The following is a 72,089-nucleotide window of genomic DNA, read 5'->3' on the forward strand; positions in this document are numbered from 1 at the left end:
AAAATTATAAACTTGAACATATTAGTAATACAAAACTCTACTACTTTTTAAGTATATTATAGATCGTTAATGATTAATCATAATATTTTATTTAATAGATTTGTACAATAATTAAGTTAAATTTTAAAATTAACTATTACTATTCTGATTTAAAAAATATTATATAATAATTAATTTTTTTTAATTAAAATAATTACAATAAATTAAAAAGCTAACAATCTTTTTGTTTTAAAAAAGGTAATTCAGGAGTATCAAAGAGAACATAGAAGCAAGTACGAGATGGGGTAAATTAGACTGTTACTCATTTTCAATTACCATTAATTTAAAATCCAAATTATATCAATAAAAAATTCGTGAGCAGTGACAGTCCGCCATAGCTCCATAGCAATTCGCAGTGAGGAATCAAGATCACGCCGGCGAATTTGATACAAAGCTCTCTCCGCCGCAATCTTCGCCTAAACGTCACTATACTCTCACGCTTTTCTACCTTAACAGGTCACTTCTCTCAAATTCCGTTTCTGCTGCTCCATCTCTCTCATTTTCTCTTATTGCCAATCATTGCGCTTAAATGCACCCTTTCTATGTTTTCATTCAACATTTTCAACATCTAGTAAATTATTTAATGGGCATTTTTTGAATTTCTTGATTATTCTTGGTTAAATCAGCTTGAGCAACTACTAGGAGCTGGATTTGAGATATGATTATAGCTGTGGCGGTATTGATTTTGGGTGTCTTCTTGGCGGCTTTTATTTTGATCCCGCGACACGGTAAATCTGCTTATTTTTAAAGTCTTTGATTTTCTTTCTAAAGGTTTTGGGTTAATCCATTTAATCATAATGTATATTTTGTATAATATGATTAATGAGATCATATTCTATGCAGGTCATGCAAAAAAGATCCAGTCAAATGTTAGTAACAATAGTAAGGTACTTGTGGTAGTTTTCAACTCTGAAAGAACTCGCCATTGTTTGCTGTTCTTGATATTTCTGATAGGCTTATTTTTAACTGCTATATTTGCATAACACCGGCCACTTCAGTGATTGCTTGTTGAGAGAATCTATTAAATGATTAATTAATCAAACTAGAAAAACGTTTTTATCCAAATTCATCGAAAGGATTTATATTATCCCTCCTGAATATGCAAATTAATACATCAAAGTAGGTGGTGGTGGGGGGAAGAGGGAGGTGGTGGGTAAGAAGCCTAGTTTTCCTTATATTGTAATTTAGTTTGGTAGTTCTGATTCTTTTGCCCACTGTTATTTGTATAAATGAAACACGTGGAAAAAGTCATTATCTTTTAGCTGGCGGAGAAATTCGAAATTGAGAACAAGCTTATCATGTTTGAAGTCATGAACACACTTCAAGAATGGTTGGCCGAGGATTGAACATTCTTACGTGCAGCAAGTTATAGTGCTGCTGAGATTCTTAACTGCTGCTGGACATAGTTTACAGTTTAGTGGAACATTAATATGTTAGAGCAGAAGCTATCCTTATACATCAGATGATTATTGTCTATGATCCCTAAACTTGGGGTTTTAGAGAGAAGAAGATGTCTTTACTTGTGTTTAGTATTCTTAGTGTTTAGCTAATTAAAATCTAACCTTCTAAATGATCCTTACCACTATATATATAGTCATGGTTTTGTGCAGTATGCACATGAGAATGCTTAGGGGGAATCAGGGACCATGATCGTTTTACTTTCTGGTTCCTTGTAATGTGGTTGTGGTTTTATCGTTCTGTTTACTTTCTTTTGAGTAGCTGTTATGAGAAGAGAAGAAATTCTCCAGATCAAATATTTAGGTGATCAACTAGACAACGATAGCTTCATCTTTTCATTTTTGTATCCAAACACAATATGCACAGCTTTTATGATATGTATATATATATATATATGAGAATTATCTGACTTTTAGCTCCTGAATCCTTCTAAAATGTTTTCTTTTGCCCTCAGGAATCAAAAGTATACACTAAAGCAGAAGTAGCTCTGCATAATAAGAGAACAGATTGTTGGATAATCATCAAGGACAGGGTAACATCTCCTACTTTGCCTTTTTTTGCTTCATTTGAATCCTATTACCTCTGAAGGTGTTTATATCTTTGCTCTTTAGCAAAATTCTCTTACCCTTCTTCCTTCCTCACTGATTTAAATTTAACTACAGGTGTATGATGTTACCTCATATGTGGAGGAACACCCTGGTGGTGACGCCATTCTAAATCATGCTGGGGATGATTCAACTGAAGGGTTTTATGGGTATCAATCTCTCAACTGCTACCTCAATTTATTTTTCCATTTCCAACAACTAGCATGAAGAGAGAATTCGTCTTTTTCACCTCCCTATCAATGCTGCAAATGGAAGCAACATATAGTTGAGACTTGCAGTTCTGTTATTCTTTTTGTGCCCCTTTGAGAGAAACATGGAAGAATCATCATCCCTCTTTCTTAGAATCAACAGATCAAGCTTTCTTATTTTTATGGTTTCATCTTATCTCAATATCCCTTACATATGGGCTTGGGTGTGGCTATGGGATGTAGATACTTCAATATCTCATTGACAATTGAGTAGGATAATCATCCTACTGGAAGACAAGCTGAGAAAATCTTGTGGCAAAATATTTATTTCCTCATTTTCCTTTCCTTTTGAAGACTTACTACTATTAAATTAAGACAAGTCTGTTTATCTTTTGTTATTTGCCATTGAGGATTGCTTAATTTTTTATTTTCTGGACATGTTCTCTCTGGCAGGCCACAGCATGCAACCCGTGTTTTTGACATGATCGATGACTTCTGCATTGGAGAGCTGAAGCAGTAAGATTATAATGACTTTCGAGTAGTAAAAAGTTAACAAACAACATTTATTTTGTGTTGGCTTTTCTTATTCGATGTAGCATTACTTCTTTACTTGGCTTATGTTTTTCCATTCAGACCCAACAATTGTTTATTCTTAAAAAGCTTGTACTGTCTGGAATAAATGACTCCCACAAAATAATGTGAAATTCATACGTAAATCTAGATTTTTATGTTTATAAAATATAGAAACATATAGATTTGCTGATTAATTTCACATTCTTTTTTGGCATTCATTTGTTTGAGACAGTCTTATAGATACATGGAATTTATTTGCAAATTTACATTTTAATGTGTTCTTGAGTTAAGGCTTTTAATGTTTAATGTAGATCTGCAAAATTAGTTGCATATCTATATATACATACGTGTATATTTATGTAAGAGATTCGTATCCTAAATCTTTAGGCACTGAATCTTTTTTTACATAAAGATGAGATCCCCTTCCCCCACCCCCCCAAAAAAACTGGTCCGCGGCAACTTTATTCCCTGTCGTAAGATAGTTGCTCCATTTTGGTGGTTCCTGACTATCTCTAAAAATATTTGTAACCACATTTGCTAAGACATTAGTTCTTGTAAATGGGCAATACCTTTTTTTGGTACCATATTAATATATACTTCACTTTTTATTTCAAAAAAAGAAATTTGTTAAGACATTAGCCTATATTTAGTAGTTAGAAGGGGAAGTGATATAGTAATTTTATTTCGGGGCTCTCAGGTCTCCTGTAAAACCTGTCTAAGCTATTGGGAAGTTTTGTGCTGTAAGACTCCTCAAAGAGCATGTTGTGATCAAATAATTTGTCTAAAAAGGGAGCACAAGTAAGTTGATAATGATTATCATGAAGGAAAATATGAGAACCAGGCGTTTACAAGGAAATAGCTTTAAAAGCTGCATTAGGTTTTTAGCAATATTTTGAATAGAGTTTCAGTGAAGATTCTGAGTTATTTTCAGAGTCAATTTGTGTTATCAGGAGGTGTTTAAAATCTTTATCAAAAGTCACGAAATACATGTCAGGATAGATTTCTTAGGTAACAAGTTATCATCAACAGCATATATTATGGAAGGATAAGAGAAGAGAATCGATTATGCTTCTGCTATGGATGGCTCTATGGTCGATAGAGATTCAATCAACTGAAAGCACTACACCTGTATTTTAATGGCCTGGTTGTTTATCTTTTTGAAAAAACCACTCTATTTCGTGCTCTAACTCGCTCCTGGAATTTTAAGAGATTGCATTTGCATCTTGGCTGTTCTGTTATCCCCTAATATATGGTACCTTTGGAAAATAGGATTTTGTTGCTTCTATGGAATCTCTGGTTCTGTTTCTTCTCTCTTGATTTTTTTTTTCTTTTTTTTTTTTCTCAATGTACCTCCATTGAAAGGTTAGCTCATCAAATGCTACCCTTGAATTAAAAAATTTGGGCACTTTTGGCCCTCGCACAGCTTGAAGATTAGTTCAATAGATTTTTCACAAATTTGCTTGAGAATAATGGAGAAGACAATCATACGAGCTGCATTTGATGAGCAGTTGGATGGCGTATGGGTGGCAAACGTAATGATTTTTGTCAATATAGGATAAAATATATAAGAATGTAATGGACATTTATAATAAAATTTAAATCTGTTATTTTTTCTTATAGTCAAAACGACCAAATTATGTTTTTATACGATTTCAAATAATCAAATTATATATTTTCATATAATTCACCGACAAATCAATTATGAAAAGCCTAACCTTCATTTACCTAGCTTCTTATCCTCCTTTTGGGCCCCTATAGCAGACAACCAATCAATTCAACACCATCATCCCAATTCATTTCGGAAAATCACAAATGCCACAATAACACCTCGCAAACTGTCCCACTTGTACAGAATCAAGGAGACTCCCAAGGGGGAAAAAAACTGAGATATGCATTAATGTTACAATAACAGCACAAAAACAGTAACTTCTGAATTCAACTACACAAGCATCCGTCAAATTGAATAATAAGATATTAAAAAATCAGCCCGGATAACTTGGGTTGACCAAAGAAGAATAAATTTGGATGAATGGGGTGGAAAAAATAAGAAAACAATTACTAAATCACTAGAATCAATCAAAATGGAATTGCCAAGGGATTTATGGTGACCAAAAAAATCCAGAAGCAAGCATTTCTGCTTCAGAAACTTCTGCTGCCCATCAAACCTAAGAGTAGTCGAAAATTGATCAATATCACGATCTCTAAACTTCCTATACATCAAATTTCTTGGGCTGATGCCATTGAGCTAAATTTCTGGCCAAGGAGCTGATGAATGAGACCTTGGGAGGAACTCCTTTCTTACCATATATATGTTTTCCTCCCAGGTCTGTAAATTTTGGACCTTTATCCTTGCTTCTTTCAATCTGCATAATAGGTCAAATAACTACTAAGAAACTCAACAACATTTGGGGGATAGAATATTCACCCAACTTTGAAGTTCTTACAGCACAAAATAAACAATAGCATACATCAAAAGACAGTATTCTGCAAAGAGAAACTAAGATTCCACTTGGTACATAAAAACATCTTTTTAATTTTTGGTTTCTTTATATATTTTTTGTGTATAAAAAAATATAAATTTATTAAAAATGAAGAGAGCGATGGCTAAAAAGATAATAGAATTATGTTGTTTTTAGTATTTCTGGAAAACCAATTTTTTTATGCTTGATTATTCCACAAATACACATAATCTTACATATTTTTATAAAAGAATACATGCATAAATATATACTAAGTTACTTTATATGCATTTACTATATAATTAATGAAATGAATGAAATTTTGCAAAAAAATACATATAAACTTAGAAAATAAAAACCAGAAAGTATTTTAGTAATCTGTTTAGTACATGAGAATATTTTTTAGCTTTCATTATCTAAATCTATATTGTATGTCATTCACAAAATGACATAAATTAGTTAACAATGAAAAACATTATAGCCAAAACAATGGAGTTAGAAAATTTTAAAATCTCATTCTCAGTGGTTTTTAGGAAACTATTTTGTTTATATTTGCATATTTTACAGTTACGATGGCCTTACGTTCATTTATGAAAAAGTACATATATAAACACATGGATTTAAAAATTAAGAATTAGAAAATATTTTTATATACCAAATGGAACTTTTGACATTACAGATATTAGCAATAGACCTTAGCCAGCTGCATACCTTGCTTATCTTTCCGTTTTTCAAGTGGTAACGAATACCAGACCAATTGATGGATTGAGAAAAATGGGAACGCATTGCAGAGATAGGATATAAGAAGTTGTCCACCAATATTGCAATGAATACCTGCTCAAGCATAAACAGTTTCCTTAACCATCAGAGCTCATTTATCATCATATTTTTTAGATAACCACCCAATTCTTTTTGTGGGATATCATCATGTCCCGGCTCTAACCCAAGTGCTGTTCAAACATCAAAGTTTTAATGACAGTTCAGGCATGATCTCAATTTTCCCAAAACCCCTGTTTCCTCTTTTAGCGCAAGTTTATTATTTTTCCTCTTCAAAACTCATCCATGGTTTAACCGTAATAACTAATTAATCCAATCTTTTAGCCAAAAAAAAACCTACTTGATCCAATCCAAATGAAATTTGACAGACCTTGACTTTTGTATAAATTTAACAATCATGCATCTAACAATTTAGATTATTCACTTCAAAGGTAAAGATTCCGCTGACATTCAAGGAAATAATGAAACTAAAGAAATCACTAAGCCTATGTTTGGAACCAATGAACTTCATTTTCAGAATTGGTTTGGAAGGACACGCTTACTTTATCAATAGCATGACAAAAATCCCTGACAAAATCTTAAAAATTAATCTTCTAGAGAGTTTCAAGTGGAAAAACAATATATTTTAAATTCTATTAATTCTTATAAAACATTTGTATTAATCAATATATTTTTAAATTATTTAAAAAAAATTAATTGGAAAAAAGCAAATTTGGTTTACATGGTTACTTTCTCAAAGCAACGCATTTGCTTCCAAAGGAAGCAAATAAAAATCATTGACTAATTTTAATTACTTACTATATACATAATCTTATCAAAGAATTAATATGGAAAACATAGATATATTCCAACTTATAAAAAGACAAAAAAAATTCCTTAAATATAACGAAATTATATTAATTGTATTTCCACAATATTTTTACATATAGTCACCAAATTATATCTTTTTATAGCATCTCATAAAATAATTTATGACACACTATTACAACAGCATGCTTTTATTGACAACCATTAAAAACAAGTTTGTAGGGCACCACCAAATGAAGTCGTAGATTTAAAATGAATTTTACAAATTAAATTTATTTGTTCTGACCAGAGCTAAAAGTTTGACCAAAAAAGGGATAATTTTAAAAATGTCATGAACTTTCTTTCAAAAAACAAAAAGAAATATATCCTATACTGCTTAGGCAGAATAAGAGAAGAAGGCATAAACCATAATAAAGATGAATATTGCAAATGTAAAAGTATATCCCGAACTACTTAGGCAGAATAAGAGAAAAAGGCATAAACGGTAATAAAGTGAATACTGCATGCGTAAAAGAAGTCCGACAAGTTATTAGACCCTACAACGAGAGTAAGAGACTCACTAGGCCCCAGTTATAAGTAGCAAGCGAGAGGCGGGGTGCCTCGGGTGACAAAAGATTGCATAGCTGAACCTCTATCCTCGTCAAGTTCCACATTGACAGAAGTTCAATAAAGGTGCATACAGCTAACCAGCTAACAAGTAACAACCCTGGGCAAAAGCAATATCTGTCACTGTTAGAACTTAATGTAATAAAACCCAAGTATCAAAATAGAACGAACTTCCTATTTTCATCTCCTTCCTCCCAGTACACCTTATCTCATCAGAACAAGTACTGGACATCATTGCGAAAGTGAAAAAAGAGTGCTCTTGCTACAAAACCTAAGCTTATAGTACAAAATTCTCGTAAGTCCATTTCTCCCCAGAGCTAAAAATGTCTGTCAAACACCACATCATACACTACCTTTTACATAGAAAATCATATTGAGACCATGTTAAACTTATGGGTGAAGTACAATTTTTCACCCATTATTTGATTTTATTACAATTCAAACCCTCTTGTTTCTTTTTCTTTTCACAATTCAATCTCTTTAATTTAGTTTATTGTGATCATACATAAGATCCTTATTTGTTAAGCTATTATCTTCTAAATTTTTGGTTTTTCCTTCCTAGCTTTGATTTTGCTTGGTTAAACTTCTGACTGTTCATTGTTAGATACCTGGACAGATTAAGATGTACTTTAAAAACTAATTTTTTTCTATAAAATAGCAAAAGACCAAACTACTGAACTGAATTGTCAAAAAAGAATCAAAAACTTTAATTGAAAGAAAGCCAAATCAAATGAGATAAAACTGTACTTTGCCCTAAAATTATTACAGAGCTCATAACCTAGTCCCACTTGTAATATCATGTTATTTTATGTTCATTGTTCTAATTTAACATTTTTTTGAAAGGATGTAAGTTAACTCTTAAAGCCCTGCCAAGACATTTTTCTTTGTGGGTGACTACGGGAGAAGGATAAACCCTCCATTTCTTTGGAAGAAAAAAATAGTGCATTATATATAACGAGGAGGTACAACCCAAGTGCAAAACTTTACAAATCAGTCAAAAGTATATGAAAAATTATGTAGATGATGACTTTAAATCAAAAAATATTTCAGATTTGGAGTCATAAATCCTTGAACCAATCAAAAGAAAATTTTATACCCTCGAAAGCTCTTCTGTTCCTTTCTTTCAAAATAACTCATAAGGTGGCAAGAAGGATAAGACCTATTTAGAGGAGAGCTCCAAGGTGAAACAAAGCCCTACCTCTCCCGAATCCCATGTGGACAGGTAAGCACTAGCAATGGGCTAGGAGACACTAAATGGTGAAAGTTACCCAAATGGTGACAGTATGTGACAAATCAAGGACAAAACTGTCATACATGCTCCAGCAGATCATTTCATTTTTTTCTAAAATAAGAAAATTTTAAGGAACCCTACCATGCATTTACAGTTACCTAAATGGTGACAGTATGTGACAAATCAATGACAAAACTGTATCATACATGCTCCAGCAGATTATTTCATTAAGAAAAAAAATCAACGAACCCTACCATGCACTTACATACGGATCAACTTTTTATGGTTGTTCCCAGTCACTAGCCCATACATTTTGTAACTGCAGTATGCCTTAGTACACGTAATATGTTTAATAATCAACATTGATAACCACTGTTGGTTGGTACTAAAATTATCAACTTTTTCCCTTCAGAAAATTGATTGTTGGGGCAATAAACCCTGTGCATGCATATCCTTTGGTTACACTGGAAACCAAGTCTAAGGTAATAGGTTAACTTCTTTGTAAGAAGGCTGCTGTCAGTAGTTGTATTCTTAATCAACATTTAATCTACTTAAGTAGGAAAGAACTCTGCTCACCTGAAGAAGCAAAAGTTGTTTCCTCGTGGGAATACCCTTTAACATAGATTCGCAGTGCTGCTGCAATATGAACCACGGCCATAAAATATGGTGCTACAAATCCCCATGAGAGATAACAATGTGATGAAAACAATGCTCGATTCATTATCCAATTAACCTTGGTTGTATAAGATTCTAAAACAAACGTCTGCTTTCTCAAGTAATTCCAGTACCTACATCAGAAGTCAAAATTTTAACACAGAGAAGTGCAGCAAATTAAGTTTCAGAAATGCACAAAACAAACCTCCCAAAACTAAGATCACTTCCGAGAGGATGAGGAAAAACGGCTACAGGAGGAGATGTTATAAGTCTCTTATGAGCCCCTGAAAGAAACAGTAAAACAACAATCCAAAGCTACAGCTTTCAGCAGTCTACAATCACAATATACTAAGATCAATCTATAGAGACAGAAAGCTTGATTTAGCTCTAGTTTGAACAGAGAAGAGAAAATTAAGTACATTACCAGCAATAGCTGCGAGAGTCATATCATCAGAGTATCCACCATCTTGAAGCCCCGAGACCACACCATAACGGTCATGTCTAAAATCATCTGCATGCATCTGAAACAATCTAGAGCAATCAGAATAACACTCGTACTAGACTCGGCACTTAAGAGAAGTTAGTAACAACTTACCATCATGCATCCTCCCCACAAAAAGAATGTTTTTCCCCCAGTAGCAAATCCCATTGAGCAAGGCTATGAACAGAAAAGTCCAAACCATTCATTAACTGAACAATGTAATAGTCGAGTTAAATGGAGCAAGTAGAAAAACACACACCAACCAAATACCTATAAGATGCGCAATTTTCTTTCCCTTGGGGAGCGGGGTTTGGCCAATAGATATACAATTTTGACTTAGAAAGAGTCTATTTTCTAATAAACACTGGCAAATCGAACATAAAGTTAATCCAGCCAGGATTGCCACTAGCCTAGTGATCAAAAGTGAGAGTCTACAGCTTTGTTCCCAAATCATTGTTTTCAGCTCCTGACCAACATTAAGCATCATTATTGTAGAAGAAAAACCATAATTGCAAAGAGATCTGGTTGTCGATCTATTTAAGTCTTTCCTTAATGCAACTAAATATGGGAACTTTAAATTTAACACCTCAAGAAATATTTGTAATTTGCTATTATGGAATTTGAAAAAAAAAATCGAAAAAAATAAAATTTGAAATTTGAAATTTGAACAAAATAAAATCTTATACATGATACCTAGGATAAATCACATTGTCATTGAATGACCAGGAAATCACATTTTTTTAAGTGACCAACAAAAACCCATTGGTTTATCCCTTTCTTTATTTTGCATAAATGGGAGCTTCTCCAAAGCCAAGCTGAGCCATGATGTATACTGTCATTACATATTTGAAGTAATGGCATTGTAATTGTGGAATATTGAAATTGGTGGAACTTCTCATAATAAAGAATGCTTAAGGTCATGACTCATGTATAGACACACGACATAGCAAAGAAAAACTAAGCTTCAGATTCAGTAACTCCTATGAATGAAACCATACCATATGATACTCATAAATGCAGTAACTCCCTAAGCTTCCAGAAGGTAAATCAAGAGGGTACCCAGTTTGAATAAATATCTGCACAACACCGATGCTACAATTAACACCATAAAAAAAGAATCCATGGTTTAGCTTTCTGGTAATATCCAATTTGCTTATATTTGTTCTTGTAGCTACCAGTGTTCATGCTACAATACCTCGGGATTTTTCTCCATCTCAGCAGTGAGGGCCCCAATTGACCCAGGGTGCAGCCTAACATCATCATCCAAAAATAATACATATTTGCTGTCTTTGTGCATTTTCTCAACTCCAACCTACAAAAAGGCACCATGGCTTATAGTTTAACACTAACCTGGGACATAAACTAGCAGACCAGGCAAACAACCAGTCTAAAATAAGCATGTAGATGCAGGTTTCGTAGACTTTTCAATTTACTCCTCAGAGATTTCACTAATTTACAAACTTTACCCAACACTTGATCTAGACATATATTCTATCCATAGAATATAAACTAAAAACAGCCAAGATCTGGAAACAAGACCGGCAATCATGTTTTCCCACCAGAGAGGAGAACAAAAAATCATACTATAAGCATAATCGACAACTCATAAAGGCTATTTGGCAAGTTGTAAAAACCTCTTACTTACCAACTGATTATGAATTTTCTGACTACAAGTTGTTGATAAACCAGCTACAACAATCTTAGCTTCAACATCATCCTGCGCACATTAAACAGCATAAAATCAACAAGGAGAGCCACAATGAAAAAGTTCAAATAAAAGTCCTCAAATAGCCACATTCATGGAAGATAGCAAAAGGCAAGAATAATAGATTTGACATTGAGACTTATCCACCAAAAAGAACAGAAAATTTTGGGAAAAGATGAAGCCACATACTTCAATCAAAATATTACAATACCTTAAAATCTGATATTAACCGAGATACAGCATGATAAGCAGGGTCTTCCGTACTTTCCACCACAAAAAGAAATTCCAATGGACCACCATAGAGAGAAGTGATCTGTGTTAATTAATGAATTAAAATTGAAGCACTTAACAATGACAATATTTTAGCAACTAAGATGCAAAACTTCATTACTAGAGCAAGGATTTCAGATGCGATAGCAAACAGTAAACCTGAATCATATTCCAGATGCCCAATGATTAGCTAGAAGGAAAAAAGTTGGCACGTCTCATTTGAGAAACCAGTTCCCAAGATATTACGAAGGACATCAACTTTATTTTATTTGGTGATGATGGCGAAGATGTATAAATTGCAACCATGCTCAAAATAGTTTTTAAATGAAATTGATGCAGTCGTTCATTGTCTACTGCCTCAAAAATTAAAAAGTACTTTCTTAAGCAGGGATGAGAATTCTTTTTTAATAGAAAATGATTTGGGTCAGGCTCTTGAAATGCCAGATTAAGAAATTCACCCACCACCAGGCTTGCCCTGAGTGGTTTTATTTTTTCTTTCCCATCAGAGAAAAAGTTCTTAAATCAAAGAACATTAGAATCCCGCCAGTGAAACACTCACCTGACTTCTCCAGTTATGTAGATTATGCTCGCCAAAACCCTTTAAAGGCATAACAACAGTCACCCTTGGAAGATTGACCTGATTAGAGTGCTCAAGCTCGTTAATATTATGACACAGAAATGCAAAAGCATTGCCAGCTCTCATGCTATCCTTCATTCTCTTGATCTCTCTATTCCTGCAGTGAAGAGATAAACTAGCATGAGAAATTTGTCAAGGACTAATCATATGGGGTAGACGGAGGCAGCCTATTTTCTATTTCTGTTGATTATTTTCTGTTAGTATTTCCTTATTACCTGTTTCTGTTTTGCTCAGATATGCTAAAATATTCCTAATGACAGCTGTCACCCAGCTGTATTGTACCCTTGTCCTTTCAACGTACCGACGATTGGTACTATTAACAGGTTGTTATGTGACAGAATGAGTATCCAGAATTTCCAAATTTCCTCTGCTGTCTCTTCTACTCTGTATTCTTCCCCTGCATTCTTCTCTCTTTTCCTCATTTCCTCTTCTATTCTCTCCCCTTAGCTCTCCTGAATCTATCTTGGAAACCCTAATGACTCAGGTACCAGACAACCCGGTATCAGAGTGAAATGACCCCGGAGTACCCATAGCAGCTGTTTCCAAGCTGGCAAAGGGAAAAAGAAATGCCGCCATGAGTGATACCCAGAGAATGTCTCAACTTGAGGACATTATCCGTGGGAATGACCAACGACTCCAGGACTTTATGATTGAAATATATGAAGCTATGGGTGCAATGATGCCTGTATGTAGGCAATGATGGCGAAAACCATCAAAACCCTCTTCACACCACGTCAACCTCCTCAAAAACCATCTCCTTTACCACCATTTACCATACAACCGACCGATTAGGGCCAAATTTTACAGGCTCCTACACCAAACAGAGGCATCTGCCTACTCCTGGAGCCAAGGATAATTTGGGTGGCAGCCAAACTCTCAACACCCTCGGGAACATGGGAGGCAATGTACCTCACACTGGCATTCCCATTTTCAAAAGAATAAACCCCAGAGTGTAGCTTAGGCATTGCCATAAATATTTTCAGATTTATGGAGGCCCTGATGAACAAAAAGTAGAAGTAGCTGCCCTGTGTCTTGAAGATAAGCTAGACATTTGGTACCAAGGCTAGCAAGCACAAGGAGGAGGAAGGGACTAGATCCAATCTGAGACAGAACTATGTAGGTGTTTTGGAGACCTTTCGGTGGCCAATGTGCTAGGAGATTTCAACAAGCTGGTGCAAGAAGGAAGCTTACCAGAATGCCAGGAGTGTTTTGAGAAATTGAGGTTGATGATGCTGAAAATAAACCCCCGCTTGATGAAGTTTATTTCACATCAAACCTCATAAGTGACATCAAGGAGAAACTAAGGCCTATTGGCTTTTACAAACCCCAACACTCAACATAGCTTATGAGCAAAGCTTGCTGCAGTCCGAGTATGATGAGGAGGCATAGAGGACCCTGGAAATACTCCCACCCACCTTACAAACCTCACATTTCAAACTTTTCACCAAATCCACCAGAACTCAACAAAAATCCATCATCTCAAAGACCAAACAACTCAACACTGCCCCCTAAAACATCCCACACAGAACCAAGGAAGAATAATACCTGTATGTGCCAAAAGAAATATTTTCCACGCCACCAGTATAAGGAAAAACAGTTGATGATGCTCGAGGTCAATGGGGAAAAAAGAGAGGAAGAGGCTGAGGAAAGAGTGGAACCAATGGAGGAAGATGTTGCACTTATAGCAAATGAGATTGTTGATGAGATGCTTAAAAAGAAGAGGAGAGTTGTTTTATGTAAACTAGATATGGAAAAGGCATATGACAACGGGAATTGGGCTTTTGTTAATTAAATGCTGAAAAGATTGGGTTTTGGAGATAAATGGAGAAAATGGATTACATCCTGTATCACTTCGGTGTCTCATGCGGTAATCATAACTGAAGAACCTTCAGAATCTTTTAAGTCTTCAAAAGGATTGAGACAAGGGGACCCACTATCACCACTTTTGTTTATTGTGGTAATGAAGGATTTGAATAGAATGCTTCTAAAAGCTAGGGAACTGAACTTATTTTCGGGTCTGCATGTTGGTGACGGAAGTTGTATGGAAGAGATCACACATCTATTTTTTACAGATGATGTCCTACTTTTTTGTAAACTGAAGAACACAGCTGTGATGAATATTAGATATATTTTAATGGGCTTCCAAGTGGTTTCAGATCTGAAAATAAATTTGGCAAAATCTGAGTTTGTAGGGACGGGTGAAATGGAGCAACAATCGAATTTGGCTGAGGTTATTGGCTGTAAATCATCAAATTTCCCTATTAAGTACCTTGGGTTGCCATTGGGTGCTACTTACAAAGATCAAAGGGTTTGGGAACTGCTTAACAGCCAAATTGAGAGGAGACTTGCAGGGTGGAAGCGGGGTCTGCTCTCTGAAGGTGGCTGCTTGACTCTAGTAAAAAGAACACAATGCAATTTGCCAATTTATTACCTATCTTTGTTTACTATTCCGGCTAGTGTTGCAAAAAAATTAGAATCTATTCAGTTAAAATTTCTTTCGGAAGATAGTGTGGATGCTAGAAAGTTTCATTTGGTTGCTTGGAACGAATTGAAAAAACAGTTACAGAAGGGTGGACTAGGGATACGGTCTTTGATCGAGATGAATCAAGCTTTACAAGATAAATGGTTATGGTGATTCATGAATGAGGATAACGCTATGTGGAGGAGAGTGATTGCCTCCAAATATGGGCTGGATGCGTTCGGGTGGCTGACTCTTGGGGGGTAAAGAGCTCATAGTAAATGTTTGTCGAAAAAATTTGAAAAAGGTAAAGAAAAGTTTCTGAACCAAATTACTTGGAAGGTAGACTGTGGGAATCGAATCAGTTTCTAGAATGATCATTGGCTGGAAGGGGGTCCACTCAGAGATAGATTTTTCAATGTTTATGCTATCTCCATACACAAGGCAGCCCGTGTTTCGGATTGTTTTGAGAGAACTTAGAATGGTGAAGGATATTGGGAGGTGGTGGTGAGCCGTATTGCTAGGGTACGAAAAATTTGATGAAGATCCTAGCTGGAGTCAATTTGGGCAACAATATGGAAAAGCCTTGGTGGAATATCAATTAAAAAGGTTTGTTCCCGGTAAAATCCTGGTACAAAAAATTGATGCAGCATGGTGTGTCTGCACAAATGATTGATGGTGAAAAAAATTTATTCCCATTCAAACAGATCTGGAAAGTTAAGGTCCCTCCTCGGGTTTCTTCTCTTGCTTGGGAAGGTAGCAGGAAGTGTATCTTAACAATTGATAAATTAAAAAGAAGGGGTTTCACTTTGGTTAATGCTTGTTACCTATGCAAACAGGCTAAAGAATCTTGCTGCCACCTTCTGCTGCACTGTCCTGCTGTTTATCCACTGTGGTGTGAGGTATACAGATGCTTAGGGATCAACTGGGTTATTTCGGGCTCGGTAAGGGAGGAGATTGGGGCTTGGGAGAGTTTGAAAAGCTGCTATTTTTTGGCAGACATTATTCCTCGAAGTATTTTTTGGGTTGTATGGAAAGTTATGAATTGTAGAGCTTTTGAAGGAATAGAGGATACAAAGGGTTTTGATGTACTGAAAAAATAGACACTAGAATTTTTGCTTTCGGGTCATCATCCGATTATGGTTCAAATATTTAGGAACACTTTCTGTTTGGAGGATTAAGCTGTAAATAATTGTACATGATTTGCACCATTTTGGTGCTTATAGCAATACATATTATACTTTTACTTTCAAAAAAAAAATTACAAGACAATTGAGCTGAACTGGAAGATACAACAGCAACAATTCAGAAGCTATTTCCCAGTGGTAGACTGGAATATTATGACATTATTTTGGGCACAAATTGGATGTGGAAACACAACCTGGTTTCTTTTAACTATGATAAGGAACAAATGACAGAGCCCAGGCAGGACGGCAAAGGAGATACAAAAACTGCGGGGAAGAACAGCTTAAAGGGGATGACAAGAGAAGGGCTTGAGAAGTCAATGCAGAAGGCTTGCAAAGGAGCACTTGGTACCATTTACTCTATTCAATCTCAACCCACATTAACAAAGAGTCCAGCGGAACCAGAAGCACTGGTGGAACCCCTACAGACCCTTATAAGGGAACACCAACAAGTGTTCAAGGAACCAATGGCTCTGCCACAAGCAGGGATCAAGATCACCCTATCCCACTGATTCCCGAGCTACACCCATCAATACAAGGTCCTACAATTATCTACTACCCTGAAAGAGCTGAAATTAAAAAACAAATCATGTAAATACTAGATAGCTCTATTATTCAACATAGTCATAGTCCATCTGCATTTCTTATCTGTGAGTTAAAAAGACGGATGGATCATGGAAATTTTGTGTCAACTATAGGTAACTTTTTTTTTAATAACAACTATAGGCAACTTAGTGCCATAACAGTTAAGAACAAGTACCTCATACTTACTTGTCATTAATGATTTTATTAGATGAGATACATGGGGTTTCCATCTTTTTCTAAGAATGATTTTCAGGCTGGGTACAACTAAATTCATATAAAGACTCAAAAGCACTCATAAAACTGCATTTAGAGCTCACAACAGGCACTATATATTCAAAAAAATGCCTTTTGGCCTTACCAATTCCCCAGCCACTTTTCAGTCCCTCAAAAATTTGTGCTAATTTTTTTTAATGATTCTTGATGTATAGCAAAAGGATGGAGCAGCATTTAGAGCACCTTGGGAAAGTGCTTAGAATCCCACAACAATACCAGTTGTATGCCCGAAAATCAAAATGTTGTTTTGGCCAAAAATAGGTGGAATTCCTTGGTCATATCATCAAAGAAGAAGGGGTTCAAACTGACATCACTAAGATTGAAGCCATGACCATATGGCCAAGGCCGACAAGTGTGAAAAGGCTGAGGGGATTTCTTGGCCTGATCAGCTGTTACATAAAATTTGTGAGGAATTATGGACGTATAAGCAGACCCCTGATGGATCTCTTGAATAGAATTCTTTTCTGTGGGGTGAGGAATTGGAGAAAGCTTCATGGCACTAAAGAGAGTCATGACTGAAGCACCAGTCCTGGCACTCCTTGGATTTTCCCAACATTTTGTTATTGAAGCCGATGCCTACAAAAAGGGGATAAGAAAATGCAATAGGACAAGCCAATAGCTTACCTCAGTAAGGTCCTAAGAATCAGTCCTTCTCCATATATGAGAAAGAGCTGCTAGCCATCGTTATGGTTGTGTCATGCTGGAGATACTATGTGAAGGGTTCTGAATTCATCATATCAACTGATTAGCAGAGCATTAAGCACCTGTTGGAGCACAAAAATCAGACTTTTATGCGGGCCAAAGGAATCGTGAAACTGTTAGGATTAAACAACAAAAGAATTTACAAGAGAGGGATTGAAAATGGAGCGGCTGGTGCCTTATCCAGAAGAAATTCCCTGGCAGAACTCAATTAAATCACTTCAATAGTGGTGCCCACTTGGATGCAAGAAGTTCATTCATCCTATCCAAGAGATCCAAAGACCCAGGAACTCATTAGGAAACTGACCATAGCACCCCGATCCAAACCACCACACACATGAGCATGGACTACTACACTGCAAGACCAGACTGTTTATCAGGGAAAATACAAAGTTAAAGGAGTAGCTGATGAAATTGCATCATGATTCTCCAGTGAGGGAGCATTCGGGCATAAGGAGCACTTACAACTGGCTGAAACAAGGATTCTGTTGGCTGAAGATGAAGCAGAATGTGACTGAGTGGGTGCATAAATGTGATACTTGCCATAGGTACGAGGGAGAAAATGTTCCATATTCCGGACTGTTGCAGCCCTTGCAAGCTCCAAAGCAAGCTTGTAGTCATGTCACCATGGATTTCATAGAGCAGCTGCCTAGATTAGATTTATGTGCATTTCGTAGTCGTGGCATTTTGTAGTTGTGGCTCATCCTTTCACAGCTCAAAAGGTGGCTAGAGTTTTTATGGATATTGCTTATAAGTTGCATGGAATGGCACAGTCCATTGTTACAGATGGGGACAGGATTTTTACAAGTCAATTCTAGCAGGAGTTGATGCAGATGATGGGAACTCGGCTTCAATTCAGCACCACCTACCACCGCCGATCTGACGGGCAGACTGAGAGAGTAAATCAGTGCATCAAAAATTCTCTCTCATGCATGACATTAAGAAAGCCAAAGGCTTGGACCAAATGGTTGAATCTGACCAAGTGGAGGTACACCAGGACTTATCAAGCAAGCTTGAAAATTCCTCCATTCATGGCATTACATGGATATGCACCACCATTTATCATTGAGCAAAGAGGAATAGACAAGAAAAGGAGAATTGGAAGGATGGCTGGAGGAAAGGCACGAAATGAATCAATTACTGAAGGAAAAATTATTGGAATCCCATAACAGAATGAAGTTCTATGCATATATCAGGACAGAGAGGTCTTTTGAAAAGGGGGTCTGGTATTACTTAAGCTCCAATCTTATAGGCAGGCGAGCATGGGCAATAAAAAATGCCTGAAGTTAACCCCAAAATATTATAGGCCCTTCAAAATTATGAAGGTAACAACCGTAGCTTACAAACTGGAATAACCACCTGAAGCCACCATTAACCCGGTCTTCCAAGTCTCACTACTTAAGCATCAAGGAAATCCCCCACCAAAAGGCAACCAGTTACCAGAAACAGATGTTGAAGGGCAGATCAAGGTAGAACCTGAATTCATATTGCAGAAAAGAACCATATGGAGGAAGGGCAAACTGATAGAATAAGTGTTGGTAAAATGGGTCAATTTGGGACCTAAAGAAATTATTTGGGAAGACAGGAAGTTCTTGAAAAGTCAGTTTCCTCATTTAAACCTTAAGGACAACTCAACCTTCAAGCAAAGAGAGAATCTCATGGCCTAATCAGCTAGGGTAGCAGGAGGCTACCTATTTTCTATTGTTGTTAGTTATTTTCTGTTAGTATTTCCTTATTACCTACTTCTGTCTTGCTCAGATATGCTAGAATATTCCTAAGGGCAGCTGGCACCCGGTTGTATTGTACTGCTGTCCTTTCTTCGTATCAATGATTGGTACTATTATTAGGTTGTTATGTCCCAGAATGAGTAATGAGAATTATCCAGAATTTTCAAATTTCTGCTACTGTCTCTTCTACTCTGCATTCTTCTCTCTTTCCCTCATTTCTTCTTCTATTCTCTCCCCCTAGCTCTCCTAAATTTATCTTGGAAACCCTAATGAGTCAGGTACCTGACAAAAATTTAAATGGAAAACACAAGTTCTTAAAGTGACCATGAAAACAAAGGATGAGCTAACCATGTTATCCAAAATTCTATTGGTAAATCTTTATACCTGATATAAGCAGCAAAAGCCCACCCTAAGGCAAGAACTAAGCAGATTACACATCCCTGCAAATAACAAAAGAAAAACAATGAACTACAATCATTGAAGACTTTAAAAGTTTCACTGTTCAAGGTGTAAAGCATTCCCACAAACACAGACAGGCATAGAAGTGGAGAGATAAAAAAACAAACAGAACAAAAATGTAAACATAAAAACAAATACAATGCTTGCTGCAAAGCAGCCATCAAATCATAAAATTATTCTATGATTTCTTAAGAACAAAGAGAAAAGGAAACCACAATTACTGATGGTTCTTAAGTTGAAGTGCCACAAATGGGAACCAAGCTAATAGGAGCACCAAAACAGCACCCCAGTAGCCAATAAGGTATTGACACTATCTGATATTTGCCACTTGATATTCTTTAAAACTCATATAATCTTCACACAACTTTCAATTATCTTGCCCTTTCTGTGAATGTTTGTAAATAATTAAAATGGCATGCCCTTGCACAACATGAAATATTTGAAAACAATTGAGATGATATGCAACTATCTCACAACAAACAGAAAACACCCAGCGAAAGACAGGAAAAGCAGAAATTCCACTCCCATTAGAAGGTCAACAAAGAAAGAATCAAGAAGTGTAGAAATGGTGGCACATTGATGCAGCCTTGAGAATCAAACCAATATCAAATCCTATTCTTCATGTTTGGATAATCAGATAATGACTGAACTTCAACTTTGTGCAAATAGGCTGAGAAGTCCAAACTAAACCAATATTCAAACATTTGTCTTATAAAGACAACCTTAGAATACAACTAAAGGTAACAGCTGTTTTGACACCAAAAAGTTCTTGCGTACTAGTAAAGAAAAAGAAATAAATATTCCTACTTCAGCATACAAACAAAGATAACAGCTAGTTCAATGCCAAAAAGTTCTTCCATATTAGTCAAGCTATCATGATTCATGTCTACAGATGGAGAAAACGACACCTCCGCACCTAATTAACTTTTGACCAGATCCCTATAAGACAAGTCATCCATCCAGATACCAAATCCTCCCCCTGTGAAGAACATTTCTTTATCAAACAGCAAGGACCATGGGCATACATGAATCAGTTATGAGAAATCACATAATTGACTTCTGAAGCCTCAATTCCATATGCTAAATGCAACTATAGTTTCTTAAAAGCCCGTAGGTACCTTCTAATCATAAGGATTCTCTTAACGTAAAATAGATGAATAAACATTTTAGTGATCGAGAATATAGCAGTATTGTTTGCAGTCGGTGAAGCTGCCATCTCTATCTGCATATCTTTTTTGAATGATTTTTTCCCTGAGGAGATATCTACATATGTTATAAAGAAAAACACTAGATTTGGCAGGAACAAAAAAAATCAGATGGAAAAAGAAAAAGTTTCCAGTGGAGGGTTTTCCAGCTATACACATCCAAATAAGCATTCTCGTCCAACACGAGACATTTGTCCTAATTTTGAATTATATATAAACTGAGTCGATTGTGACCGGAAATCAAACATTTGGTCTTCTTTATGGCACAAGACATAGATGTTAACGACGTATACCTTTTTAGGACAGGAGGGAAAAGAAAAAGGACTTCCAATATTCTATTATTGAGTTATGCTTTCCGACTTTCTATAATCAAATCAAAGCGTACACGATTTTGCATAACGTCAAAGCTTCATAATGTATATAAGCAAAGATTTACGGTAAGAAAATAAATACTTGCAGTTTTGAAAGAAAAAAAATAAATAGCCATAGCGAAAACGTCGATTGCTCCCCGTAAATTAAGAAACCGAAGTCCATAGCCTGTCACATAAAACTACCGGAAAACAAAAGTAATAAGTAAGAATCTGAAAACTAGGTTCTAATTATGTAGCGAACACCATTAACCTAAAGAAAATTGATATCTGCTTTACTTTAAACAAGAAATCCATAAGGCCACAGAAATGCCATAATGTACATAATTCGTACTTTCTCCCTTCCTCAACCTTCTGAAGAACCAAAGAGACCTGGATCTAAATAAAGAAAAAGAAAATAGGAACCTGGATCTGGATGAAAACCGCAAAAGGACTACAGAAGGCTTTGCTGAAAGAGAAGAGAGCGGAATCAATAGAGTCCAATGCAGGCATTTTTGCTCCCTCTCTCTCTCTCTCTCTCTCTCTCTCTCGACCTCCCCTCTCTGTGAAGGAATACGGCTAAGAGAAAGAACAAAGCCTAGAATGTCCGCTCCAGAATCTCTCTAGTTCCCTTCCTTTCTCAAGCAAATTCTCGTTTGCCTCAGATCGCCATTAACGGAAGCAGAGAGAGAGAGAGAGAAGGGAGGAGCGAGAGGGACAAAAGAGAGAGAAAAGAGAGTCGTGTGAGAGACCGCGTAATTTTATAATTCGAAGACAAAAGGCCGCTCATTCATTGACCACACCTACAAATACACATCCCTATCCTTCTTTTTTCTTCTTTTCTAAAAAGACTTATTATTAAAAAGAAAAAAAAAGAGGAAAATAAATTATTATGGTGCGCGTGCGTTAAAAGAGGAGAAACTGAGAGGGAGAGACCGTTAGCAGGGATGGTTATTTATAGTACGAATGGAGGAGGGAGGTAGGCGACACGCGCGAGGTGGAAGGTGTGGATTGGTCGAAGCTCTAGTTAGGAAGATGCTACTTTATGATCCGAATCTTCGTTGTTTAATTTCAAACGCTGTCGTTGTAGCTTGTGGGGACATCTCATATTCTTTGTTTATTTCTTCCAGCCTCCTTTTTCGCTAATGCCACCCTCCATCCAAAGTCCACATGCGTAGTAATGCAGTCTACTCATTCCTACTTTGTTTTTTTTTTTATTAGGCTGAGGTCAAGGTGGTAAGTAAAAAATATCTTAAAACTAAAAAAAAAAAAAAGTAAATTACCTTTTCCTTCCCCTCTAACTTCCAGGTTGCAGGATTTTTTCCATTTTTTGTGGTGCTTTGGCGTGTTTCAACTTTTAGTATAATTCCAATTTTATTTTTTAATAGTTTCTTAAGTAAAATAATTTATTTATTTGATCTTTCATAAAATATTTTATGCATACCGTATTATATTTTTAATTTGAACAATCCATAATATATTTGGTATTATTAAATCTCTAAATATAGAAATATTTTTTTATAAGATGTAATATTTCGCCCATTGTTGTGCTTAATTAATTTGAAAAAATTTATTTATTCGGATTTTTAGGTGGCATTGAATTTATTTAGTTTAATTAGTTCTATTTAATTTTAATTTTATTTTATTTAATTTTAGTTAGTTCTATTTAATTTTAATTTTAATTTATTTCAGTACAAAAAAAAATCGAAAAAACAGCGAAACAGAAAAAATTCCACAGAGAAGGGGAGCTGCCCGCGCGAGTGCTTAAGCACTGTGCGCACGCACAGCAGGGGCGGGACATCTGCACAGCGTGCACGTCCGATCCGCGCGCATGGCACAGGGTCAAACCCTGCACATATCCTGTCGCGTGCAAACAGGCCATTCACGCATCACCTCACGCACGAACAGGCGTGCACACTGTGCATGCAGGCAGGCCATCCGCGCATCACCTCATGGCAGATAGGCCCCTGAACGCCAGGGGCCTGGGTGCAATAGGCCTGCTCGTGCGGCAAGGAGGGCTATGTGCCTGCAAGCTAGCTTTCAGCGTGCTGGGCGGGCCATTGTCGCTTAGGGCGTCGTGCCGCTGCCGCCAGCAGAGGAGACTTTCCTCCCTCATTTTTCATGTCGAGCATCTTTTTCCTCTCTCTCTTCATCAGATTTCGTCATTTGGTGCGAATCTGACGATTTCTAATTTCTATAAATTGGGTCTTCCCTTCCCATTCCTCCAAACACTTCCATTTTTTCATTTTTCAAGAATTAGAAAGAGAGAGAGAGAGAGAGAGAGAGAGAGAGAGAGAAATCTAGAGAGAGAATGAGATAAAGAAAAGAAGAACGATGTAAAAGAAATTATCAAAGTTTCAATAAGAAATTTAGTATTTCTTTAAACGTCTTAAGGATTTTTTTAGATAAAAGAAAAATTATTAAATACAATAATTATAATTTTGCCAGTTTTTGTGTTTATAGGTTTAATAAGCTGAATTGTTCTTAATTTCAAGCATGCTATGTGATATATAGACACTTGATGATTTGCATGTAATAAACATAATATGAAGTCAATATTATTACCTGGAAAAAAAAAGAAAAAAAATGTAGAATGAAGCATGAATGGTATGAAGTATGTATCTGTATTAATATGCATAATGCATCAAGTATCTCGTTAGGTTTTTTATATATGAGGGATATTTTTTTCTCTAACCACAGCCGAGGTATCTGTTTCTCCCTCCCCCATATGGTCTGTAAAAACGTGAGAGAATCACTTTATGTGGCTGACGACGTACCATTTGACGAGAGTGGTGATGCAAATATATATTAGGGGTTACTTTTGGCTAAGTAGTGTTGTGACTATAGAATATCTTATAAGATCACTAAGGTCGATACGACTGTGGTAATAGATCGTACCATGATTTAACAAACTGGAAATATGTTTGAGCAAATTATTGTAATATATATATGATCTGGTCATTCCACATGGATAGCTAAAAATCTGTATCTGCCTTCAGAGATGGAAATTGTAATGATTTCACGAAGTATGACACAAAAATCTAAGCATCTCGTGATTTATTTAATTTTTTTTTATTATCTAGCATGATTTGTGTTTGTTTTGCTTCTATTAACGTGTTGTTTTCTATAATAAACAAATTATTTTCATAATATAAAATAGGTTTACAAAGTAGCCAAATGGTAAGTATTTATGTTAGAATAATTCATTTTTAAAACCTTACGATATTATTTAAATACTATTTCCTTACTTAGTATATGGAACTCACTCTTTCTATGCCCCTCTCCCCCAAATGAGGAACCGCAAGCTAACCTACCTATTGAAGTTTATGAGGATCCCGTGGATCCACAAAACTTGAGTACATGATCATTCCCGCACTCTGATGAGTCCATAGCATAGTAAAAGATGTGGCCCTCTTTTATATTTTGACTTTGTATTTTGTAGCAACTTCTGGCCTCAATTATATGTATGTAATTGGAACTCATATATATTTGTAAATGATTTGTATTAATTTGTTCCGTTGCATAAAATTTTATCATGCACTCGTAATCTTATTTCTGTATCTGATACTCATTTGCCTTAATTAACATTTAGGATGCCATAGATGATATCATAGCAGAATTATGTGGATCAAATCCCTTACGCTAAGGTCTTAGGTAGAAAAATCCTTAAAGTACTTAGGAAAGAAAAGTTCTTTTTTAAAAAAATTAGACCACCAACTCGTATCTTCTTTTCTTTTATAGGAATGACGCGATGAAAACCATCTGTAGAGTGTATTGAGTGATCTGAAGCCCGGATCACCTGACCAGGGCTAAATTTGCTGAACTCTTCTGAGCCATCCAAGGATTTACTGCAGTCATAGGATAAAATCAAGTCAACCCTTATCCACCTCCTGCCCCAGAATACCGAACAGCCGAAATGTCTATTTCTCACAACATACCGAAGTTTAAGAAGCTTAACCCGCCACATTTTGAAGATGGCTCTGACCTCTTAGTAGCCAAAGTCTGGATCCTACAGATAGAGAAGATTTTCTCTGTCCTATACCTAACTAAGAAACAAAAGGTTCCCTTAATAGCTTTTATGCTCAACGGTGAAGCTGAACATCAGTGGCAACTTAAGAAGAAAGTCCTATCTACCCCTACCACCTGGGAAGTTTTCACGGATGCATTCTTTGATAATTTTTTTCCTGCCTATGTCTAAGAAAAGAAGGATGAGGAATTTCAGGATCTCCACTAAGGAAACTTAACGGTTGCCTAGTATGCAGCCCGTTTTATCCAACTGTCTAGATTTGTTCCTTTAATGGTCACCCCCGTTTTGTCCAACGCAACGTCGAGTGCATAATCATTTTCACACTCTGATGAGTCTAGTAGCATAGTGAAAGAAGTGGTCATATTTTGTATTTTGACTTTGTATTTTGTAGCTACTTCTGGCCTCAGTTATATATATGTAATTGAAACTCATATATATTTGTAAGATATTTATATTAAATTATTTCAATGTATAAAATTTTATCATGCACTCGTAATCTTATTTCTGTATGTAACACTCATTTGTCATAATTAGCATTTGGGATGTCACATAAGCTTTTAGTAGTAGACTTGAGTTTATTTGTATTAAAACAAGAGCAAAATATTTTGTGTTTATGAAATCCATAATTAGAATAAACAAAACATATACAATAAGATAAAAAATATAATTATAATTATAGTAAAATAAATATCTCTATAAATAATTACAGTACAATAAGGTTTTTTATCATCATATCTTAAATAAATTAATGTGTGAATAACATGTCAAATCTCACAATATTATATTAAGATAATTTGTTAATTTAATCTAATTTATCGAATTGGAAGTTCCCTTCCAATTCATGTGCTCTTAGTAAAAAAAAACTTTCATGTACTAATAGACTCAATTACATAAGATGTTTTTTGTTATTTATGAGTAAGAGATTCGTTTGCTTATATTTTCTCTTCTTAGTAAACCATCACATCATACATAATTATTATGAAATTGAAAATAATGGTTTGATTTCTATTTACAATCTTAATTAACAGTCAACCAAATATTCTAATTCTAATTAATCACTTGATTTGTGTGATTTAATTTGATTTACCATCAATCACCTAATTTATGGAATTTAATTTGATTGATAGTAATTACACAATTAATTTAACTCCTCTAATATGCCCCCTTAGGATAGAGCTCCTATGGAGAATCTAATTTTGGTCTTTAAAAGTTGAAAGTGAGTGCGTGAAAGAGGTTAAGTCAAGACATTTGCTAATTGATCTTCTGATGACACATGAGTGACACATAGTCACTTTGGATTTGATCTTGAATAAAATGATAATCAATCGCAACATGTTTCATATGTGAATAAAAGACAAGATTGAAACAAAGATGAGTTGCATCAACATTGTCACAATAGATAAACGGAGCAGCAGGAATATAAATGCCTAACTCAATTAGAAGAGAACAAATCCAATATAACTCAGCATTTGTAACAACAACATAACGATATTCAGCTTTAGTACAGGATCGTGGAACCATGTATTATTTTTTAAAGGACCAGGATATGGGATTGGGACCGAAGTAAAAAATATAAGCACTAGAAGTGTAGTCATCCTTATTATTAGCCCAGTCAACATCTAAGAAGGCATGAAGAGATAGAGATGTATGATGGTGTAAAGCAAGACCATGATCAACTGTATTAGAAATATAGTGCAGCAAACACTTGACAACATTATAATGATCAGTAGTAGGTCGATGCGTGAATTGAGATAGTTTATTAATAGTATATGTAATATCAAGGCGAGTGAAACACAAGTACTAAAGACTTCCAACAACTGCTCTGTATTCAGAAGGATCAATCAAAATAATATTGGACAAAACTATAAGTATTAGCTCAATGACAAGTGGAGTGGTGACAAATTTGGGCCCTATCATATTTATGCGAGTGAAAAGATCTATGATATATTTTCATTGAGAGAGAACTAAACCAGTGGAAGTAGTAGTAACTTCAACACCAAGAAAGTAAGTCAAATTATTAAGATCTTTGATAGAACATCTTTTGCCAAAAATATTAATAAATTGTTGAACAGTAGTGGCATTGTTTCTAGTAACAATTATTTCATCAACATGCATAAAGAGATAGAGTAGAGCATAACTAGTGTTGAGTACAAAGAGAGAATTTTTAACGCAAAGGCAATAAGAAATTGTCTTAGCTTATCATACCAAGCCTGTGGTGCTTATTTAAGACCATATATAGCCTTATGTAACTTACGAACATATATAGGATTATCACGATAAAAAAACCTCGTGGTTGTGCCATGAAAACATCTTCAGATAGATAACCTTGTAGAAAGGTATTGTTGACATCATTATGGAACTATCCTAATATCATTATAGAACTGACCCAATATCATTATGGAACTGTCCCAGAATGACAAATGAACTAGCCTCAATAAGAAAAATGAAATGATTTGGTCATTCATAGTGATAGTTAGGAATCCCCTTTGCCATCAACTTATATATGTTGGAACTGCTTTGCGTGAAGATCAGTAAAAGACTTAATAAAAATACAAATATGGTTGACATTAATTGTTGACGGTGTTTTTACTATAAATCTTAGTTTGAATAGCTTCTGTTAAATTTCTTGTTCATGATTTGTTTTATGTTATCTCTGTCTTTACTGTATTATTATGATCATCTATTTTCATAAGTCAAATAACAATATTTATAAATTAATTAAAATATGTTCATCCCTAGAATCTTATGAGGCAAGTCTTTCATTTATGAATTTTAACGTTTCTTTTTAAAGTTGCTGACTCTATAAACCTTAGCAGTGTAAGGTAAATACTGTTTCTTTTTACTTAGTTTATATAGAGCTCACCTATAATCTCTGTCTCCCCCAGATGATGAAATGACACACTCGATGTGTTAACCTTTGAAGCTTGCTTGGATCCCTTCCTAGATCCTTAGGATAATTACGAGTGCTTAATAATGTTTGCACTCAAATGACTCTTTTGTAAACATTTAAATGACTCTTCTTTATATATTCATATTTTGATAGCCAACCATTGGCCATAGGTGTAAAGTGAATCTTGATTTTTGTGTAAGGGATTTCTATTTTTTCACTTCAATGTTAATCTAATTATTAGCACTCATATATGTTTCTATTATTTAGCTCCTTTCTATCATTAGGTATGTAGAAGCCCAGAAACTTAAATATAAATAAAGTCATAAATTAAATGCGGAAGCAAAATAATAGAGTTAGGATTTCATTCCTTACACAATAATTTAGGATACCCAATAGGGTTATAGAAATGTTCATTCTAAAAGAACAGAAGAAAATCATAGAAATAAACGAAAAGTAAACAACTAAGCATCCTAGGACGACCTTCACTAATTCTTGAAGGGAGTCCAAGTGGTGAGCTATTTACAACCCTCTTATTGATCGAGATTTAGATCTTGGTCCACTTGATATGAAATAGTTAATAAAAATGTAAGTTACACTAGCCTAGTAAGAATATCACATTACTCATCGATACAGAAACTGAAGGTTGGTAACAATCATAAAAACAACTAATGGAGCTCTTAATTTAAGTAAATTCATTTATCATAAAGAAAATCATTTATTGCATACTTACCGTTGCGAGATTTTCAAAATCATCCTATGGAGACAATAACTCAAATAATATTATAATCTCATATTCAAGTGAGTAAGAACAATATTTTTCCTTTTTATCTGCTTACTAGTATTCTTAGGGGTCCACAAGGATGTCCCACTACACGTGAACCCAATACCTAAACTTATCAGCTAACTGGCCGTCCCAATATCCCATCCGGTATGAGTGCAAAAAATATCATGCCTCGATACCTCGTCCGGTATTAGGGTGAATCGGGCTGTTCCCATAACCCTTTTGGTATGAGCGCAAAAAATGTCATCCCTCAATACCCCGTCCGGTATGAGGTAATGTTTATGGCTGGGTTTCCTATGTATCCAGTCCGTCCCCCACCTCCTAGAATATCCAGTAAGACATTCATTCATTAATTCACATGATCAAACAATTTTTCGTTTGCATATTAATTTTTAATTTTACAAATCAACCGTAAATCACGCAAGACAAGCAATATATATATCAAGGAAGTACAACTGAATCATTTAACCATTCCAGTATATCATCATGTATTTAAAGTTATAAATTCAACAATCAGTTAAATAGGATAAATAAATAACTAACCGGTTCTGACTCCATTAGTAACTTGTAATTATTTTTAGGATTTTTTACATTTTTACAAAATACACAATTATTAATTATTAAACTTCAATTTGTCTTAACGGATAATAGAGTGAGGGATCCTTACCCGAATCGGTGTTCGAAATACTGAACTTTCTATTGCGCCTACTGGCGGTCCTCATATTTCTTGAATTATCCATGAGGAATCTAAAACACTTGTCATGTACTTAAAAATACCATAGGAATCCAAAATTGGTAAAAAAACCCTTTACGGCCAATTTTAGGGTTCAACACGGCAGCATTGCTGTGCTCCGGCAACGGCACCAATGTCTGCGGCAGCGGTTTGCTTCGACTTGGCCATTTTTAGCCAATTCTTAGTTTTGGCCGATTTTATATATATCCATACAAAAAAATACGTTATGGGACCTCGGTTGACCGAAAAAATTAGAAAACGAAAACTTACCAGCGGTGGAGTTTTTCAGGAGCGGCAGCTCCGCCAACTCACCTTTGCGATTGGGAGTTTTTCTTCAGTTAATCTGTAGAAAAACAGAACAATGAACATGACGGTAGAAAATTCGCACGAAACGAGAAACGGGAAGGGGCTCATCGAAGAAGGTTGCGGGTTTTGCTCATGGTGGCAGCGCTGGGCTTTACCAACAGTTTTTAGCTCATCCACCTTTTTTTTTTTTGCTCCAATTTGGCCATGAGGGTGCTCAGAATAAAATTATGAGCAGATAGAAGAATTTTTACTTTTGTTTGGCGGTCAGAGGTGGCTCTAGTGCGGGGGCGGTCGGTGGTCGACTCCTTTCACTAGCGACTGGTTCTTTTTCTCTAGTGGGAGGATGGCAGTTAGGGTTTGGGTTCAGTGTGATGCGAAATATTTATACCAATCTCACAATAATCTAGGTCATTCATCGTGTTAGATCTCGACCATTCGATCGCATTTAAAGAAAAAATGAATATGGACTGTTCATTGCGATTTGATCTCGACTGTCTGATCGCATTTAAAGGGAGAACAAATCTGAATCGTCCACGCGCGCGGGATCGATCCTGGGTCTTTCGATCGCAGGGCACGCGGATCACCCGCGTGGTATCCCGCGTCAGCATGCCTTGCCACGTGGCGTGCTCCAATTCGTTAGAGTTGCTGACTGGGCAGTCCTACGTGGCAAAATTCTCCTTATTTGCACTCTGACCTATAGTTTTCGATTTTTTTTTTAAAAACACCCTCCGCACCCAAATTTTTACTCTTTTTTCTCAAAATTATTTTTAATTTCATCCCTAACATATTTCTTTCCGTAATTCAACAAAAAATTAAAATAAATTAATTTAAAAATAATTTTTTATATATTTAAAATATTAAAATTAATCCCGAGACAAATTTCAGATCTAGATATTACAATTCTCGCCCCTTAAAAGAAATTTGGTCTCTCAAATTTGTCTTCCTCTCACTAATCGAACAGTTAGGGAGACAGAGATCTGAAGTCTGATTCTAGCTCCCATGTGGCCTTTCCCTTTGTGTGATTATGTCATAGGACCTTAACGAAGGGAATTTTCCAGTTGGGGAGTACTATGTTCTTTCAGTCTGCAATGCCCACTCGTACCTTCTCATAGGACAAATCCTCCTGGAGTGAAAGAGGCTTGTGGGCTAAGATATGAGAGGGGTCTGAGTTGTACTTGCGTAGTATGGACACATGAAACACATTATGGACTCTAAATAGTTCTGGAGGTAGTGTCTGTCTGTAGGCAGTGGTACCAATTCTGTTTAAGATCTCAAATGGTCCAATATACCGAGATTTAGTTTCCCCCTCTTGTCAAACCTACTAATTCTCTTGAAATGGATGACCTTGAGGAACACTCAATCACCTTTCTCAAATTTCAAATCCCTTCTCTAGGTGTCTACATAACTCTTCTGTCTGCTCTTAGCCGTTTGGATGTTCTTCATGATCTTAACTATTTTAGTTGAATTCTCCTTCACAAGATCTGGCTCGAACAATTTTTTATCACTCATCTCTTCCCAATAGATCGGTAATCTGTATGGGTGGGCATATAACGCCTTGTACGAAGCCACACTAATACTTGTTTGGTAGCTGTTATTATAGGCGAACTCTATTAAAGGTAAATGATCATCCTAATGGTCCTCGAAGTCAAGAACACAAGCTCGGAGTATAGCCTCCAGTGTGTGGATCATCCTTTCTAATTATCCATTAGTTTGAGGGTGTAATGTGGTACTAAAAAACAGTTTTATTTCCATAGCTTGCTGAAAACTAGACCAGAACCGAGAAGAGAACCTGGGGTCTCTGTCGGATACTACTGTCACTAGCACTCCATGTAACCTGACTATCTCCCGGATATACATTATTCCTAACTTGTCCAAGAGGTCTGTCATCTTGATGGCAAGAAGTGAGAAGACTTGGTGAGCTGGTCAACAATTACCCAAATGGCATAATGTCTCAAACTTGCCCTAGGCAATCCTGTTATGAAATCTATTGTGATGTGTTTATACTTCTACTCCGAAATCAGAAATGGCCTAAAGTAGCCCTTCTGGGCATTGATGCTCTGCTTTGACCTTTTGACACACTAGATACTTGGAAACAAAGTCAGCCACCTCTTTTTTCATCCTATTCCACCAAAACTGGGGTTGCATATTTTGATGCATTTTAGTGCTTTCGGGATGCATGACAAACTTTGAGCTATGAGCCTTTATCATGATGTCTCTTTTCAGCTTACTGTCACATGAAACACACACCTTGTACTGAAATCTGAATTTACTCCCTATTCTGCATTTTTTCTGAGGGCTGCTAGGGTGAAATCGGTGAATTGGGCTTCCTTTATTCTCTGGATCAACTCAGGTTGAACAGTCAGGTGGGCCAAACATATAACTCTCTTCAGATCCTGAAGTCATACCTATTGTGTGGCCCCTACTACCTTACATTTTGAAACCACTAAGTGAGCTAACATACATGTACTTTTTCTGGTGAGTGCGTCGGCTACCACGTTGCCCTTGCCCGGGTGATACAAAATGTTGTAATCATAGTTCTTGAGAAGTTCTATCCATCGTTTCTGATGCATGTTGAGATCTTTTTGAGTGAATATGTGTTTCAAACTTTTATGATTGATATAAATCTAAAAAGTCTCCCCATACAAGTAATGACGCATAGTCTTCAAGATGTGAATAATCACGATAAGTTCCTAGTCGTGGGTGGGGTAATTTTTCTCGTGAGTCTTCAACTGCCTAGACCCATAAGCTATGACCTTCCTAAGCTGCATCAAAACATAACCTAACCCTAGGTAGGAGGCATCATTATAAACTCTAGATCCACCTCTCCCACTCGGTAAGGCCAATACAAGTGTAGTAGTCAACTGCTTCTTTAGTTTTGAAAAGCTCCTTTCATAGTCCTCGTTCCACTCAAACTTGACGTTCTTCTTTGTGAGTCGAGTCAAAAGAGCAGTTAGGCTAAAAAATCCTTCCACAAACGTGCAATAATAACCCGCCATCCCTAGAAAGCTATGAATCTCCTTGACTGATGTCAATTTCTCCCGATCAAGTACTGCATCAACTTTTTCGGGTTCACTGACACTCCATCCCTTGATATGATGTACAATAGGAAGGTACTCTGCTCGAGCCAGAACCCACACTTACTCAACTTTGGATACAACTTATTTTCTTTAAGAACCTATAAAACCTAAATCAAATGGTAAGCGTGTTCCTCTCTGCTTTTTGAATACACCAGAATATTATCGATAAATACAATGATGAATTGATTTAGGAATATCTAAAAACCCTTTTCATCAAATTCATAAAGATAGCTGGTGCATTAGTTAGTGCAAAGTATGACAAGAAACTCATAGTGTCCGTACCTGGTTTGGAAAGTTGGTTTGGGAATGTCTTCTGCCTTGATCTTTACCTGATGGTAACCTAAATGCATGTCTATTTTGGAGAAGACCTGGACACCCTCCAACTGATCAAAAAGGTCATCGATCCTAAGGAGGGGGTATTTGTTCCTGATTATGACCATGTTTAGTCCCTTGTAGTCAATACAAAATTTTAATGTCCCATCTCTATTCCTTGTAAATGTGACTCTAGCACCTCAAGGAGACACACTATATCAGATGAATCCACTATCCTGCAATTCATTGATCTATTTTCTCAGCTCTTCCATCTCAACAGACTCATGCGGTAAGGAACAACCGAGATAGACTGGGTTCCTAATTGAATATTTATGGTGAATTCAACTTCTCTATTCACTGGCAGTTTGGGTAGTTCATTAGGAAACACATCTTGGAAGTCTCAACCTATCAGAATCTTTCGAATGTAAATTTCTTTCTTAGTTTTGCCTAGTTAGAGAAACAGCCGATTTAAAACACTTAGTAATAGGAAAATTTCTATGAAGGAATAATATTTAAAGAATTTTATTAATTTATAAATAATTCTTTATTAGGAGGGTTGAATACAAGTTTCTTGTGAAAACAATCTACGGTGGCATGATACACTGCTAGATAGTTCATTTATAAGATTATATCAAAGTCTCCCGTGTCAATCTCTATTAGGTCCAGACTCAATTTTTTAGCTGTTATATTTATGATACAGGCTCTGTATATAATCTCCCCTAGTAGTCTCCTACTCTTAAGAGTAGATACAAATAACACATAATCAAGTTTTTTAGGTAATACATTCAAGTAAGTATAAAAGCATATGAGACAAATGAATGTGAGGCACCAGTATCAATTAAAACATATGCAAGATGATTACAGATAGTGTACGTATCATGCATCATGTCTGGATTGGGTTCTGCATCTTGCTGAGTGAGATTGTAAGCTCTGCTCTAGATAGGAGGTCTGGTTTGATTCTGATTTTCGAGCACTCTCTCACATAATGCTGGACACTCCCACATATACGGCAAGTATTGTTGAGGCGATAATAGGATCGGTCCCTATGATCCTTGCCATGGTGCTGGCAAGTCCTACCGTATCCTGTTGCCAGAATTTGAGGAGGAGTCTGAGTCATTGGCTTAGGTCTCTTGTTCTACTGAACAGGTGGAGTGAGTGCTGATCTGTGGCGTGAAACTAGGGGCCTGAGGTTCTCCACTACTAGAGAAAAAATGCAAAGGTTCCTCTTTACTAGCTGTGCCTTGGCTAGAACGACTGAGTAAGTACTGAGCTCGAACACATACGGCTACTATCTAATCTCAGGACGGAGGCCTCACTCAAACTTCCTTTCCTCTCTGCCTTCATCCATAATGCTCTCAGGGTAATATCGGCCCAACTTAAGGAACATTCGGGCATACTCTAACACAATCATATCACCCTAGATCAGGTGTGCAAACTCTATTTTTTTCATATGTCGGAGATGCTCTGAGAGGTACTCTGAATTGAAGGCCATCAGGAACTGTTCCCAAGTGACTGGAACAGGTATGGTGGTGGCCTGCTTGAGTTGCCACCAGCGACCTGCCTCTCCCACCAGTATATTAGTGGCGAGTATAACTCTCCGTTCAAGAATCACCACAAGAGTCGTGAAAGTCTTCTCTATCTTAGCTAACCAGTACTCAGCCTCTTTAAAAGAGGATGCCCCTGTAAACGTAGATGAGTTTAGTCTTTTGTACCTCTCAATGTAGTCTGGGTTCATCGTGGGTGGAACTGGGTCTGATGGAACATGGATTAGATTATGTTGGAGAGGGATCAGATGGCCTTGTGGTGGTACTGGATGATACAGTGAGACACTAAATTATACTGTAGTGGTGCTAGATGATGCGGTTGGGGCAACGAATTATACTATGATGGTGCTGAATGGTACTGTGGAGATGCAGGATTGTACTGGGGTGGCTCAGTATCCTCCTGTTGCAAGGGTGGCTCAAACTATGGTAGAGGAAGAGGGTCAGATAACTTTCTCCTTTCCTCCCAGGCCTGCTGGGCAGCGATGAGTCTCTTTAGCATTTCAAATAGTCAGTCAATATCTTCTCAAAGAGAACCCTTCCGGGCTGCTCGGTTTAGTGGGGGTCTTCCTCTCCTCATCTATCTGTACCTGCATTTCACAAGAAATGATTGAGTGATAATTCATTTTTTTAGTGTTTTCTTACGTCTTTGTGTAAGGAATGGTTTCGAGGAACGTGGCTTCGATACCAACTGTAGAGGCCCGAAAACTTAAATAGAAATAAAGTTATAAATTAAATACGGAAGCGAAATAATAGAGTTAGGGTTTATATTCCTTACACAATAATTTAGGATATCCAATAGGGATATGAAATTGTTCATTCTAAAAGAACAAACGAAAATCAAAGAAATAAATGAAAAGTAAACAACTAAGCATCCTAAGACGACCTTCACTAGCTCTTGAAGAGAGTCCGGATTGTGAGCTATTCATAACCCTCTTATTGATCGGGATATGGATATTGGTCCTCTTGATATGAAATAGTTAATGAAAGGGTGAGCTATACTAACCCAGTAAAAATATCATACTACTCATCGATATAGAAACTGAAGGTTGGTAAAAATCATAAAAACAACCAATAGAGCTCTTAGTTTAAGTAAATTCATTTATCATAAGGAAAACCATTTATTGCATACTTACCGTTATGAGATTTCTAAAATCGACCTATAAAGACAATAACTCAAATAACATTAAAATATCATATTCAAGTGAGTAAGAACAACAACTTTTTGTTTTTATCTGCTTACTGGTATTTTTCGGGGTCCATAGGGATGTCCCACTACGCGTGAACCCAATATCTAAACTTGTCAACTAACCGGTCGTCTCCATATCCTGTCCGGTATGAGCGCCAAAAATACCATCCCTCGATACCCCGTCCAATATCAGGGTGAATCAGGCCGTTCCCATTCCCCATCTAGTATGAGCACAAAAAATGTCATCCCTTGATACCTCGTCTGGTATGTGGAAATGTTCACGGTTGGGTTCTCTATGTACCTGGTCCGTCCACCATTTCCTAGGATATACAGTAAGACAATCATTCATTAATTCACATGACCAAATAATTTTCCGTTTACATATTAATTTTTAATTTCACAAATCAACTGTAAATCAAGCAAGACAAGCAATATATATATATTAAGGAAGCACAACTGGATCATTTAACCGTTTCAGTATATCATAATGTATTTAAAGTTGTAAATTCAACAATCAATTAAAAAAGACAAATAAATAACTAATCAGTTCGGACTCCACTGGTAACCTGTAATTATTTTTAGAATTTTTTTACTTTAAAAAAAGAACATAATTATTGATTATTTAGCTTCAATTTGCCGTAATGGAGCGTAGAGTGAGAGATCCTTACGCGAATCGGTGTCTGAAATACTGAACTTTCTACTGTACCTACTGGTGGTCCCTGAATTTTTTGAATTATCTATACGAAATCCAAAACATTTGTTACGTACCTAAAAATACCATAGGAATCCAAAATTAGTAAAAAAAAAACCCTTTCCGACAAATTTCAGGGTTTTGGTACAGCGGCACCGCCGTGCTCTGGCAACGGCACCACTGCATGCAGTGGCAGTTTGCCTCGGCCTGGCTGTTTTCAGTTGATTCTGGTCGATTTCGGCCGGTTTAATACATATCCCTGCGAAAAAATACGTTAGGGGGCCTCGGTTGACCGAAAAACTAGAAAATGAAAATCTACCAGTGGTGGAGTTTTTCGGGTGCAGCGGCTCCACCAACTCACCTTTGCAACTGAGAGTTTTTCTTCGGTCAACCTATAGAAAACATAACAATGAACACAATGGTAGAAAAATCACACGAAATGGGAAATGGGAAGGGGCTCATCGGAGGAGATTGCGAGTTTTGCCCGCGGCGGCGGCACCTGGCTTTACCCGCGATTTTTGGCTGCCCGCCGTTTTTTTTTGCTCTGATTTGGCCATGGGGGTGCTCGAAATCAAATTTCAAATGAATAATAAAATTTTTACCTTTTTTAGCGGTTGGCAGTCGATTCCCTTCTTCGGCGACTTTTTCCAACGGGAGGTTGGCGGCTAGGGGTTGGGTTCAGTGTAATGTGAATATTTATACCCATCTCGTATTAATCTGAGCCGTTCATCGCGTTTGATCTTGACCGTTCGATCGCATTTAAAGAGAAGATAAATCTAGACTGTTCATCACAATTTGATCTCAACTGTTCGATCGCTTTTAAAGGGAGAATAAATTTGGACTGTCGACGCACGTGGGATCGATCCTGGACTATTCTATCACGAGGTACACAGATCGCCCGCGTGGCGTCTCGCGTCAGTGCGCCGCAGCGTGCTCCGGTTTGTCGAGGTTGCTGACTGGGCGGTCCTACGTGGCAAAATTCTCTTTATTTGCACTATAACCCTCAGTTTCTGATTTTTCTTTCAAAAACATCCTATGGACCCAAATTTTCACCCATTTTTTTAAAATTATTTTCAATTTCATCCCTAACCTATTTTTTTCAATAATTTAACAAAAAATTAAAATAAATTAATTTAAAAATAATTTTTTTATATATCTAAAATGTTAAAATTAATCTCGGGCCAAATTTCGAGCCCGAGTATTACAAGGTATTTGGGATGTTACAAATGGTATTAGAACATAGTTCGTGAAAATATCCCTTACATTGAGGCTTATAGTGTAGATTTAGAGAAAACCTTAGAAAATTCTTAGAATTAGAAATGACATTTTCTATCTAGTCACCAAGTTTGTTGTCTCCCTTTTGTAGGACCAATGACTTAAGGGAGACCATCCATAGAATGGCTCAAGGCCAAGGATACTCTAATCTAGGCCGAGTTTACCGAATTATTCCGAGCCATCTAGGGTTTGACCGTTGTTGTTAGTCATAACCAAAATCAGCCACCCCCTGCCAACGATTTTCATTAGGTAGAAAGAACCATTTCCCAAAATATTTCTGAGTTTAAAAGATTGAAACCTCATTCCTTTGACGGTGGACCCGATCCCCTAGTTATAGAAGTTTGGATTCTGCAAATCGAAAAGTTTTTCTCTATTTTGGACTTAATTGAAGAACAAAAAGTCCCCTTAGCTGCCTTTATGTTTACTAAAGAAGTCGAGCATTGATGGTGCCTTTAGAAAGATGTCTTACTTACTCTTATCACTTGAGATATTTTTATGGACACCTTTCTATAGAACTTTTTTTTAGTTTATGTTCGGGAGAAGAAAGAAAAAGAATTTAAGGATCTAGCCAAGGGGGGTATGACCGTTAGCTATTATGCTGCTAAATTTGTTCAGCTATCTCAATTCGCTCCCCTAATGGTTGCCACTGAGATCCAGAAGGCTAAAAAATTATTGAAATATGTTACAACGAATATTTTTGACCACATTGCCCTAATGAAGTCTAGTATCTATGACGAAGCCCTTGACTATAATCTTTGGTTGAAGGATTCGTTTCGGTATGGCATTAGCACATCACTCACATTTATGCTCAGCAGCAGCCTAAGAGTAGGATAACTAACCTTGGTCCCGATCGTGCTGATAAGAAACCTCGCAAAACACCAAATCCTACCTTGCCCCCACCTTTTGTAAAGCCCCTTTAGTTTGGACAGCCCTGCAACACTGTGGATGGGATCATGGTGACCGACCCTACCGTTGTCTGAACAACTCTTGCTATAAGTGCAGGAGCACACAACATTTCATAAAGGATTATCCCCAAAGCCCTCGGGACATTGTTAAGCTAGTCGCATAAGGAAGAGTCTTCCATCATGATGAGCCCAACACCATTACTACATCAGCTGTTATTCATGGTACACTTTCTGTTTACAACTCTATCACTCATGTCTGATTGATACTGGTGCTACACATTTATTTGTATCTTATAAATTTGTTAAGAACTTAACACTTAAACCAAAACTATTAGGAAAAGTCGTAGTAGTATAAATACTTTTGAGAGGACTTTTGAAAGCACACCTTATTTATAAAAATTATAGGGTAAATGCCTTGGGTAAAGAATTAGTCGTAGAATTAATAATCCTAAAATTTTTTGAATTCGACATTATTTCAGGAATAAATTGATTAGAAAACTACCAACCCGTTATAGACTATAATAATAAAATTATAACCCTTCACTTGCCAAAAAGGAAACCATCTTAAGACTTTAATGGAAAATTCTTATTCTAAATTAATAACTCTTGAATGTATAAAATATATGACTGTATATAAATATGTCATGATAATCAACACTAGGACGCTGATGGAATCCTTTAGCAACTAGTCCAGCTTTATACTTGTCGATCAAGTCATCAAGTAAATGATTTATTTTAAAAAATCATTTACAACTAATAAGATTTTGTGTTGAATCAGGTGGGACAATTTCTCATGTTCCATTCCGCATAAGAACATCATACTCTTCAGATATAGGCTGACGCCATTTAGGATCTTTGATGGGTTAGGTTAATGTGTATGGCTCAAGTTGGTGGCTTAAGGTAATGGTAAGATTGAGTTTTTGGATGGGTTTATGAATTTTATTTTTAGTTTGTGTGATTGTAATGTGAGTGTTGGTAGGTGGGTTTGGAGGAAAGGGGTCTGGAGAGAGAGATAAAAAATTAGATAGTGAATTGTGTGAGTTATTATTGATATAAGTTGAATGTTCTAGTCGATTAGATGGTGGGGCTTGAATAACCATAAGTTTGGCTAAGAGGAAGTGGGGATTCAGGTATGGGTCGTGGAGTTTTGGAGGTTGTGTTATGTATAAAGGATGTGGAATAGTTGACTAGAGATTGGCTATGAGATGGATTTGGGCATAGGGGCAAGGCTGCGGAGGGTGTGCTGAGTGGTGCAACCTTAGTAGGAAGAAATGGCTAAGATAACTTTGAATGGATTTTAATAGAAAAATAGATTCTACAAATTTGACATGATGAGATGTGTAGATTTTAGAAGTTGAAGGATCAAAACAAAGATATGCATTTTGGGTAAGGGATAAGCGATAAGGGAGTACCCAATAAACACACAAGGTAGGAATCAAGACTCAAGTTTGTGACTAGAATAAGGATGAAGCTATGGATAATATAAACAACCAAAGATACAGAGTTTTGTGTAGTTTGGTGGAGAGTAGAACAAAGATTCATAAAGAAAAGAAAGGGAAAATGTGGGTGTGGGCATGCGATTAATGAGATACATAGCAATTACAAAGGTTCTAGTATGTCAGTAGAAATGAGGCGTGAGTGAGTAGAGACAGACTGGTTTCAACAATATGCTAATATCAACATTTAGAGAGACCATTGTGTTTAGGTGTATGTGGGGGAGAGGTGAAATGAGAGATTCCATGAAAGGATAAAAAAATTGATCTAATGTTTGATATTCCCCGCCATTATCAAAGTAAAAAGTGACAATGAAGTATTTGAAGTATTTTTCTACTAGTGCTTTAAAATGGAGAAAGATATCATAAATATGAAATTTTTTTCTTTAAGGGGTAATACCATACATAATGTGTAGAGTAATCAATAAAAATAATATAATACTTAAAATCGTTAACAGAGCAAACAGGGGAGCTTTAAACATCAGAAATATTACTCGTAAGCGGTGAGATGAAACAATTATAAATGCAAAAAAATGAAGTTTGTGACTCTTACTACTTAAACACACATTACAATGAATGTTTTGTGATGTAGAATAAGGTAAAAAGAATGTAGGCATAATATGTTGAAGAAGAAGTGAGGGTGGATGACCTAATTTTGAGTGCCACTTGGAGGAAGTGGTCTTAATGCTATAAAAAGGCAACAAATTGATAAGACAATTTTAAAGAGGAGGTCGGCCACTCATAGACATCATATTTAGTGGTTTTTGTCAATAGAATTGCCCCCATGCTAAGGTCTTTCTCATGAAGAACAGTAGGTAAAAATTTTATAGAAACATGATTAGTATTGCAAAATTGATATATAGAAATAAGATTTTTTTTTTTTCATGTTAGGTACGCAAAGGATATAGTGCAAATTAAAGGAGCGAATAGAGGTAGAAAGAGTGGTAGAATTAGTATGGGTAATATGAAGACCTGAGCCATCACTGATCATAGCTTCATTGGACCATGCATAAGGAGTATGAAGTGAAAGATTATTCAAGTATGCGATGATATGATATGACACCCCACTATCAAGTATACATGTGAGGGTGTCAGTGGTCTCAAGAGATGCAAAATGTGCATATGCTAGCCATGGAAAAGCAAGACATAGAGCATGTGGGCATGTTGCCAATGGAGTCAATGATGATTTGGTATTTTGAATAATAGTATGAGGAGTTAAAGGTACTTAGATGTCTTTGGAAGTCATTATGATTGAAAAAGAAGGTAGAGAATTATGAGAGGAAAAAAAAAAATGGAAGAAACAGATCAAGAGCATAGTAACTATGATACCATACAAAATTAAAAATAATAGCTTGATTTTTTATTGAATAAAGATGATGTATACACGTACAATCTTAATTAACGGTCAATCAAAAGTTTTAATTCTAATTAATTACCTAATTTGTGTGATTTAATTTAATTTACTATCAATCACCTAATTTATATGATTTAATTTGATTGTCTATCAATTATCTAATTTGTGGGATTTAATTTAATTGATGATAATTACACAATTAAGTTAATTCCTCTAATAATTATCGTTTATAATTATTAATAAAAAATATTAATAAATCAAAAATATTAAATCAACTCTCCGACGTAACTTTTTATTTTAAATTATACTTATGCACAATTATTATAATGAATCTTCTTGATTGAGAACAACATTTATATAAGTAATTTATGCAGGTTAGTTTAGAGAACTCGTTTTCTTAATAACTACATACACACTTACTCATGTATTTGCAGGAAAATCCACCAATAAAATATTTTGTTGACAAAATGTATATTAAATCTAAATATGGTAAACATATTCATAGGAAGTAATGAAACCTAATTTAAGTAATTAATAATAAAAGTAAATAATGTGAAATGCTTATTTGGTAAATAGCTTTACTTTCTGAAGTTTAAAGCATCTCGCATGTTAATTCTTTAAAACTTATGTGGTAAGTTGTTGCTTTTTTTTTTTTTTTTTTTTTTTTTCTCAGTTCAAATTAGGAGTATCTAATATTCTTAATCTTTTAGAAGTCATGATACTTTATTTAAATTAATATCAGTAAAATGAATTCAATAATTCTTCTTATGAAAAAGCATTGTCAATCTCTTACAAAATTAAAATGTGACCATTTGGAAATAACAAAATTAAAATGGGAGAATTGGTATCATCCCCATGGAATAGATAAAGAAGCAGTCAATTTTCTTGGGTTCTTTTTGATAAGCATCAATCAACAACCATGGATTAACTTTTATAAAATAAGCAACCTTCAAGTCAATTTCTCTTCTTTTGAAACTTGTTTATAATAAGCTAACATTATGTTTAGATTGAGGAAAGTTGAGAAAAAAAATGAAAGAAATAAATGTTTATCATCCTTTTGTTTGTAAGGACAAAACAAATAATGTTTATCATTCTTTCATCTCCCTTACAACTCCAATTTTTATATTCTTCTAAATTGGGTAGGGGAGAGAGAGGGGAAATGGAAAAAAATAAAAGAAAAATCTCAAAAATTTCAAAGGAAAATTTGTAATTTTATTCTTATTAATTAACTTGTCATTTTATTAATATATATATATATATTCAATCTTTGTTATATGTATTTTTTATGGTAAGAGAAAATTATGAGACTAGACTTAGAGAATACCATTTTTGAGAGTTCTTGGTGATTGTGTTGTAGTCATTAAAAAACCCATAATCTTTTAGTTATAAAGTGAATATCATTTAATATGTATTTATTTATTATATTTTAGCATTAGGTCTTTTATTGTCACGTATTTTTTTATCTGATCATATTCAATGATCATATAATGTATATTTAGTTATCGAAATATATTATAATAAATATGAATATACCATGAAAACATATGTTACTAAAGATGAAAGGTCACCAATTTTTGTTTCTATTTTTCATACTAAACATGTGAAGTGCATAGGATATGTTGTTATTAATTTGCAAAGACTCTTCTGTGGTACATCTTTCTTTTGTTTATGTATCATATTATGTGAATTGATTATCTAAGAATTTCTACAATTTCATTATAATCAATTTTGCATTAATGAAAGAATTAAATAGTTGACATCGACACCATTCTTATCAATCAAACAACATCATTTAATAAAAGACTAAAAAAACAAAAAAGTAATTGTCAATTAGGTGGAGATAATTAATTGTTAATATCTAGCAAATTAGAGAAATCGACATGCACGTGGATCTCTAAAATAGGATAGTGTGCGTATCTCATTTGCCAAAAATTAGAGAGACGGGATTGAAAAAGATCTGACATGAATTTAAACCAATAATTGATAATATACAATTAGAGAAAATCACTCAACTCGTCAGATTCTTGGTTGATTAATTCAAGAATTCATTACTCTATTGAATGCATGATTAACCCACTAATTGTGTGGTTAATGCAAAATTTTAATTCTATACTTAAAACATTCTAAAAATAATTAATTTCAATCAGATATCAGCAAATTTGTGTTGATTGGTGCAAGAGCATATTGGATCTAGTTTGTATTTAGAATAGTTTTTGGCTACGTTGGGTATAATTAGTTAGAATTTCATATCTAAGATTCATAAAAAATTTTATTAAAAATAATTGATATGCATTTAAAAAAATGTAAAATTTAATTCTTAGTATTATATAATGATATATTATGAAAATATATTTATTTCAGTTAGAATGTTAAAAATGGGTCAATTTAGTGTAAATGTAAAAATACATGTGATAAATATTGCTTGTAAATATCAATAACATATTATAGGATGTATAAATACAAATACATACTTATACAATTATAAATTATAAAATCTAAATTATATAAATAAAGTTGAACAAGTATAAATAAAATGAAAATTAAATGCATCTGACAACACAATAAAAAGACTTTACAGACATATTGATTACATATTTCAATTGAGATTTCTTTATAAGATTGTCCATGTAAATATTCATATTTTGACAATTTTATATAGACTAGTTAATTGAAATTACATTTTTGAAAATGAAGTCTTTCTAAGCATTACTATAAGCCACGTATCAAATTATTTAATCCATAACACTTTTATCTTATTTTAGTTTTTTAGAGTCAAGTGATAATTTGTTTCTATTCATTTTTATTTTATAAAAAGTTTCACATTTTTATTTAATAAAAGGTCAATTTTCACATTTTACTTCTCTTATAGTAACTTAAAAATCTATCTTTGAAGGATTAAAAATTTCATTCAAATCTTTATGGGAAAAATTATATAATAAAACAAAAAAATTAATTAAATAAAACAATATGAGAACAACACACAGTGAAAGTAAATGAAATAAAGTAATAACCTTGTAAGAATGAATTTTGATTAAAATTGTTAGAAAATTAGGATTAATCTTAATGCGGAAACACGATCCTTAATTATTGATGCTCTTGATTGCCACTGTTTTCTCTCATATGCTACTAAAATTCTGAGTAATTTTTACATTTCAAAACCCAAATCTATTTATGATTTAACTCAATGTGAGAAAAAAATGGTAGTATATTATTTTATAAATACTATCTTCTTCCTTATAAAACAGAAATTATTATTTTTCCCTTGTAAGCTCACCAAAAGTCATTTTTTTTTATAAAGGGTTTGTCTCTTATAATCTCACAAAGAGTTGTGTGTTTATACAAACAGTATTGTGAACGTTCATAATTTTATGCAACATCTCCCAGTTGGCCACACAAGCCACACTAACCACAAAATATTATTACATTAACATATTTCTCATGCTTCATATAGAAAATGGAACATGCGACTAAGTAGTGTAATATTAAGTAATTATCTAACTAATACATCACCTTCATATTTATAATATCCCAGATCATTTGAATATTACCGTTAGCATACACTGTCCATTTATATTATAATTATATTACTTGGTTATATACAAAATATAACTGTCTAGCCTTATGTGATAATGTTAGAAAGATTCTTCCTTAGAAACTTATGACAATCCATCTCAACTTAACTGCTTTCCTAACATGCTTCGTTGGACTGTATAGATCATGGCCTTTAGAAACATATTAAAGTAGCGACACCAAATCTTGACTTCATGTGATAGCTCCAAGTCGAAAGGTATCATATAATGAGGACACAAGAGTCCATAAGTTTCACATAGTGAGAAAGTAGGAAATTATTTTGTCACTCCCTATATCAGTCGTCATATAACACATACAGTATTATATGGATGTCACAACATAGCTCCCACTATGTTGGGCATGCCACTCTTCTATGTTGTACGAATGATAAGTCCATATACTGCTTAAGTATCTAACTCGAGCTGCTTGATCAACATACTCAATGTGTGACCTAACACTCGATATTCGGCTCTAAGATTTTAGTATAAAATTAGGTAAATTTCATACTTGACTCTTTAGAGTTTCATTTTAGACATACTAAGGTGACTATAAAATTTTAACATTTTGTCATTAATACAATATAAGTATAAAGACAATCCATATTGCACATACTTAATGTCAATATGATTTAGTCTTATCCTACTCACTACTCAAGCATTATAGAGATCACCTGTATGATAATGTCAATCATAAAGTCTGATAACATTATTACGTGCCTAATCATGTACTTATGTTCATGAACATTTTATAAGAAAATAATAAATTTTATTTCATGAATGATTAATACACAAAAAATATATGTTCATTGCATATCAAATCTCAATAAAAAAACTAAAGCCTACCAAACCTAAACTCTTCACATGATCCTGAAAAACATCTCTAAGTATGGGCTTAGTCAAAGGATATACAACCATTTTGCTAGTGGATTTGGATTCTCCATAACCTCCGTTTTTTTCCGATGCACTCGTTTTATATCTCCGACACACAAGAAAGGACGCGGTGGGAAAAAAACAACCCTAGCCTTTGTCCGACTATTTATTCTGTTGGCGTCTTGCATTCATGCCTCCGTTTAACTGCCACTAAGGGATGTAGTTGTAGATACGTTAGTCTTAGTGGGTCATTGACTCCACCTGTTATCTCCTTCTATGACATGCTGTTGTCGTCGCCATATTTTCATGCCTACTTCACCGCAGCTACCATGATCATAGTTGTCCCCACTGGAATCAAAATCTTCAGTTGGATCGCTACCATGTGGGGGGGTCCGATATAATATAAAACACCCATGTTATTTGCTGTAGGGTTCATCTTTTTGTTCACCATAGGAGGACTCACTAGAAATAAACGTACAAAAAGAGGGATTAACATTATTGACCCAATGAAAAACCACTAAGACCTTCCTCGTTGGGGCTCCGCACACTGAGAAAAGGCTGACGTGACGAGAAAGCTCCAATAAGGTATCGAGAGGGCTATCATAGTCAAGTGCAAAGCAATTCTCCCTATTTGTAAAGTATCCTTCTTCCTATTTAGGGAGTTAAGGCGAGAAATGGCTTGATGAATCGTTCTGTTCGCCACTCACTGGCCCCATTAACTTATTTATCATTGAGAAAAGGCTAACGTGACGAGGAAGCTCCAATAAGGTATCGAGAGGGCTATCACAGTCAAGTGCAAAGCAATTCTCCCTATTTGTAAAGTATCCTTCTTCCTATTTAGGGAGTTAAGGCGAGAAATGGCTTGATGAATCGTTCCGTTCGCCATTCACTGGCCCCATTAACTTGTTTATCGTAGAGGCTATCATAGCTTGGTGTTATCAAAGTTATTCGCTTGTTTCATCCGTAGAGCTAACTTCGAAAATGACTGCTTTCACTTGGTGATTTAAACTACTTTGACTCTCTTTGTTATGTAATCTATTAGGACTCCCTTTTACTTTTGGTGGCAGTTAGTTCAATGGTTGTTAAGCTGGATGCCTGGTATTCTCTCCTAATGAATTTCCCCTTTGCTACTCCCTTTCGCTACCCTCGACTAAGAGAGGCTAAATTCAAGCCAAATTCAAAACATGTTCGCTTATTATGTTATTTGTTAATAGTCGTTTATTATGTAGGGTTCATCTTTTTATTCACCATACAAAATACCTCTTAATATGTTTGGTTTTTTTTATGAAATTTCGGATCCCGAGCATATTGGATAATAATAATATTGTCACAATGCATTTCTACAGGTTCATCAACTTTAAAGGTGACGTTGAGATCCTGGAAAAAGCTTCTCAACCAAATTACCTCACGTACAGTAAGACAACTAGCAATATACTTTGCTTTCATTATAGATAATGCCATTGTCTAGAAGACTACTTGAGACCATATATGGATCTTTTCACAACAAATCCAATAGGTTGATCCATATATATCTCTTCCTCAAGTGTACCATTGAGGAAAACAGTTTTAACATCTATTTGAAACAACTTCAAGTTCAAATAGGCAACCAGCGCTAGAAGGAGGCGGATGGAGGCAAATCTCACCACAGGAGAAACAGTCTTTTCATAGTCTATACCCTCAATTTGGGTAAAACCTTTCGTCACTAGTCGGGTCTTAAACTTTTTATTTGATTCATGTGTTCCACGTTTTATCTTAAAAACTTACTTATTTCCAATTAATTTATGTTGAGGCAGAAGATCAACTAGTTCCCAAACCTTAATTATCATTATTAAGTCCATCTCATCCCTAATAGTATCAATCCAGTTTTTACTATTTAGTGAATTCATAATCTCCATAAAGAAGGTGGGTTCCTCAATTTCTAAAGGAGTGTCATCGATTTAAAAATATTATCGAAGAATTTTATCACATTCACTCCTTCAGATTTTAGGACCTTCATCACCTGCCTGACTAGATGATAAATCTCTCCCATTGTCCCTTGTTAGCATGAGATTTGGAACTTAAGAACTAACCTCATGTTCCAAGCTCAGATCTTAAGGATTAACCCCATTTTCTAGTGGATTAATATTTGTAGGCAAGTTTTCACAATCTAGGATAGTAGGATCACTCCCACTATCCTTTTTATTTGGTGGAATATCACTATTCTTGGTGACTTGGTAGGTTCTTAATACCTCCATCTCATCGATAGAAGCTGCATGTCTTCCTATAACTCATACAGTTCGAGATTCTCTTTTATTTCACTAGTGTTTGGGAACTCATCCTCAAGAAAATCAGCATTGCAGGAGTCAATTTCAATCATGCTATAATTCATGTATTCTTCAAACATTACATATATTTTTGAATATTTGGGATATCTGATGAACACCATTTTAGTTGCTCTTAGATCTAGTTTTCTGTGCTTATGGGTTGGGTTATGCACATAACATGTCGACCCCCAAGGACATAAATGATTCAAAATGGGCTTCTTGCCATTCCATAACTCATATGGAGTGATGGGTACACTTTTATTTGGTATATGATCAAAGATATAGGTTATTGTAAGTAACGTATCTCTCAAAATATTATTAGAGAGGTTGGCATATGCCATCATCGATTTAACCATGTTTAGTAATGTACAATTTCTTTATTCTGCAATACCATTCTATTACAGAGTATGGAGAATTGTAAGTTGCTTACGTATACCATTTTTCTCACAATATTCTTTGAACATATCAGAAGGATATTCATGATCACGATCGGTACGAAGAGTTTTTACTCTTCGATCCATTTGATTTTTCACTTCTACTACAAAATATTTGAACATATCTGGTATTTTATAGCAGTGAGATATTAGATATACGAACCCATATCGTGAATAATCATTTATAAAAGTGAGAAAATATATGGTACCATAACGTACTTTGATATTTAAAGGCTTGCAAATATTAGAATGGATTAATTTTAGGAGACTTGACGCCCTTGAAACCTTACTAAAAGGCTTCTTTTTGCTTTACTGGTTAAGCTTGACTCATATTTAGGTAACTTAACCTCAGTAAGTCGATCTAAAAAACTTTTTTTAACCAATATACTCATTCGGTCTTGTCTAACATGACCAAGTCTAACATGCCACTTAACAGATTTAAAATTATAATCAAAGTGAGAAACATAAGCAAGCTATATAAATTATCATCCAAGTCAAGAAGAAAAAAATTATTTCTTAAAGACCCATGACTAAATACATCGTCATGACATAAAATATCTAAAACACCAGACTTAAAGTTAAAAGAAAAACCCAATCTCAACAAAAAAAACAATTGAAAGTAAACAACATCGCACCCCGGATGCATAGAGAGTATCATGAAGAGTAAAGTATTTCCTCCACGTTGCTTGAGCTGGTATGTTCCGATTCCAAGGATATTTTCTTTGCGGTCGTTGCCCAATACAATAGTTTGTGAATCCACCAGAACACGTTGGTAGTCCAAATATCTAGCTTGATCTTGAACTATATGTTTACTTGCTCCCGTGTCTGCAATCCAATTAGGAAAAGAAGTAGCAACTAATGCATGGGAACAAACAAGTAAATCAAGAGGCAAAATAGAGAAAAACACATTTTTTGGCTCAGAACAACCACGAACAAGTGACCCTTGTTGCCACAGTTGTAGCACTTCATACACTCTATATTTTTCTCTCTGTGGCCATTAGCCTTATTCTGTTTAGCCATACCACCCTTCGGTCCATTGGCTTAAGCGCCAATTTTTCTTAAATTATTTGGCATGATTAGGCTTGTTTTCTTGGGTTTGGCCTCATGGGCAACAAACGCTACATTGGAAAGATCAAGTGCCTTTTGACACTCTACTTCTATCTCAATGTGCCTACCAATTTCAGAGAAAATATTGATGTATTCACTATGAACCATCAAGGGTTTAAAATTTTTTCAACATTCAAGTTCATCTAGAAGTGAACGAATCACATTCAAAACCTGCTTCTAATCTCTTATGTTACGCCTACTAGCATTAAAGTCGCGAAGGATAACACTCATGACACGTAAGTGTTCAACTATACTATGCTTTAGATCCACTTCATATTTCATCCACTTTAAATCAAAGGCACAGAACTTTGTTGCGGATGTCTGACCATAAGTTATACCAAGAAAACAACAGAAGAGATTATTTTTCTCTCCTTATACGTTGATGACATATTATTGGTTGAAAACAACATGGAGATAATCAATGCCACTAAGTAGTGATTATCCTTTATTTTTTAGATGGACATAGGTGAAGTCAGGTTTGTCATTGGTGGGAAATGATGAGAGATCGTCTCAAGAAGCTTATAGGACTGTGTCAGGAAGTAAATATTAAAAAAGTCTTAGAACGATTTTGGATGCATTACTCCAAACCTATTAACACTCCTGTTGAGAATAGTCTAACCTTAAGTCTTGACCAGTATTCAAAGACAGATGACGAGAAAAAGAAAATGAGCAACGTTTCTTATGCTAATGTAATAGGTAATTTGATGTATGTCATATTGTGTACACAGCTAGACATTTGTTTTACGGTTGGTTTGGTAAATCATTATCAAAGTAACCTTGGACCTGCTCATTGGCAAACAGCCAAGAGAAATTTGTGCTACCTTCGTGGTATAAATGACCTAGTCTTCTGTTATCAAGGAGGGGAATTAAGGTTGAAAGGATGTTTATTTGCATTTTTAGTCGTGGAACAACTCTTAAACTCTCCAATGAGCTCATTATGCATGCAATACAACATAGTATAACGTGCAGAACGATCCTTCTTGGACCATTCATAATATGCAGTTAGATTCTCATTATACCGGTCACTGTCGATATTTTTTGGCTTAGGTACAATAGTGATTAAGGTTTTCAAAATCTCGTGCTCATGAAGAAGATATTGAATCTTCTTATGCCATATATTATAATTTGTCCCATCCAACTTCTCATTGGTGGACAAATTAACAATCATGTTTTTTGTTGACATTTCTACAAATATATAAAGAAAAAACATTAAGCACGATTTTTCATAATTAAATCATCAAAATTTTATTATTTATATTACATGTTTAAAAATTTTGTTAGACTCATAATCATCACATATGATACAAATTAAAAATGTTATAATTTAATTATCATAATAAAAAAGATTAAATTAACATGAGTTAAAAAAACATCTTGTTTTCTAGATTCATCATCATCAAGTTTTAAAAAAAACTAATAAACTTAATCTAGATTGGAGCATGATTATTGCGGGGTCATATGCAAGTAGTTAGGCTCTAATACCATTGTAGGTAAATTAATACGGACATTAGTGCGTAAGCAATAGAACAAGATTCTTGCTTTTCTGCTCACGAAAAATGATATGTAATTGTTGATGCTCTTCATTGTTTTTGTCTTCTCCCAGATGCTATTAGAGTTTCAGGTACTCTTCACTCTCAAAAACTCAAGTTTGTTTATAATTTAACTTAACGTAAGAGAGAAAATGATAATATATTATTTTATAGGTGTTATCTTTTTCCTTATTAAATAGAAATAATTTTTTTTTCTCCCTTATATGTTTAGGAAGAATCGTATTTTTTTACAAATAGTTATCTCTTATAGGCTCACAGGGAATCATTTTTTTTTTTTTACTAATGATGTTGTAGGTGTTCCTAATTTTATGCAACAAAAATTTATTAAAATTTTACAAAAAATAACTCAAATACAATAAGAAGATAATATAAGTGAGAATGAGTTAAGACAAATATAGATAAGAGATAGTCATATAAGATCAAGTTAAAATAGATAAGGTTGTAATGACAAACATCAATAAAGACTTGAAAGAGATGAAATGTTATAATAATTGAGTTGTGCAAAAACAAGCCGAGAGAAATGCAATAAGGCGCAAGTATGTGATAACAAATTGAAGTAAATGAAATGACATGACAATTATAGGAGAATCAATTGAGGCAAATATAGCTAAGAAGATAATCATATATAACATAATAGATAACGTCTTATAGTTTAATTGGTAAAAGTTTTGAATCTCTCAATTTTAAATTGAATACTGTATTATATTTTTTCTAAATAGTTTTTAATTAAAAACAATTAATAAAATCAATAAAAATTAAAACAAACAAAAAAAATCATAAACTATATTTAGAATTATTCATTTTTTGATAAAATTTTAATTTCTCCTAGACTTGGCACCAAAATGAATTTAAATTTTTTATTCATTTAATATTAGATTAAAAGTTAAACAAAATATAATTTAATATGAACCAGTCTAATTTTCTGACTCTGAACGTATTATAAAAACTCTTATAAAAATATAAAAAAAAAAATGCTACCATGAACTGTATAAAAAGAAGTGAAGCAAATGCAATCAAATTGAAGCTGATGAAATGCTTCTGCAATTTTTTTTTTTTTTTTTTTGGTTTTTGTTTCAATGAACCCAATGCAATGAATGCAATAAGGAAAATGCAAGGGGAAATTTATTTATTTATTTATTTTTCGGTTAAAGGAAGGAGGGTTATTCATTCGTTTTTATTCGTTTAATTAATTATTTGTATAATTATTCTTCCTCATTATGTTTTCTTTTGTTTTTGGCCATTTTCAATTGCATAATCATTATTTTTAAAAGTTAGATCCATTTCTCATAATGTGTTCTGTAAAGTTTATGAAATTATTTTAAGTAATAATTTTTTACATAATTGCAAAAGTTTCCATTAAAAAAGGACAAAAATTTCTTTACATATTTTATCCTCTATAAACTTTAAAAGTTATAACAACTATATATTGATTTTAATAAACTTAACAAGCACAATTAAGTATTTTATTTAAACAATACAAATAATAACAATATATATTAAGCAAAAAAGTCTGTAGTAATTTTTAATTTTTTTTGTTGCAATTTCTAATTTTAAATAGAAATATTATGTTTATTAAGTTATTTTTTTTTATCTCATTTAACTCATGCAAATCAATTATGTTCCTAAAAATATTATTAAAAATTTCATTTTAAAACAATTATATAATTCTAAAATCTTTTCTTTACTTTTTCTTATTTCCTTCAGTTCCTTTAATTTTTCATTTTGTTTTAGTTAGCCTAGCTTCATGTATATGCATATAGAACACTTTTTGAGATAAGTAAAAATACATTTTAATCAGTTACCTTTCTTTCTTCAAGATCCACTTTCCCCATAAAAGGAAGAAGGAAAGATCATAAGAGAATCTGTTGCTCCGTGAGAAGGGAGATGAGAAAGGGTGGGAAAGAAAGGGAGGTAAAAAATCTTGAACAAGAGGGAAAAGATTATTATGAATGAATGTTATTTATGCAAAAGAACATAGGTCAAATTATCTTCTCTCATGTTGTTTAATTGCTTACCGATTTTAGTTTTTCGTTTATAATCTCTTTGAAAATAAACCGAGTTATGACCAATTCTGTAAAAGAAGATATTTAGTTTAAAAAAATATATATGGAAATAAAAATTACAATAAAACTTTTGATTTATCCTTTAACGACACTTGGGTCATACAGAAAGAAATGAATAAGAGAGTTTTTGTTGGATTGAAAGATTCTTAGTTTCATCCTTCTTTTTCTAATTCTTGTGAGGATTTGAAAAACTTTTGTATATGGGTATTCAAGTTGCATCATTTGGGTGCTTTTGATATGATACTTTATATTTCAAAAAAAACAAGAAAGCGAGGTAAAAAGAAAAGACAGAAATAAAGGAAAAAGAAACTTAGAAATATGGTTGCTGCTAAAGTGAAAGAAAAATTATTGGCAGAAAGTAGAATTTGATACATAATTATAGCTAGAGAGCACATTAATACGACTAAAAATATAAGACGGTAGTTGCTAATATATAAATATACATATTTATATATATATTTACAGTAGTTCCTTTTGATCTTTTACCTAAGACATAATATTAATCAGCAAAAAAGTAGAAAAACAAAATTAAAAAAAGAAAGTGAATTTTAAAAAAGAAATTTCATACTTTCTGGACATGGTGAGTTGACTAGCAAGCAAGAGAATTGCTTTTACCATTTTCTTTTGAAATAAAAAATGTAAAGTGTGTATTAATGTAGTACCAGAATAAATGTGAAGTGTGTACAAAAGCATTTACAACGATATTAGCATGTTAACATGTTAACGACATTCCCAAATAAGCAGCAAAAGAATTGCTTTTGACATGTGCAACCGCATTTGACAAGGCCAGACTACAAGAATTTCATAAGAAATGCCGCTGCAACATTTGTTTCCTAAGCAATGTAATTCTTTTTGAATTCCATGAAAATTCTTTTTGACCAACATCAATATAAACACGAGGTCAAGACTCAACTTTGATATCTTCCATTTGCTAATCAATGAATTAGAGGAGTTAATAAACAATTCAAGTGGAGATGACAAAAGTAAGGCCAAGAATTCTTAATATAGTGAAGCAATTTGGGTTTCACTGGATGTAAAATTCAAATGGCAACCAAAATTGCCAGTCTACATTTGCTTTCAGGAAAGGCCTTATAAGTGTCCTGCAAATAAACCTTTTACAAAAGTACAACTATGATCCCGTGTTTGAGACAACAGAATTATTACCGCCATTTCCTATGAAGTGGTGAAGAAACACACCGGCTGCAACACTGACATTCAAGCTTTCCACAGCCACAAAAGATTGGAATTCTTCCCTTAAACAACCAGAATTTACTTCTGTGTTGGTCGTATCATCAGTCCTTCCAACCAATACATCCATGGAATTAATTCCAGGAATCCTAACTAATTGAGTACATGATCTCTCTACTAAAGGCCTTAGCCCTGTGCCCTCACTACCCAATACAAGGATTGTTGGGGTACCAGGTGAAACCTCATTCAAGGGAATGGCTTTTGAAGAAACAGAGGCCCCAAGAACTCGCCAACCATTTTCAGATGAAGACACCAAAAACTGCATCATATTCTTGCAATATCTAAGCTCCATTAATTCAAGTGAGCCTGCACTTGCCTTGCTCACAACACCACTTAATGGGGCTGAATTCTTGGCGCATAAGACCACCCCTGAAGCTCCAAAGAAGTAAGCAGATCTTATGATTGCGCCCAAATTCTGAGGATCTGTGACCTCATCCAAAGCCACCCATAGAGAACCCTTCTCTTCACGAGAAGAAATAGGATCCAACTCTTTTATTTTTACCATCTCCAGCGGAGAAGCATCCAGCAACAGGCCTTGATGAGGACGGTTATTAACAACCATATTGAGATCGTGTTTTGAGGTCTCCTTTATGGTCAACCCAATCTTTGCAGCAATCTTCAAGATTCTATCAAACCCTTTTTTGTCTTTCTTCTTCTTATTGTTACCACTCAAATCTAATCCTTCTTGAGCATACAAAGCATAGAATTCTCTTCTTTCAGCAGATAATGCAGCCAATACAGGACCTATCCCATAGACCCCTTCACCAACCAGCTTAGGCACAGTTGATTCAGTAGCCTCTTTCCATGTTTTTCTACCCCAAGCTTCCTGTCTATTCCACTTTCGAATCTCTGGATTTTCAGGCCTGGATTTTAGATCTACCGTTCCCTTAACCTTATCCTTAATCTTATCCCATCGAGGATCATCAACCACATCTTCTGTGTCTCCCAATTCCTCTTCATTTTCTTCTTCAACAACTTCATCACTTTCAATATGGTCAGCTCCATAGTGATTCTTCAGAACGCTAAATTTTCTGTTTCTATTTTCTCCATCTCCAACCCTAACATTTATCCCAGGAAAAGCTTTAGCTGATTCCTCCCAAGAAGACCGACCAGTCTTAGTAATTGTCACCTCCTCCAACTTTTTTGCCGGTTTTTCCCAAGATGAAATATCCCCAACTTTCTCCAATCTCTTTGCAGATTCCTCCCAGGAGGAAGGACTAGTCTTCCGATTTGTCCCCTTCTCTAACCGTCTCACTTCTTTAGCTTTAGTTGACGCCAACCAAGGGAGAGGTTTTCCTGATCGTTCCACACTACTCCCTTCACCAACTCTTTGAGAATACAAACTTGAAAAACACCTAGTAGAACTTGGGCAATTCAAATAACCTCTAAGCCTAAACCCTTTTGAGACTCTTCTGAGTTTTGCTATACTGCTGACTTCCACAGATTTAGAGTGAAAGCGCACTGCAAATTTTGTGGATGTCACTAAGTTAAACAATCTATTACTTCTATAACCAAAACCGCCAGAAATTTCTTCGTAGCTATGGCAGATAGGATTTAACGACAGTTTTGGAGAGAACCCAATTGGTAAAGATTTGGGTTTTGAGGTGTGGAAATTTCTTATGCATCTGGGTCGCAGAGAAAATCTAACAGCCAAGGGAAATGCCTGGCTCCTTGTCAAATTACAGTACATGATATTTATAGACAACGACAACTATTAGTTTTCTGCAGAAATCAGGAAACCTGAAGCAGCAATTGAGTGAAATAATATTACCTGGAAAGAAAGCAAAAGTCTTTTTGGATTTAAGCAAACAGCATTCCTTATCCCCACCACATGAAGGAACTCTCGTTCTTCTCCCAATTACGCTTTTAGGGCATGCTACAGACGGCTGGCCCTGCTGCGTCTTTGAAACGGTGTCGTTGTGGGAGTCTATAACTGTTCAGCCTAAAACGACGCCACATCCGACATTTGTTCCCGCTCTCAAATATAGCCGGGTATGCCATTTTCTTTTTACCTTAAAAAGAACAAGAGAGAAATGTTTAAAAATATTTCAATTAGAACCTTATATTTTTATCATAAAATGTGAATTTTATTTGTAACTATTCAAATAACATCATAGCAGTTGGTTTGGTTAATGTGAAAATGAAATAATATTAAACTACAACTGTTATTATTTTACATTGTTTAGTTTATATTAAAGGACAAATTCTAGTTGATTTTTATTGTACATAATTTGGTTTGTTATCACTTTGTTATATTGCATTTTATTACATTACAAATGAGTTTATATTAAAGCACAAATTTTAGATTTTTCAATCAAAGTTTTAAGAGAATGAGTTAGATCGAATAAATAAATGCATATAATAAAAATTATATTCCTACCAACTCGTTAAAATGATGTACCTTGATTGAAGATATTCTTTGATTCCAAGTTTCTATGCTTGATCATTATGTATCACTAATTCTTTATTGATCAAACAAAATCAAAGAAATCATACGGGTATTCTACTCTTAAATCAGTGTTGGACATAAAAAATGATTATCTTTCTAGTTGTTAGACGGATATTTAGTGTTTTAATTAGAATTTGATTTTCAATTTTTTTTTAGAATCTTGACAAACTGAAATCTTACATATTAGATTTAATTCGTATATTTTATTTTCTACCTACAATATTTGTATATATTATAAAAGTATAAGTTATGGTATACAAAAATGTTTAAATATAATGTGTTATATGTTCAAAAAATTAATTTAAAATTATAATATTCAAACTTTAATCATACAATTTTATTAGTTAACAGTTTGTGTATTTTGTAATACGACCATAATGGTCTCATGTGACAATGATGTCAGCACACAATAATAAGCTATAATAATTACCTTATGTAAAAATTACTTCAATTAAAATAACGCAATTTTTTATTGTAGTTACACATTCAACATATTCTAATCATTCTTTTTTGCAACAAAAATTTATAAAATATGTCAAGACTCTAAATTTTACAATATTTACATTACTTCAAAACAAAATTTTCATCTTAACCTTAGGGATTTATCAAAATCTAAATTCTAAAAGATAGTCTTATTGTACTATCACTCATTGATCTTGATCTTAATTTTAAAACAGAATGTAAATTCGAGTTAAGTTTCATCAGCTCAGTGAGTAACAAATGGTAATATAACAACGACTAAAAATTTAAACAACTTTACAATAAACAAAATATATGAATATATGTCTTTTTCACTAAATTTTTAAATTTCATATGTATAATAAATTAATTTCCAACACTCAAATTTTTTTTTGTAAAATTTTAAAACACATGAAATACACTAGGGATAATTTTAGAAATTAAACCAAAGCAAAATTAATACTGTAACACATAAAATTTTCAAAATAGAGTAAAAAATACATAATTTCTTATTTTAAGAATAAAGTTATTTTTAGAACATAAGTATTTAGGAAAAAAATTTCACAATCACTTTGCAAATTATTTTCAGATTTTTAAACTAATTTATCACCTCGAACCACATTGTTTCACAGTTTTAATTCAGATGACTTTATTTTAGAATCACATATTACTTTATTCACATTTTATTTCGGACCACATTTAATTTTATTGTATGATGCCACTTTAAAACCAATATCAAAGAGGGCAAAAGGGTTTACTGACTACAATTATAAATAGGTACACACACATAAATTCATATTTGCCAATGACAATACTTCGCCAAGGTGACCACTTCACAAATTCCCTCCATAAATGAGCAGACACACATATTCATCTATTCATCTATTCACTTCACCAAATTTCGGCCACACATGTCATAAATATCCCTCCATGACAAATGGCAAAAAAAAGTTTCACAGTTTAACATTTTCACTCCTCTCTTTTAAAGGCTTAAAGTTGTTTTTTTGAATTAATGCTTATGCCAATTTCAATTCTCCAAACTATTCAAAATAAAATTCTTTTTCCACAAATTTTAAAATTCATAAAAAATCCTTAAATTTTATTCTTTTATGATGTATGTGTTAATGCTTGGAATACTTATCCATTACTATAACACCTTGAACTTAGGACATATGGTTTAAAACAAATATTTATGGGAGAAATTTAGGAAAGGAAGGGATATGGAAAAGAAATAAAAATTTTTGAGAGACTTAAATTAAAAATTTTAAAGTTTTTAGGTGAAAAAGTTGAATAAAAATACATTAAGAAATTAAATGTGTGAATTAAGGGTATTTTTGAATAAAAGGAAAGCCCAAGGAATTTTAAAAATTAAGAAAAACCATAAAAAATTAATAAATTTATTAACAGGGACCTAATAAGAAAGAAAATATTAATTTAGGGCAAAATTGTAAATAATTAAGAACCTAATTGAAATAATTTTGGGCAAAAAAGAAGTGCGATTATGGAAAACATAACACATCAGCATGATGATGCATTTGTATCCCAATCAATTCCATATGCGCGGGTAGACACGAGTGGAAGCCATAGGTGCAAAAGAAAGTAATTAGATTAGATGACTGTGATTTAATTGGGATTAGGATGTTGATCGAACGGTTTAGATTTATTCGTGCATGGACAGTCTGTATATCATCTCACTTAAATAAATAACCAGGATTAATGGAAGGCTAAAAAGACCTGAAGACCCTTAAGAAACCATAGATCAGATGACCATGATTTAGGGAAAGGAGATCCGACGACTAGTGTTCATTTTCACACGTGAAATAACGAAAATACCTGTAGACAATCAAATAATCCAAATCTCAGACAGGAGGTGTGACATCCCAAATACTAAAATATAACATAAGGAAGCCAGATACAAAAATAGATTACGAGTGCATTAAAATAATTATATACAGTGGAATAAATATTACAAATCCCTTATAGAATAAAATTTGAGTTCTAAATTTTACATCACTGAGGCCAAAAGTTTGGCAAAAATATAACATACAAGCCTTCACTACAAAAATGGACTCGTTAGAGTGCAGAACAAAATATGCACTCATAACAACTCAGGGATCCATCAGATCCTCAAAGGCTTTAATTGTAAGATCAACGAGTAGATTGTCACTATCATTCTCATCTGGCGGGGAGGGGGCATGGAAAGGGTGTGTTTCATAAACTCAGTAAGAAAAATGATATTTAAACAACATTACTAAGATTTTAAAGGTATTTAAAACTTTAAAGAAATATGAATCGTAAATAGCTTATCATTGAATATTGTTGTATTGAAGTCCATTTTAATGATAAATAAAACATTTTATTTTGTTTAGAAAGTCATGGAATCATTCATATCATTCATGCGTAGAATAGAGAAAATCAAACAAATATGAAACATGTTTATGACTTCTTATTTCATATTGTCCTATTCTTCGCGCAAAGTTGTTTCGGCTTATATCTATTGAGGGTAATACGAATTTCTAACTGCCACTGTGGAATGACAAAAATTCAAATTATTTCAACACATTTACATCTTACTAAACCACAACACATTTACGGCTTACCAAACCATGATACGTTCTATGACCACGACTGTGCCAACTAGAGTGGCCCTACATGTAAACCATAGTTACGACCGTACGTCACTACAGTGACCCCTATAATCATATTATGTAACCACTCTCATAGAAGGGTACGTCATCGTTCATATGGAGCGGTCATCTCACATCGTTGTGTTTAATTGATTTGAAAAATCATATTTTTTCAGGCCTTTGGCAATATTGAACTTATTTAATTTTCTTCGCATGATATTTATCGTAATTCGTAAAAATTTAGTTGATTTTTAATTATTTTGTTTTTATTTAATTTTATTTAATTTTAATTTTATTATTTAATTTTGCATTTAACTTATTTAAATTAATTTTAAAAAATTGAGAGAAATCGGAAAAACGGTGAAACGTGAAGAAATCCCGCAGGGAAGTAGAACTGCCTGCGTGGATGTTAAGCACTGTGCGCGCGCGCACATGCGCACAACAGCCACGGGACATGCGCATAGTACGCATGTCCAATCCGCACGCACGCACAAACGAGATGTGCGCACAACACTTGCGTCCCATCCGTGCGCACGGTGTTGGGACAAGTCTTGTGCACGTCACCTTATGTGGGGACAGGCACTGCACATTATGCGCATGCTGTCCGCGCAGCAGGCTTGTGCGGATAGGCCCTACACGTTGGGACCTGCACGTAGTAGGCTTGCGTATGCGGAGTCTAGCCCTTACGTGCGCGGTAGGAGGCTTGTGGACCTGCAAGCTAGCCTGCAATGTGCCGACCGAGGCACTACCGCCTCAGGTAGTGCATCGCCGTTGCCTCAGGCGATGTGCCGCCACCACCGGTGGAAGAGGCACTCTTCCCTCAATTTTTATGTCGAACATCTTTTTCTCTTCTCTCTTTATCGGATTTTGCCACCTGGCACGAATCCGACAGTCCTAAAATTTTATAAATTGACCATTCTCCTTCCATTTTTCCATTTTTCAAGATTTAGAGAGAGAGATAGTAGTCTAGTGAGAGAAGGAGGGAAAAAAAGGAGAACGGTGAAGAAGAAAACATCAAGATTTCGGTAAGAAATCTAGTATTTCTTTCGATGTCTTAAGGATTATATTTAGATAAACTAATATTATTAAATATGGTGATTGTGATTTTGCCTGTTTAGTATGCCTTTGTGTTTATAGTTCAGATAAGTCAAATTATTCCTATTTTTAAGCATGTTATGTGAATTATAGACACTTGGTGAATTGCATGAAATAAATACAATATGTAATTAGCAAAAATAAAGAGTATAAAAGGAAAAAGAAAAGAGAAATGTGGAATGAAGCATGATTAGACCGAAGTATATATGTATTGACATACATATTACATCAAGTGTCTCATTAGGCTTTTTATCTCTGAGTGTATCTATTCCTCTTGCCCTTTGGGGTATCTGTTTTTCCTTGGTATGAAAAGATGTAAGAGGACTGTTCCTAGTGGATGACGGCGTACCCTCTAACGAGAGTGGTAATACGAACATCTGTAAGGGTCACCCGTGGCTAAGTAATATCGTGATTGTAGATATCTGTCAGGGCCACTATGGTCAGTACAGCCGTGGTCCTAGATCGTGCCATAGTTTGGTTAGGCAAAAGTAGGCCTAAGCAAATTGCTGTATCTATATCTTATCTGGTCATTCCACTTGAGTAGTTAGAAATCTATATATACCTTTAGAGATGGAAGTTGTAATGACTTTGCGAAGCAAGACATGAAAATATGAGAATTTCATGGTTTATTTTATTTTCTCTATCATTTAGTATGGTATATGTTTGATTTGTTCATATTAATGTATTGTGTTCTTAACAAATAAATTATTATTATAATGTAAGTTCGGTCTATGTGGAGGCCAAAAGGTATGCTTGTAAGTTAAAATAATTCACCTTTAAAATCTTACGATGTTAATTTAATACTGTTTTTCTTATTGAACATATGGAACTCACTCTTTCTATCCTCCCACAGATGAGAAAAAAATGAGGAACTACAGGTTGACCTACCCTTGGAAGTCTATGAGGATCCTGTAGATCCACAAACTTTGAGTACATGATTATTCCCGTACTCTGATGAGTCCAATATCATAGTGAAAAAAGTGGCCTTCTTTTATGTTTTGTTTTTTTTGTTGCCATTTTAGGCCTCAATTATATGTATGTAATTGGAACTCATATATATATATATATATTTGTAAGAGATTTGTTATATGTTTGTTCCACTGCATAAATTTTATCATGTACTTATTATTTTGAATCTGTATCTGACACCTATTTGCCTTAATTAGCTTATGAGATATCACAAATGGTATTAGAGAAAAATAATTGCAGATCAAATCCCTTACACTGAGGCCTTAGGTCGAAAAAGCCCTTAGAGTACTTAAGAAAAATAAGTTCTCTTTTTAAAATTAGACCACCAACTCGTGTCTTCCTTTCTTTTGTAGGAATGACGCGAGGAAACCATCTGTAGAACGTACTGAGCGACCTGATGCTCTGGATCACCCAACCAGGATTGAATCTACGAACTCTTCCGAGCTATCCAAGGACTAACTGCAGCCATAGGATAAAATCAAGCCAACCCTTGTCCACCTCCTGCCCCCAAATTCCGAAACATCAAAAAATTCATTTCCTATAACATAGCAGAGTTTAGTAAATTTAACCCCCCAGACTTTGAAGGTGGCCTAATCCTTTAGTAGCCGAAGCCTAGATCCTACAGATAGAGAAGCTCTTTTTTGTCCTAGACCTGATCAAGGAATAAAAAGTTCTCCTTACAACCTTCATGCTAAACGGCAAAACAGAACACTGGTGGCGACTTAAAAAGGAAGTCTTGCCTACCCCTACCACATGGGAAGTTTTCATGAATGCATTCTTTGATAAGTTCTTCCCTACCTATGTTCGAGAAAAGGATGAGGAATTTCAGGACCTCCACCAAGGGAGTCTGACAGTTGCCCAGTATGCAGTCCTTTTTGTTCAACTGTCTATGTTTGCCCCTCTAATGGTCACCCCTGAGAGTAAAAAAATAGGAAGTTTCTCAAGAGCCTTTGAGCTAAAATCTATAACTGGGTCGTGATACTGAGACCCAACTCGTATGAGGAGGTGCTCGAACATGCCCAATTGGCCAAAGATTTCATCTCGGTCAGGCACCAAAGTATTGTCCGAGTTCAACAATAAACCCAATAGCTTAGAAGGAGATTACCTGACCCAGTAAGTAGCCACCCTAATAAACAAACTAAAGTTGCCCTCCCCCCTACTTTGCCTCCACCTACAGTTCAACCTGCCCGATTTAACCAACCTTATCAGCATTGTGGTCGCTCGCATGGCGACCTGCCCTGTCGACGTATCAATAATGCCTGTTATCGGTGTAGAAGCACCCAACACCTTATAAAGGACTGCCCCTAGCGACCAAATGATATAGCCCAGCCTATAGCACAAGGTCATGTGTTCCACTTGGATGAACCCGGTACCCTTCCTACTCATGTCCTTATCCAGGGTATGTTTTCTATTCATGACACTTCTGCTAAGGCTTTGTTCGATACATGTGCAACTCATTCTTTTATTTCTCGTATATTTACTTCTAATCTTAATTTTAGACCAGAACCTTTGGCAGAAATATTAACGGTAGAAACTCACTCTAGGGGACTGCTAGAGGCTTATTGTATATATAAAGACTGTAGGATAAAAGCTTCAGAAATAGAGATATGTGTAAACCTGATATTGTTGGATTTTGTAGGATTTAATGTGATATTAGGAATGGACTAGTTAGAAAAGAATAGAGCTATAATCGATTTTGAAAGTAAAATTGTAACTTTACAATCTCTAAAAAATGAATATTTTTTTTTATTTTCCTAACCAATGAATGAATAGGAATATGGGTGCTGATCCTGTTGTGTGTACCATACCAATTGTTTACAACTTTTCGGATGTCTTTCTTATCGAACTTCCTAGTCTACCTCCCCTGTGAGAAATAGAGTTCTTAATTAAGTTGCTGCCCGGAACCTAACCAATCTTGAAGCCTGCCTATCATATGAGTCGTGCTGAGTTAATAGAACTGGAACATCAGCTTTTTGACCTTATTACCTGGAAGTTTATTCACCCTAGCCATTCTCTTAGGGGCACTCCGGTGTTGTTCGTGAAGAAAAAATATGGTTCCCTCGGACTCTGCGTGGACTACCGAGAACTCAATCCAATGACTATTAAAAGTAAGTACCCCTTACCTCAGATCGATGACCTCTTCAATTAGCTGTAAGGAGCCATGGTATTTTCTAAGATTAATCTCAGGATAGGATACCACCAGTTGAGAGTCAAAGAAGAAGATATTCCGAAGACCGCCTTTCGTTGCAAATACAGCTTAGACGAGTTCAGGATAATACCATTCAGATTAACCAATGCTCGAGCAGCCTTCATGAACCTAATGAGTAAAGTTTTTCAGCACGCACTAGATCAATACGTCATTGTTTTTATTGATGACATCCTAGTATATACCAAGAGCCTTGAAGAACATGCAGTGCACTAGACTTAAGTGTTGGAGACTCTTCACCGGAACCAACTGTACGCTAAATTGAGTAAATGCTCTTTCTGGTTGGATCAAGTTTCTTTTTCTGGACATGTAATCTCAAGTGAAGGAGTTTTCATAGAACCATCTAAGGTGAAAATGGTAGTCATTTGGAATCTACTAACCAACATGGCCTATATACGTAGTTTCCTTGGCTTGACAGGTTACTACTGATGGTTCATTGATGGATTTACTAAGATTGCCACCCTACTGACATGACTTATCCAAAAAGGGGTACATTTCATATGGAATTATAAGTGTAGTGAAAGATTCATGGAATTGAAACATCGTCTCACCTCTGCTCCTGTGTATATCCTCCTTGACAATACGGGAAGATTTCAGGTCTACTGCAATACATCTCATATTAGTTTGGGGTGTATCTTGATGCAACATGGTAGAGTAGTCGCCTATGGGTCCTAACAATTAAAATCTCATGAGTAGAACTACTCTACCCACAACATGGAGTTTGCAGCTATTATCATTGCCCTGAAGATATGGCATCCTTACCTGCATGACCATACTTGAGATTTATTCTGACCATAAGAGTTTAAAGTATATCTTTTCCCAGAAGGAGTTAAACATTAGATAGAGACATTGGATGGATCTCCTGAAGGACTATGATTGCAAGATCATCTATCACTCAATGAGACAAAATGTGGTTACTGATGCACTGAACCGAAAGGAGTCTGCTGTATTGGCTGAAACCATGGCCTCAAGTTGGAAATTAATGGACACTATGCAATCTTCCCGCCTTAACTATTATGGTAAAGACACCTATCTTGCCTAGATCCGAGCCCTGTCGGATCTCTTTTTAAAAATTTGAGAAGCTCAATCACAGATCTAGAACTCACCAAGAATCTAGGTAAGTTCACTTTTGATGAATCCCCTGATTTCAGGATTTCAGATGATGGACTGTTCCAATTTCGGAACTTAATTTGGGTTCCGTTGCTGTAACCGCGGATGTTCTCAAGACCGCCCATGCTTCTAAGCTATCCATCCACCCTGAAAGTACCAAAATGTATCGGGACTTGAAACGACAGTATTGGTAGTCATGAATGAAGAGTGATATAGTTAACTACGTTTCCCGATGCCTCACTTGTCAACGGATAAAGGCAGAACATAAAAAACCTAGTGGCTTTTTACATGGTCTTCCGATTCCTGAATGGAAATGAGAGTATGTAACTATGAATTTTGTTACAAGATTGCCCATAACTTGTTCCGGTCAGAACGTTATTTGGGTCATCATAGACAGACTGACCAAGGCCGCCCATTTTCTGCCCATCAGAACTATTGACTCCACCAGTAAGTTAACCCGTCTATATGTTGATGAGATTGTTCGACTTTTGGTGTTCCCTCATCCATTGTGTCTGACTATGACCCCCGTTTACCTCCCATTTATGAGATAACTTTCAGAAAGCTCTAGGGTCTCGGTTGTATTTTAGTACCACTTATCATCCCCAAACAGATGGTCAGTCAGAACGTACGATGTAGACATTGGAAGACATATTATGTATTTGCATCCTCAACTTCGGTGATAATTGGTATGAATATCTCCCCCTTTATGAATTTTCTTATAATAACAGTTATCATTCTAGCATAGGCATGGCCCCGTATGAAGCACTGTATGGAAGACCTTGTTGTTCTCCTACTTATTGGAGTGAAGTCAGAAACAGTGCCATTTAGGACCAAACTTCATTTAGGAGACTATTGAAAAAGTTGCAATCATTCGCAAGAACTTACCCACTACCCAAAGCCGTCAGAAGAGTTACACTGACAATGGTAGGTGACCCTTGGAATTTTTCGTGGGAGATCAGGTTTTCCTCAAGAGTTTTTCCTATAAGGAAAAGACATAAGAGGATCGCTTCTAGTGGATGACGGTGTACCCTCTAATAAGAGTGGTAACATGAATATCTGTTAGAGGTCACCCTTGGCTAAGTACTTTCGTGACTGTAGATATCTAATAGGGCCACAATGGTTGGTACGGCCGTGGTCGTAGATCGTACCATGGTTTGACCAACTGAAAATGGGACTGAGCAAATTGCCGTATCTGTATCTGATATGGTCATTCTACTTAGGTAGTTGGAAATCTGTATCTACTGTAACACCCAAAATTTGTATTTTTTTATTGTTTAATTTATTTTAATTTTTATTAGAATTTTTTTAATTTTATTCTATTTTAATATTTAACTTATAAGGTTTTAATTTAATTTAATAAAAATAAAAAGTTGCAATCATTCGCAAGAACTTAGCCACTACCCAGAGCCGTCAGAAGAGTTACACTGACAATGGTAGGTGACCCTTGGAATTTTTCGTGGGAGATCAGGTTTTCCTCAAGAGTTTTTCCTATAAGGAAAAGACGTAAGAGGATCGCTTCTAGTGGATGACGGTGTACCCTCTAATAAGAGTGGTAACATGAATATCTATTAGAGGTCACCCTTGGCTAAGTACTTTCGTGACTGTAGATATCTAATAGGGCCACAATGGTTGGTACGGCCGTGGTCGCAGATCGTACCATGGTTTGACCAACTGAAAATGAGACTGAGCAAATTGTCGTATCTGTATCTGATATGGTCATTCTACTTGGGTAGTTGGAAATCTGTATCTACTGTAACACCCAAAATTTGTATTTTTTTATTGTTTAATTTATTTTAATTTTTATTAGAATTTTTTTAATTTTATTCTATTTTAATATTTAACTTATAAGGTTTTAATTTAATTTAATAAAAATAAAAAGTTGCAATCATTCGCAAGAACTTAGCCACTACCCAGAGCCGTCAGAAGAGTTACACTGACAATGGTAGGTGACCCTTGGAATTTTTCGTGGGAGATCAGGTTTTCCTCAAGAGTTTTTCCTATAAGGAAAAGACGTAAGAGGATCGCTTCTAGTGGATGACGGTGTACCCTCTAATAAGAGTGGTAACATGAATATCTGTTAGAGGTCACCCTTGGCTAAGTACTTTCGTGACTGTAGATATCTAATAGGGCCACAATGGTTGGTACGGCCGTGGTCGTAGATTGTACCATGGTTTGACCAACTGAAAATGAGACTGAGCAAATTGCTGTATCTGTATCTGATATGGTCATTCTACTTGGGTAGTTGGAAATCTGTATCTACTGTAACACCCAAAATTTGTATTTTTTTATTGTTTAATTTATTTTAATTTTTATTAGAATTTTTTTAATTTTATTCTATTTTAATATTTAACTTATAAGGTTTTAATTTAATTTAATAAAAATAATAATAATAATAATAATAAAATAGGGTAAAATTATTTTTGGGATTTAATTGAAATTGATTTTAGAAAAAAGGGGTGAAAATTTGGATTATGGGGGTGTTTTTGAAAAGAAAATCGAAAACTGGGGGTCAAAACATAATTTAAAAAAGTTGTGCCACGTCAGCAGCCCCGGCAAACCAGAACACGCCGCGTGGCAAGGAAGCTGACGCGGGAGGCCACGCGAGACGGAGCCACGTGGGCGATCCGCGTGCACGTAATCGAACGGTCCAGATCTCACGCGTACGGACGGCCCAGATCTCACGCACACGGACGCCTCAGATCTCACGCGTGCGGACGGTTCAGATTGAATCACGCACGGACGGTCCAGATCGAATCGTGATGGATGGCCAAGATTAAAAGGAGAAGATTATAAATAATCTCACCCACACCCAACCCCAAACCCTAGCCGCCAGTACCCTCGCTGGAGAAGAAGAACCAGTCACCGGAGGAGTCGGCCGCTGCCACCCGCTGCCGCACCGGAGGATTTTCTGACTGCCAAACGAGGTAAATTTTCTCCCCTTAGCTCGTTTTTTGATGCTGAATCTGCCTATGGCCAAATCGGAGCCAAACCACCGGCCAATCGGCCGAAAAACACCGCCGAAGTCCAGCGGCGCCGCTGCGGCTTCCCTTGGTTTTTGCCTCTGATGAGGCCCTTCCCGGTTCTTGTTTGATGCAATTTTTACACCACTGTGATCACCGTCATTTTCTCTACAGATTGACCGGAGCAAAACATCAAATCGCGACTTGCGCCAGAGAAGCCGCCATACCCGAGAGCTCCGCCGCAGGCGACGGTGCCGTCGCCGGTGCACGGGGGAGCCGCTGTGCCAGAATTCCAATATTGGCCGAAAGGGCCCTGGGCCTTATTTCGGATTTTTTGGTGACACGTGCAGGTACCGGAAGCGTGTTTCAGTTTTCAGAAAAAAGTTCAGGGAATCTAGGGACTTCCCGTAGGCACAGTGTAAAGCCGATTTTAGATTCCGAAACAAGTAAGGATTTCTCTCCCTATTTTTTTATCACGGTATTAAATTTTAATAAATGATAAAATAGTATTTTCGTGAATTAATGGATGTGTATAATTGCTTAAGGTTGCTAATGGAGCCCGAATCTGGTGTATTTGTCGGTCAGTTGTTGTTTGATCTATTTTATAGTTTTAAATGCAGTATGGTATCTGATGTGTTTATTTTATGGTTTCATATGCATGAATCATGGTTTTTTTTATTATGGTTTGAATTATTGTGAACCCGATGTTGTGTTGTTTTGTTTGGTGTTCATTATTGGTTTACATGTTTGTGTATGATTGGATAATTGAGACCAAGAAAAATGGAAAAAGGTATTTTAATTGATAAATAGATAATGTCGATAGCCTAACTAGATATCCTAGGAGATGGTGGATGGACCAGGTCCTCAGGGAACCCTACCAGGAATGTAGTCTCTCATACCGGACGGGGTATAGAGATTTTATGATTTGGCACCCATACCGGACGGGGTATGGAGACGGCCCGTTTCACCCTCATACTGGACGGGGTATTGAGGTTCATGGTTTTTAGGTGCCCATACCGGACGGGGTATGGGGACGGCCCTGGAATTAAGTTATTAATGTTAATGGTTCACGTGTAGCGGGGACCCCCTATGGATCTCCATGGATACTAGTAGGCTGATAAAAGAGTAAATCTGTTGTCTGATTATTGAAGTACAAAAGTATAACATGTGTTACGTTACAAAGTGTATATGATTTTATGATGGTTATAATGTTATTGTTTTCATATGTTATTTTCACGAATCTCACCGAGGTAAGTAGACAGTAAAGATTTTTATTATTAATAAATGAGTTTATTATAAATTATGCTCCATTGGTCGTTTTTGTTTTCTACCAACCTTTACTTCTGTGGCAGTGAGATATTGTGATGTCTTTACTGGGCTAGTGTAGCTCATTCCTTACTTAACCATTTCAGATCAGAAAGACGTGATTCCTGAGCCCGTTCCGCAGGAAGACGGCGAGTTAGATGCCTAAAGATTTTATAGTTCTATTTATAGTTTTCATTTCGAGTATTTCCTTTAATTTACTTATTCTTTCATATGTTGAATACGTTTATGGTTATTGTGTAAGGGATGTAAATCAGAATTTTTATTTTGCTTCCGGACTTAAAATTTTTAATACATACATCTTCATTTTTATTTCCGAGGTCGTTACAGTTGGTATCAGAGCCGCGTTCCTGGTACTCATCCCTTACACAATAATGCTTAGAGAAATACCCACCGATAAATCGTTACTCAACTCTTCCTTGAGAAATGTAGGTGCAAAGAAATGAGGAGATGAAGACCCCCACTAAACTAAGCAGCCTGGGATGATTCACTTCGGGAAGATGTGGACAAAATATTTGAGATGCTGGAAAGGATCATGGTCGCCCAACAAGGTGGAGAAGAGAGATAGGAGTTACCCGAACCTCCCCCACTACCACGAGTTGAGCCACCGCTACAGCAAGCAGATCCCAAGCCACCTCGGCAAGAGCCTGCTCCACCACAGTACCACCCAGCACCACTGCCACAGTATGAACCAGTGCCCCAGCCATCGTACTGCCCAGCACCGCCACAGTAAAATCTGGTGCCCCCACTATATCAGCAGGTGCCACCACAGGGCCCCCCAGTCTATCCCCAACCGAGCCCAGTCCCTCTTCCACGGGACCGAGCTCCTTCTTTGATCGACCCAGGCTACATAGAGAGGTACAGGAGACTGAACCATTCCACTTTTGTAGGGGGATCCTCTTTCGAAGATGCTCAGTACTAGTTGGCGGAGACTGAGAGAGCTTTCAAGACCTTGGGAGTGGTTCCTGAGCAGAGAGCTGCCCTTGCTTCCTACATGCTGGTAGGGGAAGCAGGTCGTTGGTGGGAGCTCAAACAGACCACCATGCCTACACCAGCCACTTGGGAGCAGTTCTTAGCGGCCTTCCATGGGGAGTATCTCCCTGAGCACATCCGACACCTCAAGGAGATGAAGTTTGTTCAGCTGGTCCAGGAAAACATGACGGTATCAGAATATGCTAGTAAGTTCCTAGAGCTGGGCCGATACTCCTCGGATACATTGATTGATGAGGGCAGGAAGGACAAGAGATTCCAGTGGGGCCTCCGCCTAAAGATCAAGCAACACTTATTGGTACTGGAGCTCAAGACATACTCAGCCGTTTTAGCAAAGGCACAGATTGTGGAGAGGAGTTTCAACACCCGTTCTAAGTCAGCAGGGAGTCACCGACCCTCAGCTCCACCCCGCAGACCAGCACCTACTGCGCCGGTCCAACCAAATAAGAGGCCCAGACCAGTGATCCAGGCCCCTCCTCAGGCTCCAGGGGCAGCACGTGGAAAGATCTGCCAGCACTGTGGCAGGGATCACAGGGACCGACCATGCTACCGCCTCAACAACATTTGTCGCATATGTGGTAGTGCCCAGCACTATGCGAGAGAGTGCCCAAGGAACCGGAACTAAGGAAGTCCTCCTTTTCAGGGCAGGGTTTACAACCTCACCCAGCAGGATGCCGACGCCGACCCGGACGGGGTACAGGGTATGTACACTATCTGTGACCATATTGCTCATGTTTTATTTGACACTGGTGCATC

The 72,089-nt window shown here is 35.5% G+C and overlaps 3 protein-coding genes across 9 annotated transcripts; 1 reads left to right on the top strand and 2 right to left on the bottom strand.

Moving 5' to 3' along the window:
- The first annotated feature begins 277 nt into the window (after positions 1-277).
- On the top strand, positions 278-3,139 carry CB5LP (cytochrome B5-like protein). The gene is made up of 6 exons (XM_022044419.2): positions 278-495; positions 666-767; positions 883-926; positions 1,952-2,029; positions 2,160-2,251; positions 2,744-3,139. Exons 2-6 carry the CDS (start codon positions 698-700, stop codon positions 2,808-2,810), a joined length of 351 nt encoding a protein of 116 aa, XP_021900111.1. The 5' UTR covers positions 278-495; positions 666-697; the 3' UTR covers positions 2,811-3,139.
- Positions 3,140-4,736: 1,597 nt separating this feature from the next.
- Positions 4,737-22,213, bottom strand: LOC110816269 (Nucleotide-diphospho-sugar transferases superfamily protein). Of its 7 annotated transcripts, none has more exons than XM_088208608.1 (18): positions 21,854-22,209; positions 20,792-20,854; positions 19,801-19,856; positions 18,155-19,698; positions 17,868-18,045; positions 17,615-17,754; positions 12,413-12,587; positions 11,795-11,896; positions 11,524-11,595; positions 11,074-11,190; positions 10,877-10,954; positions 9,993-10,055; positions 9,822-9,918; positions 9,603-9,681; positions 9,320-9,531; positions 7,467-7,612; positions 6,034-6,156; positions 4,737-5,226 (listed from the first exon to the last, which is right to left on the bottom strand). In XM_088208608.1, exons 7-18 carry the CDS (start codon positions 12,566-12,568, stop codon positions 5,074-5,076), a joined length of 1,398 nt encoding a protein of 465 aa, XP_088064734.1. In that variant the 5' UTR covers positions 12,569-12,587; positions 17,615-17,754; positions 17,868-18,045; positions 18,155-19,698; positions 19,801-19,856; positions 20,792-20,854; positions 21,854-22,209; the 3' UTR covers positions 4,737-5,073. The 7 variants fall into 7 exon arrangements, with proteins under 7 accessions (XP_088064734.1, XP_021900086.1, XP_021900085.1 ...); XM_022044394.2 differs by having other exon boundaries at positions 17,836-18,045; XM_022044393.2 differs by lacking the exon at positions 20,792-20,854 and having other exon boundaries at positions 17,836-18,045; positions 21,854-21,936.
- A 32,659-nt stretch (positions 22,214-54,872) lies between these two features.
- Positions 54,873-57,054, bottom strand: LOC110816284 (tRNA/rRNA methyltransferase (SpoU) family protein). The gene has a single exon (XM_022044417.2). It carries the CDS (start codon positions 56,833-56,835, stop codon positions 55,027-55,029), a length of 1,809 nt encoding a protein of 602 aa, XP_021900109.2. The 5' UTR covers positions 56,836-57,054; the 3' UTR covers positions 54,873-55,026.
- Between the last annotated feature and the right edge of the window lie 15,035 nt (positions 57,055-72,089).

This window comes from Carica papaya, chromosome 7 (assembly GCF_054855325.1).
Source record: "Carica papaya isolate Zhongbai chromosome 7, ASM5485532v1, whole genome shotgun sequence".
Classification (NCBI taxonomy): Eukaryota; Viridiplantae; Streptophyta; class Magnoliopsida; order Brassicales; family Caricaceae; genus Carica; species Carica papaya.

What these genes read in the sequence shown, in the direction of transcription:
- LOC110816269 (XM_022044391.2), bottom strand. Translation starts at nt 21,940, where the DNA reads ATGCCTGCATTGGACTCTATTGATTCCGCTCTCTTCTCTTTCAGCAAA. An exon ending in CGGTTTTCATCCAGATCCAG is followed by an intron (nt 19,857 to 21,853) that starts GTTCCTATTTTC and finishes TGTTATTTGCAG; the next exon opens with GGATGTGTAATCTGCTTAGT. An exon ending in GCTTTTGCTGCTTATATCAG is followed by an intron (nt 12,588 to 19,800) that starts GTATAAAGATTT and finishes TCTTCACTGCAG; the next exon opens with GAATAGAGAGATCAAGAGAA.
- LOC110816284 (XM_022044417.2), bottom strand. Translation starts at nt 56,835, where the DNA reads ATGTACTGTAATTTGACAAGGAGCCAGGCATTTCCCTTGGCTGTTAGA.
- CB5LP (XM_022044419.2), top strand. Translation starts at nt 698, where the DNA reads ATGATTATAGCTGTGGCGGTATTGATTTTGGGTGTCTTCTTGGCGGCT. An exon ending in ATGTTAGTAACAATAGTAAG is followed by an intron (nt 927 to 1,951) that starts GTACTTGTGGTA and finishes TTTTGCCCTCAG; the next exon opens with GAATCAAAAGTATACACTAA. An exon ending in TCAACTGAAGGGTTTTATGG is followed by an intron (nt 2,252 to 2,743) that starts GTATCAATCTCT and finishes TCTCTCTGGCAG; the next exon opens with GCCACAGCATGCAACCCGTG.